The sequence below is a fragment of the Pistacia vera genome, unplaced genomic scaffold (genome assembly GCF_008641045.1).
Source record: "Pistacia vera cultivar Batoury unplaced genomic scaffold, PisVer_v2 Contig483, whole genome shotgun sequence".
Lineage (NCBI taxonomy): Eukaryota > Viridiplantae > Streptophyta > Magnoliopsida > Sapindales > Anacardiaceae > Pistacia > Pistacia vera.
This window is the reverse complement of record NW_022196316.1, coordinates 310094-370911: the sequence shown is the minus strand read 5'-3', so window position 1 is coordinate 370911 and position 60818 is coordinate 310094. Positions and strand designations below refer to the sequence as shown.

General features: G+C 38.3%; 2 protein-coding genes across 4 annotated transcripts; both read left to right on the top strand.

Moving 5' to 3' along the window:
• Positions 1 to 319: 319 nt before the first annotated feature.
• Positions 320 to 33976, top strand: LOC116146836 (uncharacterized protein YpgQ-like). 3 transcript variants are annotated; one of them, XM_031432292.1, is made up of 8 exons: positions 320 to 611; positions 745 to 775; positions 1212 to 1230; positions 1700 to 1797; positions 17932 to 18030; positions 18625 to 18797; positions 19161 to 19252; positions 33959 to 33976. In XM_031432292.1, exons 1-7 carry the CDS (start codon positions 453 to 455, stop codon positions 19245 to 19247), a joined length of 666 nt encoding a protein of 221 aa, XP_031288152.1. In that variant the 5' UTR covers positions 320 to 452; the 3' UTR covers positions 19248 to 19252; positions 33959 to 33976. The 3 variants fall into 3 exon arrangements, with proteins under 3 accessions (XP_031288152.1, XP_031288151.1, XP_031288150.1); XM_031432291.1 differs by lacking the exon at positions 33959 to 33976 and adding an exon at positions 19323 to 19527; XM_031432290.1 differs by lacking the exon at positions 33959 to 33976 and having other exon boundaries at positions 321 to 611; positions 19161 to 19254.
• Positions 33977 to 58948: 24972 nt separating this feature from the next.
• LOC116146846 (ABC transporter G family member 15-like) lies at positions 58949 to 60266 on the top strand. Its single transcript, XM_031432300.1, has 3 exons — positions 58949 to 59180; positions 59301 to 59380; positions 59802 to 60266. Exons 1-3 carry the CDS (start codon positions 58949 to 58951, stop codon positions 60264 to 60266), a joined length of 777 nt encoding a protein of 258 aa, XP_031288160.1.
• The last annotated feature ends 552 nt before the right edge of the window (positions 60267 to 60818 follow it).

Genomic DNA, 60818 nt, shown 5'->3' with positions numbered 1-60818 from the left:
TCTTAAAACGGGAAAAAAATAAAAACAATCTTTACAAATAATTTACCCACATTAGAATAAGCAATTAATGCCCTATGAAAATATCTATTGGAAATATTTTCATGAAATATCCAAATGCAAGATGAACTGATGGTTGTAAGTTGGGTTCAAATCAGTCCCAACATCAGAAGGGAAAAAATTCAAATGAATTAAACCTTTTTTAGTGAGTAAAGTTGAATTGTTGAATTAGGTTGATTTTTTTATTTTTTTTTATTTAAGATTAGATATATATAATGCCTCGGTCAATTCTGGCGGGCTAGTGGATAATATCGTTACATTTAGCACCAATACCAAACGTTAAAGTTTTAAAGAATCCTCTTCTTTCAAGACGGGTTTTGGTAAACTTTCACCAGCCAGTCAGTAGTAGTCCAAAACATCGAAGGAGGGCGCAGCCTTTTCGTCCTCTAACAGATATGGGAAGCACAGTGGGAAATGCAGAGAAACTGGTTGAAAGATGCATGAAAGGGAACGACGCCTCCCACGATGCATCTCACGTTTGGAGGGTTAGAGACCTCGCCCTCTCTCTTGCTCGCGAGGAAGGCCTTTCTTCCCACCCCGACTCCATGGAAATCGTAAAACCCCTCCCCCTCATCATCTTTTTCACTGTTTCTTAATCTTTAAATTCTATTTTATTGAGCAAATTTTTGAACTTTAACTTTAATATTCCTTCTTCTCTTAATTTTTTCACTTTGTTTATTTTGACAGGTTGAGCTTGCTGCACTTCTCCATGATATAGGTCAACTCATTACTCTCTCTTACTTATAGCATTCAAGATATCCCATACTTATTTGATTCTAATTTTTAAACATGATTATGTTTGCTCCTAAATTTGATTTATGGATTATTGGGTAGTAATTAGTGACTCAGTTCATGTGGTAGGAATGCAAAGGCAAAATGTTCATAGAAGTAGTGAATTTTTATTTTTTTTTAAATACTTTTTTTAATCATGCTGGGGTACATCTGTGTAGAATTATCTTTCTAAATCATCAAACTTTTCACTCTCTTTTATGCGGGCTTTACTATAGCAGTAAGCATGTGTATACACTTCAATATTTACTTCAGAGATCATTCTTTTGGAATGCTTTTCATTGTTATCTTGTTTATTATATGTTATTTCCAAATGGCTTTTATTGAAATTAAAAATAATTTCATGTACTGGATGCTTATTGCAGGTGACTACAAGTACTTGAGGTTTGTATTTCTCTTCTTAATATGTTTGGTTTTATATGTCTTGGCTCTACCCCTTTGCATATGTCATTACTCTTGCATCAAAATGTGCCTAAAATATTTATGTATTGTCTATTAACTAGCTTTTGGTATGAACTGCTGGTTGAGTTTGTACAAAATTGCATGTAGAACTTTTATCGGTCAATGAATGAATACTACAAAATGTTTCATATAAATTTTTTCATATATTGTGAGCGGTACTCTTTTTGTAAATCACTCTTAATAGTGTCAATGCGTGAAACTCACATTCCTGTCCAGGACCTTGGTAATTGAAAATTTGTTTTCTTAATAATTATAATGTCTAATTAACTGATTTCTGTGTTCCTTCCCTTTGCTCTTTTTATTTCTTTATTATTGTTTATAAACCATTTTCCCCTTTGAATTTTCTGTCGACTCCATTTCCTAATCTTCCTGATGCAACTTTGGTACGCAGAGATCCATCTGAGGAGAAGATTGTTGAGGACTTTCTTGAGGAAGAGGGTTTAGAGGAAAACAAGAAGACAAAAATATTAAGTATCATTAAAAAAATGGGTGAGTATTTTGCGTATTACTTAAATTGCTTTCAGCATGCAAATTTACCATAAGATCTGGTGAGGTATGCATAATTCCACTTGCTAAACTTGTAAACTTGTGGCTTTTGGAACTCTTCATATGCATGTGTTGCAGTTTTGATAGCATATTCTAAAGATTTGATAATAAATCATTATTGATGTATTTTCCTGGAAAAGAGATGAAATTGTCACTATTTGTCTATTCGACTCTTTTCTTCTTTGTCTCTTTAGTTCCATTATCTTTTCTCCAAATTATTTTTAGTTTTCACTTTTACAGACTCTTGCTGTATTTTTTTAGTTTTTCTTCATAAAATTTGCATAAGGAATTTACTTTCATTCCTTCTCTATAGAATGTACCAATGGTTAAAAGATGTGCCTTTGGAGGGGTGGTTTATGAAAATAAAAACAAGTAAACAACAAAGATTCTGGGCATAGGCCATAGAGGAGTGGTTTGTGATGAAAAATTGGAACTTGTCTTCCTGCCTAATATTGAACAAACCTTAGGGATGGTTTGTAAGACTAACCCTTTTCCATATGCATATATTCGTCTGTGTTCTTCCCATCTTCACAATTGATAGGAATAGTGTAGATAGATTGAGGGCATATATGTAATTGTGATAGAAGTAAATATATTATATTGTATATGACATTTTTTTGTTATGAAATGAATAGTGTGAATATCGATTTTATGAACATGTTATTGGAGCTAGGGTTTGGTATTCTTCCGATTCAGTTTTCGTTTTAACTTTTCCGGCGGCCGACAATCTTGTTTCTTGTCATTATCTGTGATTTCGGCAGCTGACAATTTCTATTCTGGTCTCTCTTTGTGATTTTGGCGACGGACGACTTCTATTCTGGTCTCTCGCTCTGATTTCGATGGTCGGTGACTCTTATTCTGTGATTCCAGCAACTTTCGCTGATTCTTCTATCGTTCTCCTGTGATTTCACTATCTCTTGTGATTTCGATGACTCTTCTAATCTCCTACATTCCGGTGAATCTTCTCAGTAATATTTGAGTAGGTTGATTGGTTTTTTATTTCCATTCGGGTGGTATGTGTTGGTGTTTTGTCTGATTATGATCAACATTTTTTTACTGATGATAAGATTGTCTTCTTATTTTGGGATTTGATTTTGTTGTGGATTCCGATGTTGTTTGTTTTGTTCTACATTTGTTTGGATTGGAAGTGTGAATTTGGTGATTTGGGTTCATTGAACAGCTTTAGAAGGTTATTGTAGAATTCTTTGGTGACTTAATTACAATATGGCAGATTCAGGTAAACAATTGGTGACTGAAATTTTGGTTACCTCTTCCACCAAAATTACAGATAGGAAATTATTGGGAAAGTAGAACTATGTTCAATGGCAACGAGCTATTAGACGATATGTTTCCAACATTGACATGAGGGATCATTTAACTGAGGATCCACCTCTGAAAACAGAGATTAATAAGAAAACTAGGAAGAAATGGCTAATGGAGGATGATAAATTGTTCAATCAGATTCAGAACACTCTGGATCCAATGGTGGATGATATTACTAATCACTGTGATACAATTAAAGAATTGTGGGATTATCTCGAGTTTTTATACGCTAGTAAACAAGACTTATCCCATGTTCACGATTTGTTGTTGAGGATTTATCGAGCTAATATGCAGGAGAAGACCTTGCTTGAGTACTATACAGAGGTGAAGCAAACTTTACAAGAAAAGAGAGTTATATTTCCTCTGACTGCTGATGTTGTGAAGATGAAAAAACAAGAAGAGCAAGTGGTTGTGCAATGTTTTCTAGCTGGGTTGAGGCCAGAATATAATGTCGTTCGGACACAGCTCCTAACTGGTGACAAACTTCCTTCTCTTATTAATGTCTATGCTAGTCTTCTTTGCGTCAATAAAGGGGAAAATAGAGGAACTTCATAGGATACTGCTACAAATCATGCAACTCTAGCTGGCATGAAGACTACCAGTGGTAAAGGAAACAAAGGGACGAATCAGGGTATGAGGAGTAGTCGTGGTTGTGGCACTCGCACTTGTTTCCATTGTGGTGCTGAGGGACATGTAAAAAAGAATTGTTGGAAGCTTCATGGGAAGCCTCTGACTGGGCAAAGGTCTAAAAAATATGCCCATGTTACCACTCAAGATGGTCTCTTACCTCTTCCTTCCCTGGTTACTATCCTACCGATAAGTATGCTCGCCTTACTCGGATTGCTAGTCCTCTGTCATCCATTCCATTGACTGCCGCTACATTAACATAGTTAGGTAATCCTACAGCTTGTGTGTCTACTTCTAATCGCAACTAGATCATTGATTCTGGTGCTACTCACCATATGACAAGTGATACAAGTGTTCTCTCGTCATTCACATCATCTTTTGATTTGTCTTCTGTTACTTTAGCTAATGAATCTACCTTGTCTGTTAGAGGGTGTTGAGAACCTGGATCCTCAACGCTACTCAATCCTCTGACTGTAATTCAGTATTCACGCAATAATGCTCAACTCCAAACAGCAATGAATATAATAAAAGATCAAAGAAGATTATACTGTATTGAAAGATTGAAATGGAAATTACAATATAAAAGGTGCAGAAAAAACCAGTGCAGTAAATAAAAGATATCTAGCTCTTCGAGGGGCTAGTTCCTCCCAATTCATACTCCAAGTTTTTATATATGCTTTTACAATTGAAATCCCACAATATATATTTCCCCAACGTCACACCCAAAGCATGCTTCTTGCCACGTGGATAACTAACTCCCCTTTTTGCGCATCAGCTGAATTGCCTTCACTCTCCTTTTGTACGTGTGAGAAACAGGGGTCGTATCAGAGGGTGTGGTACTTTTAATCCCACCAAATCTATATCTCTCTCCTCTGTTTTGTGTCTTCCTCAATTTCCTTATAATTTATTATTTGTTAGTCAAATCACAAATACATTCAACTGTGGTGTTTATCTTTTCCCTACCCATTGTGTCTTCAAGATCTTAGGACGAGGCAAATTATTGGTGGGGGTTGTGTCTCGAGTGGCCTGTACGTGCTTGATGACATTTCTATTCTGATGCCACAACCTGTTGCTTGTACTAGTGATTCATCCCTCTCCATCTTCCATGGTTGTTTCATTCTCCTCTCTTAATCTTGAAGAAATTGTGTCTTAGTTTTGAGTCAGTGTCACATTTTGAATGTGAATCATGTCAATTTGGGAAACACCATCGAGTGTTGTACAGTCCTAGATCAAATAAACGAGTTGTGACTCCGTTTGATATTATACATTTGGACATTTGGGATCCTTGTCTTGTTTTGTCTAAATTTGGGTATAGATACTTTTCTACTTTTGTCGATGATTTTTCATGTGTAGCTTGAGTATATTTTATGAAAAATCGTTCTAAGTTATTTTCCATTTTTTGTGCCTTTTATGTTGAGATACAAAATCAATTTGACTTTATTAAAATTTTACGAAATGATAATGCTAAAGAATATTTTTCTATATCTTTTTCCTCTTTTTTGCCCACTAGGGGTATTATTCATCAGTTATCTTGTGTGTATACACCTCAACAAAATGGGATTGTTAAAAGAAAAAATGGTCATTTGTTGGAGGTCGTTTGTACACTTCTTTTTCATACGAAAGTTTCCAAAGAATTCTGGGTGGATGCAATTTCTATTGCTTGTCATTTGATTAATTGAATGCCTTCCTCTGTTTTGGGTGGTCACATCCCTTATTCTATTCTTTTTCCTTCTTAGTCATTATGTTCTCTTCCTCCCAAAGTCTTTGGGTGTACTTGTTTTGTTCAGGATTTTCAACCTCTCCTTTCCAAATTAGATCCTAGGTCTCTTAAGTGTATATTCTTGGGTTATACTTGTTACCAAAAGGGTTATCGTTGCTTTTCTCCTACACTGGGTGAGTATGTTGCCTCAGCTGATGTTTCGTTTTTTGAAGACACTGCTTATGTCGACTCTTTAGTTTCATCAACCCAATTGTTCCCGATGATTTTCTTATTTATACCATTACTCAACATCATTCCCCACCTCCACCTCCTCTTCGTCCTCTTATTACTCAAGTTTACTCTCATCGGGATATTCAGCAACAACATGTGGCACTCGTATTGGCATCTGACTCATTGCCGTTATCGTTATCCTCGTTCCAGGATCTAGATCCTTCTGACTTTGATCTTCCCATTATTCTTCGTAAAGGTAAGTGTTCTTGTACTTATTATATTTCCTCTTTTGTTTCTTGTACCTCATTGTCTCCGTCCTCCAAATCTTTTGTTGCATCTTTAGATTCCATGTTTATTCCCAATTCTGTGTCTGAAGCGGTTACTTATGATGGGTGGTGAAGGGTTATGGAAGAAGAAATGTTGGCTCTTGAGCATAACAATACATGGGACCTAGTTAACTTACCAACTGAAAAAAAAAAAGTCATTGGGTGTAAGTGGGTGTTTGTAGTGAAGGTTAATCCGGATGGATTTGTGGCCTTGTTGAAAGCTCGGTTGGTTGCTAAGGGTTACGCTCAAACATATGGTATTGATTACTAGGAGACATTTTCTCCGGTTGCTAAAATGACCTCTGTCCGGTTATTTATTTCTCATGTAGCTTCCTATGGATGACCTGTTCAACTTGATTTTAAAAATGCGTTTCTGCATGGTGATCTTCTTGAGGAGGTTTACATGGAGCAACCTTCAAGGTTTGTTGCTCAGGGGGAGTCCAGAAAGGTATGTAAATTGAGAAAATCTTTATATGACTTGAAACAATCTCCATGTACCTGGTTTGGGAGGTTTAGTAATGTAGTGTTTGAGTTTGGTTTACATAGAAGCACTTATGATCATTTTGTCTTTTATAAGCAATCTAGTTCCAGCATTCTCCTTCTCGTTGTTTATGTTGATGATTGTGATCACAGGTAGTGATAGTGGTGGCATTCATAATTTGAAAGACTTTCTAGCTTCTAAATTTAACACGAAAGATTTGAGCTCAATAAGATACTTTCTAGGAGTAGGAGAGGAATTGTTTTGTCTCAACGCATGATGTGTTAGATTTGTTGACTGAAACAGACCTAATTGGAGCCAAACCTTGTGATACTCCTATGTTTCCTAATGTGAAATTGAATGTTGAGGATGGAGAGTTGTTTGATGATCCAGAGTGATATAAACGAATAGTTTAGAAATTGAATTATCTTATAATAACCCGTCCAGATATTGCGTTCTTAGTAAGTGTAGTGTCAATTTATGTCATCTCCCATGACATCTCATTGGGATGCGGTTCTTCATATTTTGAAATATCTCAAGAGAGCTCCTGGATGTGGGATTCTTTACAATAATCATGGTCACAGTAAATACAAGGATTTTTAGATGCGGATTGGGTAGGATCAATGCCCCCCCTAAAAGACTCACCTTGTCCTCAAGGTGAAGTGAGGGAACTGTGCTCAATAATGCGAAGGATTCCCAGGTGGCCTCATGGGAAGGTAAATCCTTCCAGTGGATCAATACCTCTCTAGAGCATCCAACAAGGTGCGAATAGACTGTACAGACGCGGCTGAACCATCAGCTCCAATTCGTCAGTAAGGCAACTGGCAAGGGCTGAACAGGGACAGAATTATGGAGGCTCTTCTTCAATGAGAAACGTGGAAGACTGGGTGAATCCGGGAAGTGCAGGTAAGGCTAGGCGATAGGCGACGGCACCAATTTTTTCCAGAATTTGAAGGGACCGTAAAAGCGAGGACTAAGCTTTTCATTGAGTTTGAGGGCTAAGGAGCGGAACTATAAGGTTGAAGTTTCAGGTAAACAAAATCACCTGTTCAAGGGACACATCTCGGCGGTGAGAATTTGCTTGGGTTCGCATGCGGTCCTGAGCTGCATGAGATTGGCTTTCAACTCATCCAACACGCATTTCGGTCAATCATTTGTTGATTAACTGCCTCCCCGAAGAATGGATCTCAGTAAACTTAGAAGTGTGGGAGGGGGACGACCATAAAGAGCTTGGAAGGGAGACATTTTGGTAGAGCTGTGGTGGACGTGTTAAACCAAATTCAGCCCAATGAATCCATTTGGCCACTGCTTTGGTTTGTGACATGTAAAACAGCGAAGATATGTCTCGACACAGCGATTAACCCCTCCGTTTGACCATCTGTTTGGGGGTGGACGCTGAGCTGAATTTGAGAGTAGTGCCTGCCAGCGAAATAATTCCGTCCAAAACTTACTCAAGAATATGCGGTCCCGGTCAGAAACAATAGCTTAGGAAACCCATGCAAGCGGACCACCTCCTTCACGAATAGAGCAGCTACTTCAGTTGCCGTATACGGGTGACACAAGAGCATGAAATGACTGTATTTCGTCAATCTGTCCACTACGACCAGGATGGTGTCGAACCCAAAGCTCTTAGGAGCCGCCAATAATCCATGGAAAGGTCGTCGAATGCCAAATCTGGGATGGGTAAAGGCTGTAACAATCCGGCAGGTTTCAAAGAGAGATTTTATTCTGCTGACACACCCCACATGTATTGCGACACTCTTTGACGTCCTGTTTGAGGCCCTCCCAAAATAACACCAGCTAACCTTTTATATGTGCGAAAAAAACCAGAGTGGCCGCCGCTGGGCGTGCTGTGGAATTCCTCCAATATGTGTGGAATGAATTTAGATGTTTTGGGTAAGACCAATCGCTTTGTATAAGAGGCAGCCACGGTTTAAGGTGTAATGAGCACGGGAAGTCGCTGGGCCATGAGATCTTGTATGATGCGCTTGAGCTTATCGTCTTGGAAGGCTTCGTGGCCAAGTCTCATAACCAGGAAATATACGGTATAAAGCTAGCAGTTCAGAGGCAGATTCACGTCGGGAAAGAGCGTCAGCAACTTTGTTAGCACTGCCAGGATTGTAATGAATCTCAAACTTGTACCCCAGCACTTAGAGATCCATTTATGCTGTTCCGGAGTGATCGGCCTCTGTCCTGTCAAGAACTGCAAACTCCGTTGGTCCGTCTTAATGATGAATTTGCTGCCAATCAGATAGTGGCTCCATTTATGCACTGCAAACACAATAGCCATGAGCTCCCTTTCGTATACTGATTCTGTTTGGCTTTGGGCGAAAAAGCTTTCTGAGAAAGGCAATGGGACGCCCCTGTTGCACCATACCGCTCCCATACCGAAGCCTGAAGCGTCCGTCTGATTTCAAAAGCTCAACAAAATTTGGGTGCCAACACGGGACCGAGACCATCGCTGTCGTAAACACTCAAAAGCTCGCTGTGCCTCAGGGCCCCACTTAAAGGAGTCTTTCTTCGTAATTGTGTCAATGGTGGCGATCTGACCATAATTCCGAACAAACTTTCGGTAGTATCCAGTGAGACCCCAAGAAGCCACGTAAACTCTTCACTGTTGTTGGAATAGGCCATGACAACATGCAATCAATCTTTGCCGGTCAGCCTCGACTCCATTCTGGGAGATGATGTGGCCTAAATTCCAGTTTAGCTTGAGCGAACTGGCACTTTTTGTTGGCGACTAACTTGTGTCGTTGGAGTTGTTCAAAGACCTGGCGCAAATGTAGTAGATGAAGAGAGAAATTAGTACTGTAATTAAGATGTCATCAAAAAATACCAGGACAAACTTGCGGAGAAATGGCCGAAAAATTTCATTCATCAGAGCTTGGAAGGTTGATGGCGCGTAGTCAACCCAAGGGCATCACTAAGAATTCGTAGTCCCTTCGTGTGCCGAAAGGCTGTTTTCGGAACATCGGCCTCACGAACCCGAATCTGATGATACCCTGATTTGAGATCAAGCTTAGAGAAATACCGCATTTCCAATTCATCAAGCAGCTCATCAATGGCGGAATTGGAAACTATCGGGTATGGTATGTCGTTCAAAGCCCGGTTCCAACACAAAACGCCAGCTGCCGTTCTTCTTCCGAACTAAATACACCGGACTGGAAAAAGGGCTAATACAGGTTGAATAATGCCGCTGCCAACATTTCCCCACCAACCGCTCAATCTCATTCTTCTGAGTGTAAGAATAACGATAAGGTTCTGTATTCGGTATGGATGCCCCATCCTTCAAGGTGATTGAATGGTCCTGACGCCGAAGTGGAGGAAGATGTGTAGGTGATCGAAGATGGGTGCGAATTCCGTTAAGAGGTTTGCTATTCCGGGGTGCACGGCCATGACTTCCTCAGCCTCTTGCCGCACAATGGAACAAAATTCCACCATAAACCCATGGTCCTGGTGTAAGGATTTCAGCATAGCTCAATGACACCACTTTTTCACCAGCGAAGGGTCACCTCTGAGTACCACCTGTTTCCATCCACCTCAAACTGCATGGTAAGACACTTCCTTGCACAAACATCACCTAACGTACTTAACCATGTAATTCCTAGGACCACATCAGCCCCTCCCAAATCAAGAGGAAAAAAATCCTGCACTATCGTAAGTCCTGGCATGGCTAACTCCAACCCTTTACAGACCCCTACACTCCGCACGGTATCCATTTCCAACCATGACACCAACGCCTTTGTTCCGTGCACCGTTAAACCCAGCTGTCGAACTAGATCTTGGGAGATGAAGTTGTTGACGCGCCACTGTCTACCATCACAATGACTTCAGATCCCTGCAGTTCACCCCGAAGCTTCAGAGTGGTAGGTGACGTCAAACCGACTATGAATGCATGGAGAGAGCTACCAGATCTGCTTTAAGTGTTCTTCGTCCTCGGTTTTCTCCAGTTTTTCAGCTTCGCTTTGCTCTTCCTCTCTCATCCGCAACCAACAAGATCTGGAGAGTGAGATTTTTGCACCTGTGAGCTGGCCCAAACTTTTCATCACATTTGTAACAAAGGCCTCTTTCCCTTTGTACTGTAGCTCTGCATCCGTGAGTCGCCTGAAACTGGAGTCGCGAGTGGTTGATGGTGCTGGTTCAAAAAACTTTTCCTCCTTTACTGTGCGTGTTTGAAAAGATGAAGAACGATCTGGTGTTTTATTTGTATTGGGTACCCAGCCAATTTTAAAGTTCTGGGCCTGGTGTAATTCGTTATATGTGTCTCCTTTATGAGTCCATGGCGCACGGCCCACTTTCCATTTGTTTTTTTCTAAGACCCGTTCCTCTCAATTCTATGGGCTTGGTCCATGAGCTCAAACAAATTATTGGGCCGCACCAATCTCAACTCAGCCTTGATCTCTTCTTTCAGCCCACTTGTAAATGTACACATAAGCAGCTCTTCTTCAACCTCTTGCATGGGAGCAGCCAGCAGTTCAACTGCTCACGGTAATCAGTCACGTGTGGTCTGTTTAGCGTTACCAGAGATTCAAACGCCGATCCTTTGTACGACGGTCTAAATCGGTCTATCACTGCTTTTTTGAACGATCGCCAGTCCGAAAATGGCGCACGAGAATCTACCCATTGGAACCAGTTCAGTGCGTCGCCTTCCATGCACACTGCCGCCGCTTCTAACTTCTCCTCCTCCGCAAACTTATTCACCTGGAAGTATCTATCGGCTCGGAATAGCCAGCCATGGGGGTCCTACACGTAAAAACTGGTAACTCCAGTTTTCTCATCTTCGATCTTTCTTCCATTCTCGTTAGATCTTGATTGGTTTGATTGATTTCGGTTTAGGTCCTCGTTGCTTCCCTGGGTACCCGATGATTCAACCTTATCCTTCCCTCGGTTCACACTACCATCCCTCTCCTCTTTCACTTTAATCCATTCCCTCAATTCCGCAAGTACTCCTTGATGCTGCCGCTCCTCCTAACAATGTTAACATCTTCCTTAACACCCCCATCTCTCTCTCAATCCCTCCATCTTCCTTCCATTCTCTATTCACCATTACCCCACGTTGCTCGGATACAATTTGTTGAGAACCTGGATCCTCAACGCTACTCAATCCTCTGACTGAATTCAGTATTCACGCAATAATGCTCAACTCCAAATAGCAATGAATATATAAAAATCAAAGAATTATACGTATTGAAAGATGGAAATGGAAATACAATATAAAGGTGCAGAAAAAACCAGTGCAGTAAATAAAGATATCTAGCTCTTCGAGGGCTAGTTCCTCCCAATTCATACTCAAAGTTTTTTTATCCCTTTTACAATTGAAATCCCACAATATATTTCCCCAACGTCACACCCAAGCATGCTTCTTGCCACGTGGATAACTAACTCCCCTTTTGCGCATCAGCTGAATTGCCTTCACTCTCCTTTTGTACGTGTGAGAAACAGGGGTCGTATCAGAGGGTGTGGTACTTTTAATCCCCCGACATTTTTTTGTTATGAAATGAATAGTGTGAATATCGATTTTATGAACATGTTATTGGAGCTAGGGTTTGGTACTCTTCCGATTCAGTTTTCGTTTTAACTTTTCCGGCGGCCGACAATCTTGTTTCTTGTCATTATCTGTGATTTCGGCAGCTGACAATTTCTATTCTGGTCTCTCTTTGTGATTTTGGCGACGGACGACTTCTATTCTGGTCTCTCGCTCTGATTTCGATGGTCGGTGACTCTTATTCTGTGATTCCAGCAACTTTCGCTGATTCTTCTATCGTTCTCCTGTGATTTCACTATCTCTTGTGATTTCGATGACTCTTCTAATCTCCTACATTCCGGTGAATCTTCTCAGTAATATTTGAGTAGGTTGATTGGTTTTTTATTTCCATTCGGGTGGTATGTGTTGGTGTTTTGTCTGATTATGATCAACATTTTTTTACTGATGATAAGATTGTCTTCTTATTTTGGGATTTGATTTTGTTGTGGATTCCGATGTTGTTTGTTTTGTTCTACATTTGTTTGGATTGGAAGTGTGAATTTGGTGATTTGGGTTCATTGAACAGCTTTAGAAGGTTATTGTAGAATTCTTTGGTGACTTAATTACAATATGGCAGATTCAGGTAAACAATTGGTGACTGAAATTTTGGTTACCTCTTCCACCAAAATTACAGATAGGAAATTATTGGGAAAGTAGAACTATGTTCAATGGCAACGAGCTATTAGACGATATGTTTCCAACATTGACATGAGGGATCATTTAACTGAGGATCCACCTCTGAAAACAGAGATTAATAAGAAAACTAGGAAGAAATGGCTAATGGAGGATGATAAATTGTTCAATCAGATTCAGAACACTCTGGATCCAATGGTGGATGATATTACTAATCACTGTGATACAATTAAAGAATTGTGGGATTATCTCGAGTTTTTATACGCTAGTAAACAAGACTTATCCCATGTTCACGATTTGTTGTTGAGGATTTATCGAGCTAATATGCAGGAGAAGACCTTGCTTGAGTACTATACAGAGGTGAAGCAAACTTTACAAGAAAAGAGAGTTATATTTCCTCTGACTGCTGATGTTGTGAAGATGAAAAAACAAGAAGAGCAAGTGGTTGTGCAATGTTTTCTAGCTGGGTTGAGGCCAGAATATAATGTCGTTCGGACACAGCTCCTAACTGGTGACAAACTTCCTTCTCTTATTAATGTCTATGCTAGTCTTCTTTGCGTCAATAAAGGGGAAAATAGAGGAACTTCATAGGATACTGCTACAAATCATGCAACTCTAGCTGGCATGAAGACTACCAGTGGTAAAGGAAACAAAGGGACGAATCAGGGTATGAGGAGTAGTCGTGGTTGTGGCACTCGCACTTGTTTCCATTGTGGTGCTGAGGGACATGTAAAAAAGAATTGTTGGAAGCTTCATGGGAAGCCTCTGACTGGGCAAAGGTCTAAAAAATATGCCCATGTTACCACTCAAGATGGTCTCTTACCTCTTCCTTCCCTGGTTACTATCCTACCGATAAGTATGCTCGCCTTACTCGGATTGCTAGTCCTCTGTCATCCATTCCATTGACTGCCGCTACATTAACATAGTTAGGTAATCCTACAGCTTGTGTGTCTACTTCTAATCGCAACTAGATCATTGATTCTGGTGCTACTCACCATATGACAAGTGATACAAGTGTTCTCTCGTCATTCACATCATCTTTTGATTTGTCTTCTGTTACTTTAGCTAATGAATCTACCTTGTCTGTTAGAGGGTGTTGAGAACCTGGATCCTCAACGCTACTCAATCCTCTGACTGTAATTCAGTATTCACGCAATAATGCTCAACTCCAAACAGCAATGAATATAATAAAAGATCAAAGAAGATTATACTGTATTGAAAGATTGAAATGGAAATTACAATATAAAAGGTGCAGAAAAAACCAGTGCAGTAAATAAAAGATATCTAGCTCTTCGAGGGGCTAGTTCCTCCCAATTCATACTCCAAGTTTTTATATATGCTTTTACAATTGAAATCCCACAATATATATTTCCCCAACGTCACACCCAAAGCATGCTTCTTGCCACGTGGATAACTAACTCCCCTTTTTGCGCATCAGCTGAATTGCCTTCACTCTCCTTTTGTACGTGTGAGAAACAGGGGTCGTATCAGAGGGTGTGGTACTTTTAATCCCACCAAATCTATATCTCTCTCCTCTGTTTTGTGTCTTCCTCAATTTCCTTATAATTTATTATTTGTTAGTCAAATCACAAATACATTCAACTGTGGTGTTTATCTTTTCCCTACCCATTGTGTCTTCAAGATCTTAGGACGAGGCAAATTATTGGTGGGGGTTGTGTCTCGAGTGGCCTGTACGTGCTTGATGACATTTCTATTCTGATGCCACAACCTGTTGCTTGTACTAGTGATTCATCCCTCTCCATCTTCCATGGTTGTTTCATTCTCCTCTCTTAATCTTGAAGAAATTGTGTCTTAGTTTTGAGTCAGTGTCACATTTTGAATGTGAATCATGTCAATTTGGGAAACACCATCGAGTGTTGTACAGTCCTAGAACAAATAAACGAGTTGTGACTCCGTTTGATATTATACATTTGGACATTTGGGATCCTTGTCTTGTTTTGTCTAAATTTGGGTATAGATACTTTTCTACTTTTGTCGATGATTTTTCATGTGTAGCTTGAGTATATTTTATGAAAAATCGTTCTAAGTTATTTTCCATTTTTTGTGCCTTTTATGTTGAGATACAAAATCAATTTGACTTTATTAAAATTTTACGAAATGATAATGCTAAAGAATATTTTTCTATATCTTTTTCCTCTTTTTTGCCCACTAGGGGTATTATTCATCAGTTATCTTGTGTGTATACACCTCAACAAAATGGGATTGTTAAAAGAAAAAATGGTCATTTGTTGGAGGTCGTTTGTACACTTCTTTTTCATACGAAAGTTTCCAAAGAATTCTGGGTGGATGCAATTTCTATTGCTTGTCATTTGATTAATTGAATGCCTTCCTCTGTTTTGGGTGGTCACATCCCTTATTCTATTCTTTTTCCTTCTTAGTCATTATGTTCTCTTCCTCCCAAAGTCTTTGGGTGTACTTGTTTTGTTCAGGATTTTCAACCTCTCCTTTCCAAATTAGATCCTAGGTCTCTTAAGTGTATATTCTTGGGTTATACTTGTTACCAAAAGGGTTATCGTTGCTTTTCTCCTACACTGGGTGAGTATGTTGCCTCAGCTGATGTTTCGTTTTTTGAAGACACTGCTTATGTCGACTCTTTAGTTTCATCAACCCAATTGTTCCCGATGATTTTCTTATTTATACCATTACTCAACATCATTCCCCACCTCCACCTCCTCTTCGTCCTCTTATTACTCAAGTTTACTCTCATCGGGATATTCAGCAACAACATGTGGCACTCGTATTGGCATCTGACTCATTGCCGTTATCGTTATCCTCGTTCCAGGATCTAGATCCTTCTGACTTTGATCTTCCCATTATTCTTCGTAAAGGTAAGTGTTCTTGTACTTATTATATTTCCTCTTTTGTTTCTTGTACCTCATTGTCTCCGTCCTCCAAATCTTTTGTTGCATCTTTAGATTCCATGTTTATTCCCAATTCTGTGTCTGAAGCGGTTACTTATGATGGGTGGTGAAGGGTTATGGAAGAAGAAATGTTGGCTCTTGAGCATAACAATACATGGGACCTAGTTAACTTACCAACTGAAAAAAAAAAAGTCATTGGGTGTAAGTGGGTGTTTGTAGTGAAGGTTAATCCGGATGGATTTGTGGCCTTGTTGAAAGCTCGGTTGGTTGCTAAGGGTTACGCTCAAACATATGGTATTGATTACTAGGAGACATTTTCTCCGGTTGCTAAAATGACCTCTGTCCGGTTATTTATTTCTCATGTAGCTTCCTATGGATGACCTGTTCAACTTGATTTTAAAAATGCGTTTCTGCATGGTGATCTTCTTGAGGAGGTTTACATGGAGCAACCTTCAAGGTTTGTTGCTCAGGGGGAGTCCAGAAAGGTATGTAAATTGAGAAAATCTTTATATGACTTGAAACAATCTCCATGTACCTGGTTTGGGAGGTTTAGTAATGTAGTGTTTGAGTTTGGTTTACATAGAAGCACTTATGATCATTTTGTCTTTTATAAGCAATCTAGTTCCAGCATTCTCCTTCTCGTTGTTTATGTTGATGATTGTGATCACAGGTAGTGATAGTGGTGGCATTCATAATTTGAAAGACTTTCTAGCTTCTAAATTTAACACGAAAGATTTGAGCTCAATAAGATACTTTCTAGGAGTAGGAGAGGAATTGTTTTGTCTCAACGCATGATGTGTTAGATTTGTTGACTGAAACAGACCTAATTGGAGCCAAACCTTGTGATACTCCTATGATTCCTAATGTGAAATTGAATGTTGAGGATGGAGAGTTGTTTGATGATCCAGAGTGATATAAACGAATAGTTTAGAAATTGAATTATCTTATAATAACCCGTCCAGATATTGCGTTCTTAGTAAGTGTAGTGTCAATTTATGTCATCTCCCATGACATCTCATTGGGATGCGGTTCTTCATATTTTGAAATATCTCAAGAGAGCTCCTGGATGTGGGATTCTTTACAATAATCATGGTCACAGTAAATACAAGGATTTTTAGATGCGGATTGGGTAGGATTATCTGTACACAGACGTTTTGTGACTGAATTTTGTGTCTTTGTTGGAAGAAACATTGTTTCTTGGAAAAGTAAGAAATAACTTCTTGTAGCTAGATCATGTGTAGAATCTGAGTATCGAGCTATGACACAGGTGACGTGTGAGTTTATTTAGATAAGACATCTTGGAGAAATTAGAATTGGTGATCTAGGGACTATGTACTTGTGGTGTGACAACCAAGCAGTCATACATATAGCAAATAATCCAATTTTTCATGAGCAAACAAAGCATATAAAGGTGGATTGTCATTTTGTGTGAGAAAAACTTGAACGAAATTTGATTACTACTAATTATGTTAGGACGAGAACAACTAGCTAATATCTTTACTAAGTCTCTAGTTGGTAAACGGGTAATTTACATTTGTAACAAGTTAGGCATGATAGATATATATGCTTCAGCTTGAGGGATAGTGATATAAATAGTGTAGATAAATTGACGGCATATATGTAATTGTGATAGAAGTAAATATATTAGGTTGTATATTACATTTTTTTATTATGAAATTAATAGTGTGAATATCAATTTTACGAACAACAACCTCTCTCTCTCTTTCTCTCTCTCTCTGTGGCTAATATTCATGGTTGAACATGAACATAGAAATACACCTCATGTATGCACAAATAAAATTTGTACTTACTACTTTTCTTGGATTTGTTATTTATCAAAGATTTGTCTTCATGTAAATCACCTATAAACTCACCATATGACAATTTTGTCCACTAATTTTTTTTTTTTTTTCGTTCTTTGGGAAAAAAATTCTTGTGGACTTATGTTGATGTTTCTTTTTTTCATATAGTATATCTTGAACATTGTTTCTTGATTGGTGTCTAGGTCATTTTCCCCTGCCTTGCTCACCTAGAGTCTGCCTTAGGTATGAATTTTTAATATATTTCTGATGTAGTTTGTGTAAATTGTCTAATTTCCATCTGAATTCAGAATTCTTCTTAAATTATTGTCCGTAGTTGTCTACTAAGTTTTTTTCACATTCAATTATATCCTAGTTTCCAGCATATATCACTATAAGGAATGATCACTTTTGCAAGCACTATTTTTGTACTGTCCAGCAACGAAGTAGTTGAGTCTTTCAGCTTAGTATTTTGCTTCTTTTCTGCGCTTGGGCAAAATCTACATTAGTTATTGCAAAAGAAGTTTTCCTTACTGTGTACTTTCTGCTTTTCAGGTTTCAAAGATGAGCTTGCCGGGGTTGCAAGTGGTGAATTTTCTCTAGAATTTGGGGTGGTGCAAGATGCTGACCGTCTTGATGCAATTGGTGCTATTGGTATTTTTTGGATTAAATAATTGTTTCAACTTGAAAACCACTGTTCTTGTTATGATTTGTCCCATAAAATTAATGGGGATGGCTGCTAGAAAAGATTAGTTTTTTTTTTTTTTAATTTGTATATGTATATATATATATATATATGGAAATTATTTGATGCCATGGGCCATTGATAGATATATGGACTCAAACTTCTATCTGCTTCACAGTTTCTTGAAATTCTGATATAATGCTTTTAACAAATATGGCTCTTTGGCCTCCAGAGGCCCAGGAGATTATTTCAAGTCAGGGGATGATGATATATGATAAATTCAAACTTCTGTGGACTACTAAGTTTTATGTTGGCTGACTAACAGAAATAAATTTCTGACATTATAATGTTAATATCATATTGACTATTTTGTCTCCGTAGTTGCAGTTGCATTTTTTTTTTTTTTTTTTAAACTTTGCTTGGAACTTATCACTCTTATTAAACTTATTGTGATCGTAATAGTTTATATTTGATTTAGTAAAAATTTACTTCAAACTGGTGTAGTGACAGGAATTGACTGACATTCACATGCAGATAAACTCTTTGTTGGCCTTCAATTTCAGGGATTGCTCGATGCTTTACTTTCGGTGGAAGTAGAAATACACTGCTTCACGATCCTGCCGTTCAGCCACGTTCAGATTTCTCTAAAGACCAGTACATGAAGAAAGAGGAGCAGACAACAGTGAACCATTTTCATGAGAAACTTCTCAAGCTAAAGGATTTAATGAAAACAAAGGTAAAAGCACTTAGTTGAATGTGTAAAATTATATAAGCCTGCTGTGCCTTTTTGTTACTTGTTTGCGCTGGTGCTTCTATTCTCCTACATATTTTGAATATATGCATTTACATAAATGACATCTTATGAGTATGTAGAACTTTTATAAGAGTAATACTACTTTGATAAACCCTTTTCACTAATTTTCATTTATAAACACGACTTGACAGCTTGCAATGGTTCTTGTCCACCCAACAATAGGTCCTATTTGATTAATTGCGATCTGTCACATTTTGTTTGTATTATAGAGTTATTGATAATGGTTTGTCAATCAATCTTTTTTGCTTTTACAATAATATGTCTGAGTTTTGATTTCAATACTAGGCCGGTCAGAGGAGGGCTGAGAAAAGGCACAAATTTATGGAGGAGTTCTTGAAGGAATTCTATGAAGAATGGGATGGGAGAGCTTAAATGCTGTAAGCCTTTCCATTTTTCCCATTTTCAAGCATTTCATGATGTAGCTTATTCTTAACCTTAAGACTTTAGGTGGAAAAAATGCAGGAAACTTCCTTGCCATTGCAGTAAATTCCATAGAAAAATGTTTGTCTTATAAGAAAGGTGGGTAATGAGAGCTAATTGAGGAAGGGAAGAAACTTTTATTGGACACAGTTGCAATTAAAGAAATATGAAAAAAAATACATTTTTAATTTTTATGCTTTGTTGGACGTTGTTGAGTATATATCAAATATCATTGAAACTTGAGAATATTTGCATAAATTAATTAATTTATTAAATACATGTATGAATGGTAAGCACATTTTAATTTAAGTTAAGTCTTAAACCAAATAATAGCATTCTTTTAATAAACCGATAAACTTAAACATATAGTCAATGCATATTAATTAATAAGGACGTCCATAAAGAATTTGTATGGCAAATTATATGTATTTTGAACTCATATTTAAATATTAACTAATTTATACAAAAACTAATCTTAACAATATAACAATTAAATGTTCATATTTAATGAATATCAGATATATTAAAAATAAACTATAATTAATTATAGATATAAATATTAAATTTATTTCTTTCCAATTCTAATTCTGTTTTAATTAAATTTGAGTTTTTATTACATATTAATCATGTTAAATTTAGTACTTTAGTTCAATGTTGTCTAGTCACTCTAATCTTAGCTCCTCCTAATGCATATTGCATAATATGAGGAAAATAAATTGTTTGGATTGTGTATTTTTGTTATGCTAAAAAGTAAAAGCAACTTTATTATCGCCACTCCATTTTCTATTTTCGAACTTGATATGCCGATGAGAAAATTAAGAGGACAAGCTTTCAAATCTGCTTGATTGAACTATATTTAGTACATAGGGGCGTTTAGATTATATAATGTTTTATTATAGGGGTATATTATATTAACAGAAGAAAGATCATCTTGAAGATTACATGTTCAGAAAATGTATTTGATTGGTTTGAATAAATTAGTGAATAATATGTTTGGTTGGAAGGATAAATTAGTGGGTATGTTACATAGATTACTAAATTGTCTTCCTTTTTAAATATTAATATAATAGTATTTTTTTTTTTTTAATTTTTTGAATCATTTCGTTTAATCCCCTACATTTGAAATTTTGCTAAAACACTCCAACATATAAAACTTTAATTTGTAGCAAAATCACCCTACCCACCCCAAGCCACTACCGGTCGCTAGCCACCTTCGGCCGTCAACCACCACTGTCGGTTGTCGCCGACAGTCAATGAAATGGCGCACGACTAGTCGTATATGGCCAATTGTGCGCCAGCAAAGTCGAAAATGTAATCCATGGCCAAAAAATGGCCAAATCTATGGCCATTTCATGGCCAAAGATGACGCCCACAGATCTAGCTGTGAAAAGGCCAGATATGTGGTTGTTTCATGGCCACATCTTTGGCCGTGAAACGACCATAGAAACATCAAATATGGTCGTTTCTAGTCAGATCCATGGCCGGAAAAGGCCTTATTAGCGCATGACCAGCTAAATCCAGACAGTCGTGCACTATTACGGCGACTGATGCTGTCACGGTCGACAGTGGTCTTGGGTGGCTGGAGGTATTTTGTAAACTTTTAAACCTTTTATGGCTGGAAATTTCTCAAATGTAGGGGGGCTGGGAATTTCTCAAATGTAAGGGGACTGAGCTAATTGTTATTCGATAAACATTTGAGGGTCATTGTGTTCGAAATAGTTTTTAATTAAGGGCAAAATGGGTAGAATAATCAAATTATCCCGGTAATGTTTTAATAACACCCTCTAACAAGGTAATAAGATTATCCCCCACATTACCAACAGTAAACATTATTTACAATAAAAGATTATCGTAATATTTTATTACTTGCAAACCAAACACAGAAATCTTGCAAAATAAACGAAGATTACTCCCGTTATCTTATATGCCATCGATCCAAACAGTCCCATAATGTGATTGAGAAAGCGTGAACAAATTATACCTTTTAGGGCATGTTTGGTTGGGGGTTATCCCCCATTACTAAGGTAATATTATCTTATATTTCTTACATTATTTTGTTTGGTTGTCAAGTAATATAAGATTCCGATAATCTTCTAAAATCAATAGTAATTACTGTTGGTTATATAGGTAGTAATCTGAATATCACCATTTTTTTAGGAATTTTAAGATTACTTGGTAATTTTAATTTTGTTATAACTTTACCTCTAACTACTAAAATTTTTGGATAATAATGCCTATATTTTGAAAGCAATTTACAAAAATGTTCATGGACTATTTTATCCTTATACACAACGCTTGAACTTAAAAATAATTACCCAAGACTAGGGGTCGGATTTGGCCACCACCGTTGGCCGCCGGAATGATGCACGGCCGGTCAGATTTGGCTAGTCGTGCATTAATCTGCCTAAAAATGGCTAGGTTCATAAAAGTGGTTGGAAACGGCCAAATTCATGGCCGTTAATGGCCATAGACATGACCATTAACAACCATAGATATGGCCAAAAAGGGTCATAATAGATGTAGTCCTTTTCGACCAAAATAGATCTGGTCGTTTTCGGCTAGATCTACGGCCATTTGGCCGAAAACAACTTAATCGACACACGGTTGGTCAAATCCAACCGATTGTGCACCGTTCTGGCCACGACCATCAATGGCTGGCGATGGTGGCTAACGACCGACAATGACTTGGGTGATAAGGTCTTTTTGTTAATTTTTAAACTTTTATTATGAGTGTGTTTTAGCTAAATTCTCAAATGTAAGGGGTTAAAATAATAATAAAAATAATATTATATTATATTAATATTAAAATAATAGGGTAATTTAGTAATCTATATAACATGTTTACCAATTTATTTTTCCCAACCAAACATATGAATATAATATATCCAACAATTTATTTCAACCTAACTAAACACATTTTCCTAAACATTCTTAGTAATCTTCAAGATAATCTATATTTCTATTAATATAACATTTTTCGCACCAAATGCACCATTATAATCACAACAAAATTACTCTTATTACATGTTAATGAGGATAATTTTATCTAATAAAAAAATTTTATGGATATATTTTTCACGATAAAAGAAAAACTTTAATGAATACATTTATTGGGTAGATAGGCCCACGATGATTTCCATGATTTTGGCAATTTTGCCGAACACTCCATCAGCTATGACCACCAATACTATCTATGAAGACTACTGGCCAATTTTTAAATTTTTCAATCTATTAAAAAATTTATATATAAAATGTAATCTTAACATATTCTTATGAAAACGCAACAAATTCATTAAGCCCCACATGTTTCAAGAATTGATGTGAGTACCCCCCAATTTAGAAAATGCGATCTCTATCCCATTAATAATTTTATTAAAGTTAATGGATAGACAAGCAAAGTTGATGTTTTCAATTTTAAGGGTACAAGAAACTTCCTCCCTTCTAACCACCGGTAGACGCCTCAAGGGGGTGCCTATGGTCATATCGTGTCTCTAACTGCTATGCTAATTTTCTAATACCTATTTTAATCAACACCACAAGAAAATTAACATGGAATGCGAGCTTATATCACAGTTCCTATCGGATGCGATCTGTCGAGATCGTTGCTATGATTTGTTGATACCTGTAGATTGTAGACAATTGGTGGAGATTCTAACCAACCAAAGACTAAAAGAATTATGTATATTTTTACATTATTTAATTCTTTTTTTTTTCCTTTAATTTCTTTTTTAATTTATAAAAAGAATCTAATTTAACTTAATGATTTACAAAATTAATGCTAATGCAACTATATATCCTAGACTCTCTCATAGTATTTTATATATTCGTCTTTTTTATTTTTGAAATTAATCATCAAACATCATATTATTGGAAGATAGAATTTAAAGTCTAATTATCCTCTCTAATCACAAAATTAGTGATCCCATACCTAAACAATTGTGATAACCAGAAGAGTAAACGACATGTTCCCACCCAAAGATTAGCAAAATTCCAAGTTCTCACCCCTGATTTCATTTATTCCAAATTTTCACCCTTAAATTAACAAAAAATTATTCACTCTAACATTTAAAGGGTAAAATGGTAATTTGAATTGCATTAAATCTTAAATAAAAATGAAAATTTCAACATAACCCTTTACATTTCAAATTTCTTTTACAAGCACCCCTCATCACTCCCCTTCCTCACAATAGTCGCAAAAAAATAGATCTAGTCGGATTCCGTCGTCGTTGGACATCACGCCACCACCACCAGCTTCAACCACTCATCCCTGACAAAATCAATCCATCCCCAACCTCGTCTGCCTCCATTTTGGTCAGATCTGAGCATTTTCTCTATGATTTTCCCCTTGCTTGCAGCTGCCGAAAAAATCCAGATCTAGTTGAATTTGGGTGTCATTTGACATCATCACCACCACCGCTAGTTCCCCTACTCATCCGTTAACAAAACCCATCCACCCCCCAGCCTCGTTCGCCTCCATTTTGGTCGGATTTGAGCCTTTTAACCGCGATTTTCCCATCCTTTGAAACTACTGAAAAATCCAGATCTAGCTAGATTCTAGCGTCGTTTGACATCACCACCACCACTACTAGTTTCCCCCACTCATCCTTGACAAAACTCATCCATTCCCCAACCTTTTAACCGCAATTTTCCCCTCCTTCGCAGTTGCCAAAAAACCCAAATCTAGCTAGATTCCTGCACTGTTTGACATCCCGCCACCACCACTAGCTTCCCTCACTCATCTTTGAAAAAACCTATCCATCTCCCAACCTCATCCGCCTCCATTTTGGTCGGATCTGAGCCTTTTATCCGTGATTTTTTCCTCCCTCGCAGCTACCGAAAAAATCCAGATCTAGCCAGATTCCCACACCATTTGACATCACTGCCACCGCCACTACTTCCGCCACTCATCCCTGAGAAAACCCATCTATCTCCTAGCCTCGTCCATCTCCATTTTGGTCAGATCTAAGCCTTTTCTCCCTATTTTCCCTTCCCTTACGGCTGTCGGAAAATCCAAATCCATTTGGGGTTAAAAAGTAATTTACAAACTTATTTGTAAGGGTAGTTTGGTAATAACACTCTCCATATTGCGTTAGAATCTAAAAATCATTCACAGTGTTAATTTAAGGGTGGAAATATGGGATAAATGAAACCAGGGGTGGGAACTTGGATTTTTGCTAATCTTTAGGTGGGAACTTGTCGTTTAGGCCCACGATAAGATCCACGTCACATGCCAGTGCAATGTGCTAACCTAATCCCTCACGGGTTAGACCATTCAAATTGGGCCTCATCGTTAGCCTACTTGGGCCTAGGCCTATATTATCAATTAAGGGTCAAGTGTTCTATTCAAACCCTAAAGACATCTACTTCCTATTTCACCATTATCCTAATTCTCCCAAGAGATTTCACCATTATCCTAATTCTCCCAAGAGATTTATCTATATCCTAATTCATTTAAGATCCCAAATTTTATATGAATTAGGACTCTTACTATTCCAAAGGCAAGTAAATCAAAGACTAGCCTATTTACTAAACTTCTACCATTATGAACTCAGACTAGGATTTGAAGATCTTATCACTACTATACAAACATAGGCCTACCCTCTCATAAAAGGGGGGAGGATCAAATATCACAACCATCTACTAGCTCCTAAGTTCTTGCACCTAGAACTTTACACCTTCACTGTAGTTTTAGTTTTCGACTAAACTTTCGGTAACCTCTCTTTCCCTTACCCTTACTAAATAGCCTTTTTCAGCCTTGTTGACTTGAGTATCAAAGTGCCTACGGCAAACACTACCCCGATGTTTCCCATAAGCTTCACGCTTGTTTTTTTTTTTTTTTGTGTGCAGGTTTAGCGGATTGTTAGTGGCCCCAAACTCATAGGATTTGTCCTCTCCGTAACCATAGATTTTTACTTTCTACAGTTTGACACCCATTATGGGGCCTCTAACAAACACTTCGAAGGGCACTACATCACTCATTCAAACACTCACATCCGACTCATCTCCTAGCAGGTAATGAGTCATTCGTTTCACAACTACATTTGAATCAATCTACTCTCTAAGCTAAGTACCTCTTAACTTAGAGAGTGGGGGACATGGCCTAACTCAGCATCATTCGGCCTCATGGTTCCACTCAGCCTCATTCGGTCTTGAGCTTCACTTGGTCTAATGGCTTCACCTGACCTTATTTGGCCTCATGGTTTCACTCGGTCTTATTTGTTCTCATGGTTTCGCTCGGCCTTATTCTGCCTTTAACTTCACTCGGCCTCATGGTTCCACTCAGCCTTATTCGATTTTGAGCTTCACTCTTCCTCATGGTTTCAATCAACCTCATTCGGTTACATGGTTCCACTCAGCCTCATTTTGTCTTGAGCTTCACTCGACCTCATGGTTTCAATCAACCTCATTCGGTTACATGGTTCCACTCAGCCTCATTCAGTCTTGAGCTTTACTTAGCCTCATGGTTTCAATCGGCCTCATTTGGCCTTAAGATTCACCCGGCCTATAGTATTCTCACTCGGCCTGAAACACCTTCACTCGGCTTGAAACACCTTCACTCGGCCTGAAACACCTTCACTCGGCCTAGGACACCTTCACTCGACCAAAAGTATTCTCACTCGACCTTAAACACCTTCACTTGGCCTAGAGCATTCTCACTCGGCTTGGGTTACCTTCTCTCGGCCTAAAGTATTCTTACTCGACCTTAAACACCTTCACTCGGCCTAAAGCTTTCTCACTTGGCCTAAGACACCTTCACTCGGCCTAAAGTATTCTCACTCGGCCATAGACACCTTCACTCAGCCTTAGACACACCTTCACTCAGCCTAGAACACCTTCACTCGACCTAGAGCATTCTTACTCGGCCTATAACACTTTCACTCAGCCTAAATCATCCTTATTTGGCCTTGAACACCTTTACTAGGTCTAGAGCATTCTCATTCAACCTGGAACACCTCCACTCGACCTAGAGCATTCTCACTCAGCTTGGAACACCTTCACTCTGCCTAAAGCATTCTCACTCAGCCTTAGACACCTTCACTTGGCGTAGAACACCTTCACTCGTCTTAAAACACTTTCACTCGGCCTAAAGTATCCTCCCTCGGCTTGGAAACACCTTCACTCAACCTAGGGCATTCTCACTCGGCATGGAACACCTTCACATGGTCTAAAGCATCCCCACTTGACTCTTCACTCCACTCTTCCCGCTCGACTTAGCTCAGCTCATCCCAAGGCTTCCACTTGTCTTCAAAAGTCATTAACTCTTCCCCACAGCTCCTCTTCGCTCCATTCTTCCCATTTGGCTCGGCTAATCCCCAAGGCTTCCACTTGTCTTCAAAAAGAGTCATTCAACTCTTCCCCACTTAGCTCCACTCTTTTTACTTGGCTCGGCTCATCCCCAAGGATTCTACTCTTCAAAAGAGACTTTTCCCCACTTGACTCCTCTTCGCTCCACTCTTCCCACTCGGCTCGGCTCGGCTCGGCTCATCCCCAAGGATTCCACTCATCTTCACAAAGAGTAATGCGACTCTCCCCCACCCAACTCTTCTTCGCTCCATTCTTCTCAACTCGACTCGGCTCACCCTCAGGAGTCGAGTGGACTCCCTAACACCTATTAGACACCACTCACTTCCACTCATCCCCATGGGCCGATTAGCCTCCAAAGCACCCTACTCACCATCCATGCCGACCAAAGCACCCAAACTGTCACACTCAAGTTGACTCATCCTAAAGGGATGAATGAAGACCAAAACCCCTCACTCACCATCCATGCCGACCAAAGCTCTTGAACTGTCACACTCAAGTTGACTCATATTGAAGGGATGAATGGAGACCAAGACACCCCACTCACCATCCATGCCAGTCGAAGCACTCAAATTGTCACACTCGGGTTGACTTATCTTAAAGGGATGAATGGAGACTATAGCACCCAAACTATCACACTCGGATTGACTCATCCTAAAGGGATGAATGAAGACCAAAACACCCAAACTGTCACTTTCAGGCTAACTTATCCTGAAGGGATGAATAGATATCAAAACACCTGAACTGCCATTCTCGGGCTGACTCATCCTAAAAGGATGAATGGAGACTCTAACCCCCAAGTAGCCCTCCATACCACACCGACCGACTTGACTCATCCTGAAGAGATGAATCGAGAACAAAACACCTGAACTGTCACTCTCGGGCTAACTCATCCTGAAGAGATGAATGGATACCAAAACAACCAAATTGTCACTCTCGAGCTGATTCATCTTGAAGGGATAAATTGAGACTCTAACCCCCAAGTAACCCTTCATATTACAATGAACGACTTGACTCATCTTAAAGTGATGAATGGAGACCAAAACACCAGAATCGTCACTCTCGAGCTGACTCATCCTGAAATAATGAATGGAGACCAAAACACTTGAACTGTCACTCTCGAACTAACTCATCCTCAATGGATGAATGGAAACTCTAACCCCAAGTAACCCTCCATACTACAACGTCTGACTCGACTCATCTTGGCATGATGAGTGGCCTATAAAACCCTCATCCTACCATTAATGCAGACCTACTGTCAACCGCCATACCCCTTGAGCAAGTATTGGCTAAGAAGTTGGCCGATGTGGAGGCTATGTTGAGGCGTATTGCCGAAGTACCAACCCCGGCCAAGAAAAACCTACCCTACAGTTACGTCGACTCACCCTTTGTAGATGTCATAGCCTTAACTGAAATGCCACACAACTTCACCTTTCCATGTATGAAGCCTTATGATGTTATGATCGACCCGGAGGATAAAACTCATGAACATTCCCACTCGATGCACAATCCACTTGGCATAATAAGCCGAGCCGAATGGGCCTTGAGCCATCTTGTTAACACACATGACAACCTTGCAATCACATTCATACTTCATCAATCTCAGTCGACTAGGCTCAGCGTCACTCGGCCATATTAAAGAAGTGCATTTAAGGAAAATGTCTCCAAAACTTGACACTATATTCAATTGAGAATTCCTTTCCAATAGGAAGACTTGAGCCAAGTAAGCTTCATCCCCACTAAGTTTTGCATATCGAGTCAAGGCCTACCACCTCAAATGACCTGATGAACTTGTAACATAACAGTTCAAACAACAGTCCATCCGACCTGACAAGTTGCTAGCATTAACCTGCTTAATCTGCACTCAATCGACTAAGTCTACTCTCTAGGCTAAATACCCTTTAACTTAGAAAGTGGAGGGCTAACTGTATGGGTAAAAAATCGTCTTGGGCCTTATTAGGCCCAAGCACGTAACATCCACAACATGGCTCAAACGATGGCCCAATCCTGGTTAGGCCCATGATAAGATCTATGTCACATGCTAGCCCAATGCGCTAACCTAATCCTTCATGGGTTGGACCATTCAAATCGGGCCTCCTCGTTAACCCATTTAGGCCCAAGCCCATTAGCCCATAGTATCTATTAAGGGTCCAATGTTTTATTCAAACCCTAAAGACATCTACTTCATATTTCACCATTATCCTAATTCTCCCAAGAGATCCATCTATATCAAAATTCATCTAAGATCCTAAATCTTATATGATTAGGACTCTTACTATTCAAAACGCAAGTAAATCAAAGACTTTCATATTCACTAAACTTCTACCATTATGGACTCAAAGTTCTACTAGGACTCAAAGATCCTATAACTATTATATAAATAGAGGCATGCCCTCTCATAAAAGGTGAGAGGATCGAATATCACTAACATCTACTAGCTCCCAAGCTCTTGCACCTAAGAACTTTACACATTCGTTGTCGTTCTAGTTTCCGACTAAACTTCCGATAACCTCTCTTTCCCTTACCCTCACTAAATAGCCTCTTCCAACCTTACTGACTTGAGTGTAAGAGTGCCTACAACAAACACTATCCCGATGTTTCTCGTAAGCTTAACGCTTGTTTCTTTGTGTGTGCAGATCTAACAGATTGTCAGTGACCTCAACCTCACAGGATCCGTCCTCTCCGTAACCATAGATTTTACCGTCTACAGTAACATTATTAATTAATTATATTTTGCAAGTATTTGTACATTACTACAAAGTTCCACGTATACACACACACACACACACACACATGTGTGTGCGTGTGCGTGTGTGCGTGTGCGTATATATATTATTGTCATATATGGTATTAGAGCCAAGTGTCATTAGAAGTGAGGAATTAGGAATCAAAATCTTCACAAATTAACTGACATTACCGTAGTTATTATAGCAAACACTATTCAAAATTATTGTTCACCGCCACTGTTCGCATACTGTAGCAGATTTCTATTTATTATTGTTCATCTGTAGCACTTCTCATTTCTTAGTTAAATTAAGGATTAGATAAATCTAGAAGGTTTTAATCTAGAAAAACTCTAGAATTGATTCTACGTTGAACTTGGTCAGCCTGGAGGGTGTGCTTGGTTAGCATATAACCGTTGGTCAGCCGTGTTAGGAAGTCCCAGAGGTGGTCCTATATCTTGGTGGTCCCGTAATCTAGGAGAAAAACTGGAACTTTTAGGTTAGAATTATTTTAGAGATGTCTAATTTCTAGAGATTAGGAAGTAGTAGTAAGAGAGATGATAGTAATAGCAGTAACCCTATTAGAATTAATAATCAATAACAAAACACAAACAATAATCAATAATTAATGAAATCTTTTAACACACAAGAAATCAATATGGCAAAAATTGATGAACACTTACATAACTGGAACATATCACTAGTTAGAAAAGACACAATATATCAAATAAGTAGTTTTGAATTTATGTTAGATTACTATATTAAAACAATAGAAGACAAAATAATGATAACCGAGAAAAAGGTTGAAGAAATTCAACTTTTTTCTGAAGAAGCAATACATAAACACAGACAAAACAATTATAAATTTTTACACATAGGATTAGTTCAAGTAGCAGTAAAACCATTATTTAGATTAGGACAAAACATTCCAATATTAGTAATGTTAAGAGATGCAAGAAATTTAAACTTCAATAACTCTTTATTAGCAGTATTAAATTCTAATTTAGAAAGTGGTCTAGTATATTTCGATTGTTATCCAAACTTTACAGTAGGATTATATGATCCAACAATAATGTATGCATTAACTATTAACTTAAAAGCTTCTAATCTTACTTATCAAGATAAAGACCAACCAGTAGCATTAATATATATGATTTATTACAAAGTTATGAATACCACAATAAGTCCAAGAGCTATTAGGATGTCCCCACCAAGACACACCATTATTTTGGAAGCTGATAAAACAAAACATAAAACTTTTACACCAAAAAGATTAGCTTGGGATGAAATTATTAAACAAACAGATTGGAAATTAGAAAAATTATGCCCTCCAAAACCTTTACATGATCAAAATGAATTTGAAATACAACAAATAATACAAAAACTAGATGGTACAGTAAGATTAAGATTAAAATTTAGAGAAATTTCCTTAGAACAAAATCAACCCATAATTACTAATAAAAATCATCACAACCTTAGGATTGAAGAAATTACTACACCTAGGCCCTCATCAGGAAGTTCAACAAGTAAATTAGTAGGTGTAAATTACTCCCCTCTTATACCAAATCCTGCATATGAAAACACATCAACTCCACCTAGTTCACCAACACAATCAGAAGTATTAGGAAATTATAGTCAAATTAACACAATAACTAAATCCTTTGAAATTAACAAAGAATTATTAAAACAAGAATTCCTACAAAACTATAATAAAGAAAAAAGACAAATTTTCTTTAAATTATTTAAACCAGATGAACAAAATACTCTTAGATCTGAATGGTATAATACACAATATATATATATAATAATATATATATATCTATATATAGATATATATTTCTTTAATTGGCTAGAAAATAAAAAATATTATCAAAATTTAAGTGAAAAGAAAACTATTTTTTGTAACAACTAATACAACAAAAAATTCGCAAACATCAACAAATAAAACTATTACATCTGTACATCCACCTTTAGAAGAAATTAAAATAGAACATCAACAAGCAGAAATAATAGCATCACCCTTTAAAAAAATTAATAAAATAGATGATGATAAAAAACAACTAACTTTACGAGACATTAAAAATATTCAACATCAAAATAATTACTCTAATCAAATTCTCCATACTATTAGTCAATAAATTAATAGAATAGAAGATAATACTACACATATAATCACAAATTTTTCAAAAAACCTTGGGAAGGAGATAGTAGCAATAGGAAATTCAACATCTAATTCAACACATTTTTATTCACAAAAATATGTTAAACATTTTTTGAACCCTTTGATATACCAAAAAAAGAAATTGTTAAATTTAATAATTACAATACTATTTTAGAAACTATTAGCAAAAAACTTAATGAATTATCACCCTCCAAATTAAACATTAATGTCCTTTCAAAATCAACCTAATAAAAGAACAAAATTATAGGAAAAGAAAATGTTCTTATTACAATTATAAAGGCAAAGAATAAAATGTTGGAAATGCAAACAAGAAGGACACAATGCTCTCATGTGTCCAACTAAAAGACAAAAACAACAATCATTAAACCTTATTCAAAATAATTCTGAAAAAGAATAAAGTAATTCATCCGTAGATATAGAAAACTCTCTAGATATTAAGAGAAAATCTCTGCAAAACCCTAATAGTAGTGACTCATGTAAGTCTTGCTACTGTGCAATGAAATCAATAAATATGATATCAACCTCTAGACCTAAGTCAATAAATGCATGTTATCACTAAATTAAAAGAATTTTTATTAGATATTATTGATAAAATTTAAGATGAAGATATTAAGAAAGAATATTTATTAAAACTTAAAGAATTAATTTTATTTGAAGAAAAACACAAAGATGTAGATTCTTATAATTTAAAAGATATATTAAAAAGATTTGAAAAATCCACACAAGTTACTCTAAGTGACTTACAAGAAGAAATTAATATTCTGAAAATCAAGTCAAAGAATTACAAAAAGATAATTTTGAAATTAAGACAGATTTATTATGCTTAAAAACCTTTGAAAAGACTATAGGACAACCATCAACCTCAAAATCAGAATGAAAAATTATTGAAGAAACTGAAGAATCATTTATTAATGAAATCTCTAGAATTCAATTTCAAAAATGGCATATTTATATTAGGATTAATATTAATCATGAATTAGATATTATTACACAAGCCTTAGCAGAAGCAAATTAAAATTATATGAGAGAAGGATTAATTCTAACCGAATATTATGAAAAAATAAAAGAAAGATTACATGGAGCTAATGGTCAACAATTAAACATTAATTATAAATTATCTAATGCTCGTGTATGTATACAAAATTTTTGTATTAAAAATACTTTTATTCTAGCAAAAGATTTAGATCAAGATATTATATTAGGTATCCCCTTTTATTACTCAAATTTACCCTTTTACAGTTAATAATAAAGGAATTACAACAAATATTTTAGGACGAGATGTAACATTTGAATTTGTTAATCCTCCATTAGTAAAGGATATTAGTAATTTAAAAAATATTTCAATATCTAGGATAAATTCTATTACTATAGAGATCTAGAAATTGTTTCTATAAGAGAATGGCTCGATACTAGAAAAATTTGGAATGCTTGCATTACAAAAACGTGTTTTAAGCTTTTTGAATTAAAATTTAAAAATTTTCAAAATCATGTTTTCAATAAAATACAAGAGTCAAATTATTTTTACTCTAATAGTAAATAATAGCAACACCCTTTAAAAAAATTAATAAAATAGATGATGATAAAAAACAACCAACTTTAAGAGACATTAAAAATATTCAACATCAAAATAATTACTCTAATCAAATTCTTCATACTAATAGTCAACAAATGAATAGGATAGAAGATAATACTAGACACATAATCACAAAATTTTCAAAAGACCCCGAGAAGGAGATAGTAGAAGCAGATAATTCAACACCTATATATATATATGTTTTCATGATTTTGTAGCACCACTTTATTTGTGAAGTGGGTGGATACCAGATATCGTACTAACTACATTTGCTACTCTATGTGATTGAGTTGCAAAAATTAATGCTAATACAACCATCCTACACCCTCACATACTATTATTATATCCGTCAGTTTTATTTTGAATTCATCCAACATCATACTATTTGAGGAGAGAATTAAATGTTTAGCTATCCTCTCTAACCACATAATTTGTGCTCCCATACCTAAAACATAGCAGTAGCCAAAATGGTAGTTCAAAATTCAAAAATTGTACTTGTGATGTGGGTGGATACCAGATATCATACTAACTACATTTGCTACTTTGTGTGATTGAGTTGTATTAGAGTCATGAAAGTGACTCTATTTTGATGATAAAAATACCTCATGTGTGATTAAATTGAAGTATATTGAGACAATTAAAGAATTTATGAATTTATTCACGAAAATCGCTTCCTAATATTTTTCTTATGAATTTAACTTGTTTGGAATAATTTTGGAAAGGATATGAGTTGATATTAGGTTGTGGTTTATGGATTAGGAGTGATTTTGTCTCATTTATGTTGTTTAGGGGGTAAACTGTCATATATATAAGGGTTGATTTTGTCATTTTTTAATATGTAGGGACCAAATTGATATTTGTTGCAAAGTGTATAAAATTCCAGGTGAAGTTCGTGAAAAGGGGAGACACGCCAGAAAACCCAAAAAAACCCTAGCCTCTCACCAGAGTTTGGTCGCCGACTGGTGACGTTTCAACTTCCAGGCCGGCGACCCTTCACCTTCCACCGGCGAACCTCCACCCGCCACCGTGAGACGCGATTTGCTGCCACAATGCTTCACATTCTGCCGCCACGACGTTTCGCATTCCAACTGAGATTTCACTGGTTTTCGACGACGTTTGGGCTCCTTGGCGGTCGATCTATCTTCCCCATAGTCGGATCTATCTTCCCCACGGCCAGATCTAACCATTCCAAGCTTCAGTCGCCGCAAAAACCGCCGGAATCCGCCAAACCGCTGCCACGCTTCTTCATCTTCCAGCCAAGATCGTGCTCATTTCCAGCGACCTTTCACCTCCCTAAGACCTGATCTGAACTCCCCATCACCAGAGCTTTCCATCGGTACCTTTGGATCTCATTGTTGCCACCATTTTCCGGAAGACCCGCTAAAAAATTAACTTTTTCCAGCGAGTGCGACTGTTTGTATTCTGAGCTGTCCGTTGGTTGTTTTCGCCCCTTCTTCACATCATATCACTGTCGGTTACCTCCTCTCCGCCATGATCAGCTCTGTTTCCACCGTTTCAGCCTCCGTCATCACCACCATGAGCAGTTGAGTTCCCAATTGTCTGTTATGGTGTAGGCGAGATCAAGATTGACTCCATTGATCTCCTCATTAGCTCTCGACTAGTTGGATGAGCCCGAATGTTGGACATTTGGTTAAGTTTCTTGTATTCATATTATATTTGTTTTCATTTCAGTTTGTTTGTGATGTTTTAATATTATTCTGATGCTCGACGTGTTGAATTGATAATGTCCATTGAGAACATTTAATGATATATATCTTTTCGCATAATTGAATGTTGGTTTGAGATTATTGAATGTTGATTATGACTTTAAATTGCTTCGGTACTGATTGCAATCAATTTGTAGTAGCGTTTAATATCATTTCTACTAGGAATGCATTTGCTGTGTAATTAGTTGATTGGATGATACAGGTTGATAGGTTGTACTTGTTAACGTTGTACCAACTAGTGGTGTTTAAGGGTTTAGCGTTTTTCGGTTAGTCGATGATAGTCTTTAACCAATCGATCTGTAACTAAGACAACGGGGAGACATGATAGGTTATACCTAGATTGCCGAAAGCCATTTTATTGATTTGCCTAGCCTTCTAGGTTTAGGAAATTGAAGAGCGAGGATAGGAATTGTGAGAGTTGGTCTTGAGTCAAACCGAACCCGTAGCGACAACGCTTTTAATATTGTGTTTTAGTTAGCAATTTATTTGATGTTTTTAATTTCTTGCAATTAATTAGTTTCCTTAATTTTAATCAATCATTTTGCCAATTTCTCTTTCGTTAACTCAAATATACATTAGGTCGTTAGTCTTGCTTTCTGTGAATTCGACTCTGCTTATCGCTAACTATAGTATTTAGGTTTAATTGTGTGACCGTGACGACCGGTTCGACAAGTTGTAAAAAATAAGGCTAACACAACTATCTTACACCTTGAAATACTATTATTATATTCGTCAGTTTTATTTTGAATTCATCCAGGGAATTAAATGTGTAGCTATCCTCTCTAACCACATAATTTGTGATTCAATACCTAAAACATAGTAGTAGCCATCATGGTCGTTCAAAATTCAAAACTTGTACTTGTGATGTGGGTGGATACCAGATATCACGCTAATTACATTTGTAGCTTCATGTGATTTGAGTTGCAAAAATTAATTCTAATACAACTATCCTACACCCTCACATACTATTATTATATCCGTCAATTTTATTCTGAATTCATCCAATAGCATACTATTTGAGGAGAGAATTGAATTTCTAGCTATCTTCTCTAACCACATATTTTGTGATCCCATACCTAAAACATATTAGTAGCCAAAATGGTAGTTTGAAATTCAAAACGTGTACTTGTGATGTGGGTGGATACCAAATATCTCACTATCGACGTTCGCTACTCCATGTCATTGAGTTGCAAAAATTAATGTAAATGCAACTATCCTACACCCTCACATACTATTATTATATCCGTCAATTTTATTCTGAATTCATCCAATATCATAATATTTGAGGAGAGAATTACATGTCTAGCTATCCTCTCTAACCACATAATTTGTGATTGTAACGCCCCACTTGAGGTACGTAGTTATTGTTCCTTCGTTTGCTCTTATTTGAGAGGGTGTCGTGGTAATATTGTTTGTTTGACATTAGTATAAGTGTTGTGGTGAATAATTGCCTTGAAATTGGTTAAAAATAGAAGAAGTGTAGTGTGCCAAGCTTCGCCGGGGCGAAGAAGAATCTTCGCCGCGGCGAAGAGGTGTTGAAACCACGGGGAACTTTCTGGACAGTTTCGCCGCGGCGACAGAAGTTTCCTCGCCGCGGCGATAGTCTGACCAAAATGTTTACTAAGTTTTAGATATTCTCTTCACTAAGGGCAATTTGACCATTCTACCCCTAATTAGCAGGAAAAGTGGGGAGTAAATTGTAAGGAAATTCCAAGGAGAATATGTTAGTATGGGGGTGTGTTAGTAAGGAATCAAAGGATATGGATGGAATTTCCATAAAAGAGCAAGGGCAAAATGGGAAGAATGAGTATTAAGAGATATTAAAAAGGGTTTAGCCTTTGAATGTTCTTCATTTCCCAGTTCCACCGCCTCCTTCATTCTTCTAAACTCTCTCAAATTTCCTTCAATCTTTCAAGGATTTCCAAGAGCCTTTTTGAGAAACTTTTAGTAGGGTTTTAACCTAAAGCTTCCTAAGGTAAGGATTTGTGCTTTAGATGAGAGTTTTCTTATGTTTTGATTAGAATCTCATGTTGTGATTGTTGGTTAAGTTGTAGAGGAAAAGCAAGCTTCCAAAGGAAAGGAGAAGTGTTAAAGAAGCTAATTTCTCATAAGGTAAGTAAACTCAACCTAAGTTGAGATTTAAGAACTCTTTTGAGTAGATTGATATACATATGTGTTTTCTTTTAATTGTTGAATGAGATTAGTAATTATGTTTGAGTTATGAGTTATGAGAAGTGTGGTATTTGCTTGATGTTGGGTTGAGTTTGATTGGAGTTGGAGGAGGTTTTGAGCAAGATTATGGAAGTGTTTCTCTTTTGATAGGGAATTTAGGGTTTATGAGGGAGTTTTCTCCCATTTGATTGATTAAAGAAAACAGAAAAGTTAGAGTTAGAGTAGAGTTATTTATGCACATGAGTTGTATGATGAAATGCTCAAGAGAACCATAAGTAAGGGTAGAAAGCCTTAATTGTTGCTACATGTCATAGTTACTTTTCATAAATGCATTAATGAGTATGAGTCATTGATGTGTATTAATTATGCTTTACTTATGCATTAGAAAAGAGAGTAGAGAAAGAGTAGAGACTTTTGAGTTTAGACTACTCTAAGAGTAGAAAGAAAAAGAGAATGAGCACTATAGAGTAAAGCTAGAGTAGTGCTTAATAAGAGAATAGAGTAGGTTGTGCGATGGGGAACCTGTGAGTACGGGTAGAGTATTCCCGCATGTACGCCGCATCAATAAAGCGGCCAGAGTATCAGAAAGAGAAGTGGTGTAGCCCGTAGTGTACATGCGGATGAGGGCTATACCCGAGTTTACCCGAGAGATTCTATGCACTCACATGGCCAAAGGTTCCGAATCCATGCATAACCAAGTCCGATCGGCTAGAATGAGTAGAAGTCACAGGGAGTGGGAGCAAGGCCCAGCCGTGCCTCCGGTCAGATGGGGCCGTGACTTACTAGAAAGAAAGTTAGTATAGAGGAGTTATGAGAAAGAGTTACGGAGATATTTGAGTTCAGGGGTTTACTTACTGAGCCTTGTTTGTGCTCATCCAGTTGTTCCCTATGTTTTTGCAAGTTCTCGATGAGGACACAGTCGGATGGACATCGGCACACGAAGAGAAATGGCTACACTGTCCACCCTATTTTGATAGTTCTGCATATGTCACAAACCTTGTATATGTTTGTATAAAGAATGCATATGTTTAATAAAAGAAAATTTTGGGCCCAACTTTTTATATTATGGTTACGTATATTTTTACTATGCATGTTTTTTATGAGAATGGAGTCGTTACAGTGATCCCATACCTAAATTATAGTGGTAGCCAAAATGGTAGTTCAAAATTCATATGCCTCAACCTCTTGAAAGAGACATTTCCATGAAGAGTATTAATGCTTATTTTTAACAAATATTAAATAAATATTTCATTTAATATTTGTTTTCTTTATAATATTTTTTTATTTTTATGGTTTTAATTTTTTATTAAAATTTGATTTTTTTTTTTAAAATATAATATGAATTTAAAAAAAAAATCGAAGGATAAAATAAACATTATATATTGTCATTGGGAGAAAAGTGTCTATTTAAGCATCTGTATCACCCCTTTACCAGTGATTATGAGCTATGACACGTGAATAATAAAATGAAAAAATAATTAATTGTTGGAAAGAAATTAATTAATTTGTGGTACCACGCCCACATAAGCGCAATTTTTTTAGCATATCCATGCATGAATTAAAGTAAAATAAAATTGTAAAAATCTGTTAAGCCTTAAACAGTGTTCATCGTTTTAAGCTAAAAAGGTTCGATGAAGAGGATTCTTAGACCAATTAAATATTTTAAAATACTAGAAATTTGAAATTTTTTGACGAATTATTTTAAGATGTAGCGATATTATATCATTAGCTACGAAATATGTTAAATTTATCATTAACTATGAAACATGTTAAAAATAATTTGGGGTGTGTTGATGTGTGATTTTGACACCAACGAAACGCATGTGTGAGATGCTGAGCTGACCCAGAAGACACACGTGAAAGCAAAAGAATCGAGAGCAAATGCAATGAGAAAAGAGTTTTAAAGTGGTTCGGATGCTAAGGAAGCAAGTCCTACGTCCACTGATGTTTGTATTAATGATAAGGGTCAGGTCGCTTCAGCCGACTGACTTTACAATGATAATAGAAGCTATCAAATGCTGTATATTCTAGAGAGAGGGTAGCTAATCCCTCAAAATAGAGGAGAGCACCCAATTTATAGTGGGATGGATTAAGGTTATCATTACTGAATCTGTGAGTTGGTGGGATTATCCGTACAAATCCTTCTTTATGTCACATTGCCACCTTCTAGAGTAATTCACGCGATTTGCTGTAGGGATTGGACACGTGGACATCCTCTAGCCTTTCTTCAGTCTAGCGCGCACCCACTATACTGACAGGAGTGTGCTGCTTGCATCATGACGTGATGCGGCTGCGCCTGAATGTCAGCGGACTCTTCCCGAGGTCTGACCTTTCGCACTTAACTGGGGGCCACGTCATCCCTATTTTCCCAAGCATAACAGAAGTCCCCTAGTTTTTAAGGTTTGAGAATCGAACTTTGGAAACTATAAATGCCTCGATTTGGTGTCCGAAGAGATGTTGGTCGCTACGACCTGTTTGTAAAGGAGATCGGGACACTCTCAGGTAGTTGAGGATCTGCGACCTCATGGCCAGCGACCTGGCCTCGGGTACTCGATGCTAGTGGTGACCCTGACCTGAGGAGATTCTCGACCTGTTCTCCCTTTGGTAACTTTTTAGGACGAATGGCCATGCTGCTTTGCAGCAGGCATCACATCGCTTCGTGATTGTCACAGGCCGAACAATCAGGTCGCCTTGTGGTCGATGAGGTTCGAAGAGTCGCGTCACTTCGCGACTGGCGACGAAAAATGTTGCTGGTAATGACTTCTTCAGATATCCGTTGCACCTTTAGCTGTGAGCGCACTAAATGAAATGCTCTTTGTTCTGACAAACGTGTCTTTTGTGCAATAAGTGACAGCTATGCATATTAAATGCAAAACATATTGAAACGACATTCCCTATCGGAGCATTGAATGCGGCAGTGGGCGCATTAAATGCGGAAAAGGGAAATTGTGCCGTCGCTTGAGCGTTTCAACGGGAGGGGGTGACGGTCTGGTTTCCTGAGGCATGACGGTCACTCTTCCTCGTTGATTCGTGACACATGATCACGATCAACGGTCAGATGCACTTTTCGCTCAAACGTCGTTTGATTTCAGGAAACCAAAGCGCCACTTCCTCCATTATAAAAACCCCAAACCTTCTTCAGGTGAAGCCACAACATTTTCATTTTCAGAGAACAAGAAACCTTTGCCGGTCTTGATCCCTTGCTTTTCAGAGCAGCATTTGTTTGATATCTGGAACAGAAGAGTCAATCCTTCTCATTTTCAGAGGTAAAGGTGACTTCCTTTTTATCTTTAATGTCTTTAACTTTTGACAGTCACTGTGCGATGGCTGTCCATCGGTAGCTCATCGGAGACGAAATGTTCTCCGTCGGGTTGGAAACTTTGAAGGCTCTAAGTATACTTGTTAGGGTTTTATGGGTTTAAAGAGGAAAACTTTTCGCCCACGTCATCGTACGAAAATGTACGAAGACTGAATGGTACCCTTTTGTCGATTCTGCAAATTGCAAAATGGACCCCCCAACGACCAGAGCCAAGGAAAGGACTGACTTGCCCGTAGAGGGTGCTTTCGCGGACCCCCTTGGAGAAATTTACTCTGCGCTTACCGCTGACGAGCTACGAAGGGTAGTTAGCCAGTTCGCTGTCAGGGTAGATGTCTTCCACGAGGTGGCATATACTGCCCAGGATACACCACGTGGGTTCGCTGCGATCTCCAAAGATATCTTTAAGGGTGGGGGATTGATTCCTTTCCACCCTTTCACCAGGCCGGTCCTCGATCATTTTGGGATCGCACCGATGCAGCTCACCCCGAACGCGTACATGATTGCCATCGCCATGTACATCGCGTGTCGGGAGAATGGACTAGGCGAGCTAACCACGGTTGAGCTCGGCTACTAGTATTTCTTGAAAAGGAGCAAGGACAAGGATTCCTGGTACTTGTCCAGACGAAACACAATATAGGTTGGGATACATAGCTATCCGAGCAATGCAGGAGCATACGACACAAAGTTTTTCTTTTTTCATTATGACGGCATCAGCCGTTTCCAGGATCCGAGTAGGTTTTGTTTCCTTCTGAGAGCTCAGTTCGATTTTTGCTTTTTGCTAACGAGCCATTTGCTTTCCTTGACAGTTAATAGAACGACCAGTCTAAACCTGCTCGCGGACCTGGACATGATTGTTGCATTTGGCTTTCTGCCCAGGGAGAGACACGACGTAAGGTTGCTCGTGACAACCGAGAACTTACGGAGGTATGACTTTTTCAACGAGTCTGTAGCGTTAGAGCCCTCACCAAGTAAGTTTCGACTGTCCTTATATATATATATATATAAGCGAACTTTTTTACTAACATTCACATGCAGCGACCATGCCTCCCCGAGTGTCCAAGTTGCCGCGAGCAGGACAGTTTTCTTTTCCCTAGAGGCGAACCACCGGACTCGCTGGAGCTGATCCCAGCGATCCCCCAGTCGGAGCACAGGCAGGTGCTCCAACCCAACCTGCTGAAGTTCCTCCTTCCACTGCTCACCCGAAGCAGAAGACCACGGCTTCGAGGCCCAAGAAGAGGCGGTGAATCCGGACCAAGGAGATAGAGTCTGAGGGGGAAAGCGTGGGCATTCAGCCCGAGAGCTCGCAGCCTTACCAAGCGTTCGGCTCGGGAGGACCGCCTAGGGGCACGACCGGCATTTCCATTGGTCAGCCGTCGTGACCTACAATCGCAGTCCCCGGGAGGAGGCTGGGCAAAGAACCCGCGGGTCAGGCTCCACCCACCAAGGGTGTCGGCACACCCATGCTAGAGTCAATGGCCCATCTCCTGGACCATCTGCGGCCGGTGGTCCTAACACTCCTGGAATGCGAGCTCGCGGAGTCGTTCGAGCAGTTTTTGACATCTAGTTCTGCCGAACTCCTGTCTACATCGTTCCAACTGTTTAAGCAGGTAAACGAGCTATCCTAGTCGGGGACCTTTATTCCTTAAAGGGAAATATGCTAACTCTTTATCTTATCGTGTAGGCTTTGCTTTCCCTGCACATGTCTCAGTAGAAGGCCCAGCTGGGGTCTGCCGAGCAATTGGTCGAGCTGCGAGGGGAGAATGCTCGGCTCGTGCAGGACCTGGAGGCCGCACGAGCTAACAGAGATTCGTCCATTGCTCAAGCAGACCAAATCATGTCTGAAAGGGACGTTGCTCGCCGCACCGTGGACTTCCAGAAGACCGAACTGGATAAGCGTGGCGAGGAGGTGAAGGAGCTCCAACGGACTCCGGCTAGGCTTTCCAGGGAGGCTGGAGAGAAGGATCAAGCGCTGCAAAATTCCTCTAAGCGAGCCATGTGGGCTGAACAAGAAAGGGCCAACCTATGGGAGGCTACTGAAAGGCAGCGAACAGAGCTTGAGGCCGCGCTTCACTTCACTTAGGGTTGCATTGCCTTACTAACTGCAGAGATGGAAAGGTATGAGGCAGAAATGAAGAACAGGGCTACGGACTAGACGATCAGGTCCATCTTCGCTCTTCAAGCGAAGAACCCTGAAATAGATCTGTTTGATCTTCCCGGTGAGTACTAGGACAAACTGGCTGCTTTAGCCCAGGCTGAGGCCGAGGAGACGGCTCAGGGGCTTGATTCGGAAGATTATCTGAAGTATGTCCCTGAGGCGATTTCGACCGAACAGGAGGAACAAGAAGTCAGCAACCAACCTGGAGTCATAGAGGTCGCTCCTCCAGGGCCTGGGAACGAGGATCAGTGATTCGTCCTTGTAGCCCTTATCCTACTCTATGTACCTTCCCCCCCCCCCCCCCCCCCCCCCCCCATTTTTTATGATGAATAAAAGTCGCTTTGAGTAATTTTTCAGCGTGCATAGGAATTTTGAGTACCCTCTATTACATATGAGATCGCATAGTAGCTGCTTACAATTACATTGGAATAAATCTATGCGAACATAATTATACATTCTATGCGAGCAGAATTTAATATACAAAGTGATTACAAAAAGAACTGAATTACATTTTCTATTTACAAAAGCTTGCAAAAAATAAAAGTTTACAAGGAAACTGAGTTCAGAATTACTGATAGTAAGGTCGTAGATGCTCAGCATTCCAAGCTCGCGATACCATGGAACCATTTAGTCTTTTGAGGTGGTAAGTCCCAGGTCTTATCACTTTGGCAATACGGTATGGGCCCTCCCAGTTTGGTCCCAAAACTCCGACACTTGGTTCTCTAGTACCGAGAAAAACTTCATTTAATACAAGGTCACCGACCTGGAAGTCTCTTCGTCTGACCTTAGAATCGAAGAACCTTTTCGCGATTTGCTGATAGGCTACTATTCTTAGCGAAGCCTTGCTACGACGTTCTTCAACAAGGTCCAGACTTGCGCGCATAAGAGCTTCGTTGTCTACTTCATTGTAAAGGTCCTTCCAAAGTGAACCGGTTCCTACCTCCACAGGGATCATTGCTTCACAGCCATATGCTAGCGAAAAGGGAGTTTCTGAGGTAGAGGTTCTCGCGGTTGTTCTATTCGCCCACAGGACTTTAGGAAGGTCGTCGATCCAGTTTCCCTTGGCTGCGCCAAGTTTGGCCTTCAGAGTGTGCTTGATGGTCTTGTTGACGGCTTCAACTTGACCATTTGATTGCGGTCTCGCGACAGAGGTAAATTTTTTATGGATACCCAGCTCGTCGCAAAACTGCTTGAACTCCTCGTTGTCAAACTGTTTACCATTATCTGAGATGAGGGTATGACGAATCCCGTAGCGGCACACGATGTTCTTGAAGACGAAGTCTTTGAGCTTTCTGGTCGTGATTGCGGCTAATGTCTCGGCTTCGACCCATTTGGTGAAGTAATCTACCGCGACCATGCATATTTCACTCCCCTTTTACCAGCCGACATGGAGCCAATGAGATCGATCCCCCACATAAAGAACAGCCACAGACTGATCATAGTCGTCAGTTGGTGAGAGGGAGCTCGCGGTATGTTCGTGAATCACTGGCACTTATCACACCTTTTGGCAAAATTATAGGTGTCTTCCTGGATCAGGGGCCAGTAGTACCCTTGGCGAACAACTTTGTTGGCAAGAGATCGTGCGGCGGTGTGATTACCGCAGATCCCTTCATGTATCTCCCTCATGATATAATCCACCTCTTCGTTATTTACACATCGGAGGAGAGGGGCGTTGAACCCTCGCCTGTACAATTGATCTCCGATGAGGGTGTAATGGGCAGATCTTGTTCGCAGAATCCTTGCCTCAACCTTGTCATCAAGTAAGGTCCCATCTTTGAGATACCAAATAATGGGGGTCATCCATGAATCTGAATCCGTTACATTCACAGCCTATTCGTTTGGACTAATACTGGGGATCTCAATGAATCGAACAGGAATGTTTTCCGGTGTATCCGAGTCTAATGATGAGGCTATTCTCGCCAAGGTTTCCACCACAGAATTGCTATCTCTGGGAATCTGAGTGATCGTGATTTGTGAAGTGCTTGAACGGCTTGAGTGCGGCCTTAGCTTTCTTCAGATAATTGATCATGTTATCTTCCTTGGCTTGGTACTCTCCCAAAATCTGGTTAACGACCAGCATGGAGTCACTGTGGACGCTGATCGCGGTTGCGCCCATTTCCCAGGCCAACCTTAGTCCAGCGAGCAGAGCTTCATACTCAGCCTCATTATTGGTTGCTTTGAAACCCAACCGGAGAATGCCATGAATGCGAGCCCCTTCAGGACTCAACAAGAGAAGACCCGCCCCGGCCCTCTTTCTGCTCGATGATCCATCAATGTAGAGGGTCCAGGTTGAGAGATTATGAATAGCTTCCTGGATGACTTCGCTGGGCTGTTCCGACTCATTCACTGGATGATGCGAGTACTCTAATATGAAGTTAGCAACAGCCTGCCCTTTAATAGTTGCTCTCGATTTGTAATGAAGATCGAACTGACTGAGTTCCATGGCCCATTTAAGCAATTTACCCGATGCCTTTGGTTTTTGGAGGACCTGCCTGAGCGGAAAATTAGTCAATACGTGAACTGTATGGGCATGGAAGTAAGGTCGTAACTTTCAGGAAGCGATCAGCAGGGCATAAGCTAATTGATAATCCGTAAATTATACAGTTTTTATTAGATCTTTTTGTCGGATTTCAGGTACTTTCTAGTGCATTTTGACCTGAATTGTTGCTTAATTTTTTACTTTTCGTGTTTCATGTTAAATTGGACTTTTTGAGCAAATAAAGACAAAATTGGATAGTTTTGACTCAGAAATTAGCGGATCTTAGAAGATAGGAGAGTTCCGGAGCAGGATAAGGCACGATGAAGCTTGTTCCCAAGGAAGAGCACCGAGAATCGAAGAATCGAACGAAGAAGCAAGCAGAGTGGCAGTTCTGTAATTTCAGAACTTTTCAAGGAGCTTCGCCCCGGCGAAGGAATTGTCTTCGCCGCGGCGAAGTAAGCCAGGGACGATTTGGATTGCTTCATTCTTCGCCGCAGCGACAGTCATTTTATTCAGTTTTGTTAAACGCACAGTTTCGTGTTGTGCATGTTTTGGCTGGGTTATTTGGACTAAGTATAAAAGAAAAACTTAGCCTTTTTCCCAAGGGTCTTCATCTTTTTAGGGTTAGCTACTTTTACATTTTTTAGAGTAAAACTTGAAGCTTTTTGGTTTGTTAAAGGGAGAAGATTTGGATTTTGACTAAAGGATTCATCTTTTGGGGAGATTTCTTATCTTTCATCTCAGTTTCATTATGTTGAACTTGTTTATTTCCGTTTTTCGTTTTTGTGTTATTAATTTAGCTATGAACTAATCTATTTTGGGTTAGGGTTTTGATGGTAGTTTGGATTTTAAATGGGTTAAGTGTTTGATTGTGTTATTTTCATATGAATATGATTTGGTTGTGTGTTACTCTGATTTTGAATGCTGTATGTGATGAACATGATGAGATTGAGAAATAATTCATGTTAGGCTTCTTGGGTAATCACCATTATAGTATTGGATGCTAGAGATAGATTCAAGAATTAATGAAATCATATTAGGATTCTTTTGCTTAATGAGTTTAGAATTATTAACCTTCAATTTGTTGGGTGCGGAAGGTTAATAAGGATGAATAGGAAAACATAGCCCGAGAGGGTATGTTTAACATAAAAGTGAATTCGATTTACAACCATTGCGCATGAATGTGAATATATTGTAATTTTTAGGTTTAACCCATAAAAATCCAAACGAAGTCAAAACCCTACCCGTTTTGCTTGAATTGATTTTCCGTGTTTTCATTTTTGCTTTCTTAATTAAGTTTTAAATCTTTGTTTAATTTCATTGTTGTTTTTAATTAAAATTTGCTCCCACCAATCCAAAGAATTCGATTGCTTCAACTAGATAACGTTAGGAAACTTAGTGCTTTGCTAACAATCCTCGTGGGAACGATATCCTACTCATCATTTTATTACTTGAGCGACTCTTGCTATTTTTGCATGTTGTAAGAAACACGCATCACTAATCACTCCATTTCCGGATACCGCATCTCGACATCTAACAGACGCTTGCTCATGTAATATACTAGCCATTGCGTTCTGTTCTCTTCCCGAACTAAAGCTGCACTAACCACGAACTGCGAGACAGACAGGTACAAAAGGAGGATCTCTTGCGGGAGAGGTTTGGACAGAAGTGGTGGCTTCTCGAGGTGTTTCTTTATTCTCTGGAAGGCCTGTTCACACTCGAGAGTCCATTCAAACTTCTTATTGGCCCTGAGTACATTAAACAATGGCAAGCAGCGATCTGTTAGCCTCGATATGAAGCGACTTAGCGCTGCTATACGCCCGTTCAAGCTCATGACCTGTTTTTTGTTGGTCGGGCTCTTTATATCGAGGAGAGCTTGGATTTTTTCGGGGTTGATCTCAATTCCCCGCTGGTTAACCATGTACCCTAGGAACTTTCCTGAGGATACTCCGAATGAACATTTGAGGGGGTTTAGCTTCATTCGGTACTGTTAGAGGATGTCAAACATCTCAGCGAGATGTGCTACGTGATCTAAAGCAACATGTGACTTGACCAGCATGTCGTCTATGTAGACCTTCATCGATCTGCTTATCTGTTCGGAGAACATCCAGTTAACCAGTCGCTGGTAAGTTGCACCAGCGTTCTTGAGGCCGAAGGGCATAACTTTGTAGCAATACAATCCCTGGTCTGTAACAAAAGATGTATGCTCTTCGTCCGATGCGTACATTGAAATTTGATTGTATCCCGAGTACGCGTCCATGAAACTCAACAGCTCGTCCCCTGAGGTGGCATCCACAAGCTGGTCGATCCTTGGCAAGGGAAAACTATCTTTCGGACATACCTTGTTGAGGTCAGTGAAGTCGACGCAAGTCCGCCATTTGCCATTAGGCTTCTTTACTAGAACTGGGTTGGCAACCCAGGTCGAATAGAGTGCTTCTCGAATGGATCCATTTCGAAGGAGGTTATCCACCTCCAGCTTCAAGGCAGCATACCGCTCCGGATCCATCGCTCTCCTCTTTTGACGAACTGGCTTGGTTTCACTGTCAATGTTTAATGCATGGCAAATAACATTCGGGCTGACCCCGACCATATTTGCGTGTGACCATGCGAACACATCGATGTTTTCCCTAAGGAAGCTGGTCAGTTCGGTAGCGAGCTAGGGATTGAGATTTTTACCGATCCGTAACACCCTGCTTAGTTCATTCTGGTCGACTAGTACTTCAGTCAGGTCCTCAACAAGCCCACTGGAAGGGCAGTCCTGAATGCGAGGATCTATATTATCCTCGGCTGGGCCAGGCTGTGGCTCGATCCGGCTAATCGCCATTGCCTGGTTGTGATTGTCGCGCGAGGTGCCTTTGCCTTTGCACGCCATCTGCACTGCTTTCACATAGCAGTCGCGAGATACGCGCTGAGACCCACTGACTTCCCCAATCCCCGTCGGGGTGGAGAACTTCATCTTCAGATGGTATATTGAAGTGACTGCCTTAAAGTGTCTCAATAAAGGTCGCCCCAGGATTCCATTAAAGGCGAATGGGCAATCCACTACCAATAACTCAATTACCTTGGTCACCTCGTCTAAGTCACCCAGCGTAACTGAGAGTGAGATTGTTCCCTTGGGGAGCAGGTGGTCCCCTGTGAAGCCATATAAAGGGAACGACGCAGGCTTCAAGTGGGCCTTGTTCAAATTCATTCTTTCGAAAGTTGAAGCGAACAAGATGTTCACAACACTTCTGTTATCCACTAACATTCTCTGGACATTATCGCGCCCTACAAGGGGCGTGATCATAAGGGCATCATCGTGAGGATGATGTAGCCGGGCCGCGTCTTTTTCGGCGAAGGAAATTTCCTCCTCCCAGCAAACCTTTTGCAGTCATTGTGCCACGCTTATCGTTCTGATGGGGTCGTGATGTGCCTCGCGAGCATACCTTTCTTAGGCACCTCGCGAGTTCCCCATGAAGTGCGGTCCCCCGAAGATTAAATTAAGGGTGCACACTCCTTTCTGATCACGGCACTTCTTACTTGGCTCCCCCTGATTTTTCTCTTGTGAGGGAGCAGAGTCATCAATATACTCCTTGAAATGTCCTTGCTTGATGAGGTTTCCAATCGCCTGCTTGAGAGCTCGGCATTCATCGGTATGGTGCCCATTGTCCCGATGATAGCGACAATATTTTTTACTGCTTCTGGCCGATGGGGGATTTTTCATGAGCTCAGGTCCTCCGAGCAGGCTGACCTCTTCCGATTTGTCAAGAATAACCGATACAGATGCATTTAAGGGGGTATATTAGTTCCTATCGTGATCGCGATGAGGAAACAAGGCATAAGACTTTTTGGGCTCATAGCACGACTTCTTCCCTTTTCGCTGATCGTTAGGAGCCCATCTGCGATCAACTCTCATTCTTTCTTCCCGACCAGGCACACTGCCTGAGATGCCGCGATTGCAGCGGTGTAGTGCCGCTATAGAACTTTCAATACGGAGATACTTCTCCGCGAGATTGTAAAAATGGGTGAGAAAAACATCATCCTCAGCCTGTAGCTCTTTCCACAGGTCGCTTTGCGAGCGAACTCCTGCAATGATGAGAGTCTGAACAGACTCCTCAGGAGTGTGAGCCACTTTGTTGAGTTCTCTGTGGAATCTGTCTATATATGATTAGAGGGATTCATCCCTCTCTTGCCTTATGTTGCTGAGGTAGCTCAAAATCATTGAGAACTTTCTGTTCGCTTGGAAATGTCTCAGGAACGTCGTGCTCATCTGAGGCCACGAGCTGATAAATCCCGCTGGGAGCGACCTGAGCCACTGTTTGGCATGAGAGGTTAAGGTCACTGCCAAACACCGACATTTTACCAAATCTGAGACCTGGTGAAGCTCCATCAGGTCGTTGAATTCATATAAGTGATCCTACAAATCAGAATTTTCATCGAACGCCCGTATGTCGAGCATTCTAAACCCCAATGGTAGTGAGGCAGCTAAAACTGCCAGAGAAAAGGGAGACGCCGATGCAACCTGCCCTTGCTCGTTTTGCTGAGCTTTTAGTTGTTCAAGAGCTTGCTGTAGCTCTTCGATTTGAGGTAGCAGCGCTACCTAGGGATTACCTTCCGCAACGTGGGTGCGACCCTCATGGTTACGATTGAGGAATGACCGTAGGTCGGATTCCCCCTCACCTCTGCCGGCAGTCTCGGTCAATCTTGACACACGCTAGCTAAAGCCATGTGATGGCGTTGCATTATTCGGGGAACTTTCATGACCTCTGCGGTGGTGCGAACCGACCCGCAGAGTGTGGTAGTTTCCCACGTGACGATCAGGATCATTCTGGTGGTAATGAGAATTGCCCCGCCTAGCACTTTTGTGGGGGTTTTCACGCGACGTGGCATAGGATAGCTCGGGCTGCACCCTTTCACCAAGTCTCAACACCACAGGTATTCTACTAGGGGCGTGGTCGGCGTTCGCCGGGCCTTTTGAGCTTTTAGGCCCATTCGCCACTTGCTTACCCTTTCTTCAGTGCACTGCAGTGCTCGTGGCATGGGCTATTGCCCTTTGTAGCGCTTTCACGCGACCTACAGGCATTTTTGGCGGTTGCACAGCCTCATTCGACTTGGGCGGTACATCCTGGTCCAAACGGTCCAATTTTTGTGTGACCGTTTGGAGAGTATTATTGAACCTCTCCGGGTAGCTTAGAATGGCAGGGTCAAGTTGTGAACTTGACAGGATGTTCCCCACGGTAGTCTGCGAGGCCAAAGGTACCCCGGGGGAGGTATCCTCCTGCATTTGAGGGATCCCCTCAGTATTCTGGTTGGTTTTCTCATGTTCAAATCGGTGAGCCATTTGCTGTTATAGGGCCGACAGGTTAGAGATTCTTATGATGAAGAACGAATGTCAAATCAGCCCTCCTTCTAGCGCCAAACTGTTGATGCATGATTTTGACACCAACGAAATGCACGTGTGAGATGTTGAGCTGGCCTAGAAGACACACGTGAAAGCAAAAGAATCGAGAGCAAATGCAGTGAGAAAACAGTTTTAAAGTGGTTCGGATGCTAAGGAAGCAAGTCCTACATCCACTGATGTTTGTATTAATGATAAGGGTCAGGTCGATTCAGCCGACTGACTTTACAATGATAATACAAGGTATCAAATGTTATATATTCTAGAGAGAGGGTAGCTAATCCCTCAAAAGAGAGGAGAGCTCCCAATTTATAGTGGGATGGATTAAGGTTATCATTACTGAATCCGTGAGTTGGTGGGATTATCTGTGCAAATCCTTTTTTATGTCACATTGCCCACCTTCTGGAGTAATTCACGCGATTTGCTGCAGGGATTGGACACGTGGACATCCTCTAGCCTTTCTTCAGTCTGGCGTGCACCCACTGTACTGACAGGAGTGTACTGCTTGCATCATGACGCGACACGACTACTCCTGAATGTCAGCTGACTCTTCCCGAAGTCTGACCTTTTGCACTTAACTAGGCGCCACGTCAGCCCTATTTTCTCAGGCATAACAAGGTGCATATAATGTAATGAAACGAACTACTTTGATAATTACTAAACGTGATACTAGTCAAAGTAGTTCATTTTGTTAAACACATGGGAGCAATAATTTTAGAAATTTTGACGTCATAATTAATTAATTCGGATAATGAATAATAACGTTTCTGCCGTGGCGGGCCACTGAAAATTAAAGTTCAAAGAAAAGATAAATAAATAGAATTGAAGTGTAAGATTGAGGTGCATGCTAAGAAAAACAAGAAAATGGTTTTGGTTTGGGAAGCTCTAACAGTGGTAGCACAAAACTTGAGAAACGGTGCAACAAGAAGGATACTTTATGGGTTAAGTGGGTATGCAGAACCTGATCGAACTATGGCCATTATGGGACCCTCCTGGCTCAGGCAAATCCACCTTAATTGATGCATTAGCTGGTATTTTTCTCACTCTCAAATATATATATGTTTCTATTATAGTTTTATTTGGATTTTCTAGTCGTTTATTATTATTTCAATGTTTCTTCTACCAGAAAGACTCTCACGAAATATAATAATCATTAGGATGTAGGCTAAATTGATTGAACTAAATCACTTTAAAATTCTTGTGTTCAATTTATTTTATTTTTTTATTACTTATTTTAATTTTACGTTTGAGTTGTACGAATCTTTTTTCCCAACAATAAGTAATGGTCTCTTATATATTAAGTGGTACGTTAGTTTAAAAGAAACTATAATATGGGCAAACAAAAGAAAAGAAGGCTTACTATAAACCATTAGCTAGCTATCCCTAAAATTAACTATTGAAGAGCTCAGCCAAGGGCAGCATAACATAACCTAGCTCAGACCTCCTTGATTGATCTTTAACATATTTATCTACTATAATGATCATAAATCAGAGCCATATATTAAGCACACTAATTAATTAAATTGTTGCTTTTACAATAACTCACTGAGTTTTGATATTTAATTTCTAGGCTTTTGTCACTCAAGATGATCATTTGCTGGGGACTCTTTCTGTCGGAGAAACCTTAACTTATTCAGCTCAATTAAGGCTTCCCAATAAAATGACCAATGAGGAGATCAATGAGCTAGTAGAAGAGACTATAATCAAAATGGGTCTTCAAGATTGTGCTGACAGTAAGATTGGAAACTGGCATTTTAGAGGGTTGAGCACTGGCGAGAAGACTTAGTATTCATGTTTTAACGCTACCTCAAGTCTTGCTTCTAGACGAGCCCGCCAGTGGGCTAGATAGTGCTTCAGCTTTCTTTGTGGTTCAAGTTTTAAGCAGTATGGCTCATGATGGAAGGAGTGTTGTGCGCTCTATTCACCAGCCAAATAGTCGTCTCTTTGATTTGTTTGACGATTTGCTGCTTCTCTCAAGTGGTGAAACTATTTACTTTGGAAACGCCAAATTGTCCGTACAGGCAAAGACATGCATATTAGAAATTTAGAATAACATAATATCTTTTTGACAAATTACTAATGCTCTAAGGTAACATTACCCCTATTAAGGCTTACTCACTTACCTCTCCCCCACCCCAAAAAAATAAAAATAAAAAAAACTTTAAAAACTAACAACACACACTCAATTACCACGTCTTGAGAAACAACTACATAGACCTTTTGCCGTCTAATATGTAAATTGACCGTTATTAATATGAAAATTACATATTTACCCTTATATAATTTGGACTTTACTATGTAGTTTTTTTTTTTTAATCATGAAAGAATTTTTAAATGTATATTATATACAATATCTCTAGTGAGGATCGTTCTGATCTAATTATATCAAGATGGTCCGGATAATAAAATTTATATATATATATATATATATATATATAACACAACGAGCTTATATCATAGTTCCTATAACATGTGATATGTTGAGATCATTGCCATGATTTGTTGACATCTAAAGATCATAGGCAACTAGTCGAGATTCTNAGCTAGCTATCCCTAAAATTAACTATTGAAGAGCTCAGCCAAGGGCAGCATAACATAACCTAGCTCAGACCTCCTTGATTGATCTTTAACATATTTATCTACTATAATGATCATAAATCAGAGCCATATATTAAGCACACTAATTAATTAAATTGTTGCTTTTACAATAACTCACTGAGTTTTGATATTTAATTTCTAGGCTTTTGTCACTCAAGATGATCATTTGCTGGGGACTCTTTCTGTCGGAGAAACCTTAACTTATTCAGCTCAATTAAGGCTTCCCAATAAAATGACCAATGAGGAGATCAATGAGCTAGTAGAAGAGACTATAATCAAAATGGGTCTTCAAGATTGTGCTGACAGTAAGATTGGAAACTGGCATTTTAGAGGGTTGAGCACTGGCGAGAAGACTTAGTATTCATGTTTTAACGCTACCTCAAGTCTTGCTTCTAGACGAGCCCGCCAGTGGGCTAGATAGTGCTTCAGCTTTCTTTGTGGTTCAAGTTTTAAGCAGTATGGCTCATGATGGAAGGAGTGTTGTGCGCTCTATTCACCAGCCAAATAGTCGTCTCTTTGATTTGTTTGACGATTTGCTGCTTCTCTCAAGTGGTGAAACTATTTACTTTGGAAACGCCAAATTGTCCGTACAGGCAAAGACATGCATATTAGAAATTTAGAATAACATAATATCTTTTTGACAAATTACTAATGCTCTAAGGTAACATTACCCCTATTAAGGCTTACTCACTTACCTCTCCCCCACCCCAAAAAAATAAAAATAAAAAAAACTTTAAAAACTAACAACACACACTCAATTACCACGTCTTGAGAAACAACTACATAGACCTTTTGCCGTCTAATATGTAAATTGACCGTTATTAATATGAAAATTACATATTTACCCTTATATAATTTGGACTTTACTATGTAGTTTTTTTTTTTTAATCATGAAAGAATTTTTAAATGTATATTATATACAATATCTCTAGTGAGGATCGTTCTGATCTAATTATATCAAGATGGTCCGGATAATAAAATTTATATATATATATATATATATATATATAACACAACGAGCTTATATCATAGTTCCTATAACATGCGATCTGTTGAGATCATTGCTATGATTTGTTGACATCTCAAGATCATAGGCAACTAGTCGAGATTCTAAACAACCAAAAACTAAAGGAATTATTTATTCTGTGTTTGTTTCAATATTTCCAATCCTATCCAAAATACATATTTGTTTCAATATTCTCAAAATCTAATCATATTCTATTCAACTCAAAATATTTAGATTTTTTTAACCCCCTAGGTTTGTTAATTTAATTAAACACCCCCAACAATAAAAGTTTATAAATTAACAAAAAAACCCTCACCCACCCACATATTCCCAGCAGCCGGCCACCACCGTCAGAAGATGGCTAGAATCTATCATAATGGCACATGACCAGCTGGATGTGGCTGTGGCCAGATTCACTGATCTACGGCCAAAGATTTGACCGTTGACAACCGTATCTATCTTCGCCATCGTTGATGACCAGATGTGGCCAGATTTTTTGCCGTAGATTTGGCCTTTTTTGGCCAAATCCATGGTGGATCTAGTCGAAAAAGGCTAGATCGGTGCATGACCGGCTAGATCTAGCTAGTCGTGTGCCATTCCGGCGACTTCCAACCACCCTTCGGCAATGGTGGCCGGCTGCCAACATTTAATGGGTGGATGGGGGTGTTTTTGTTAATTTTTACTGTTTTATTGTAGGGGGTGTTCAGCTAAATAAACAAATATAAGGAATTAAAAAATAATCTAAATATTTTTAGAAAATGTTGATACAAAAATCTGCACCAACTTGAGTGATCCGATCAACCTTGGCGGGATCAGAACTGGTGTGTGCGTGATTATAAATAACTAGCAATGAATGAATAATGTATGTCGTAAAGAAAATTGCAAAGAGATTTTTAAAGTGGTTTGGTGAGATGAACTCTTGAGCCTACGTCCACTGTTTCTTGTATTTACTGTGAGAGCTTACAATAGTAATTCTGGGAATATTTTCCAACCCCATTCTCATTGTTTGAGGGGGTTTATATACAAAGTTTGTATAAAGGAAAAAGTGAAAATAATGGGATTACAATTGAATTGAAATGCAACTCTAATATCCTCGCGATTAGGTGCTGTGATTGCGCAAAGATTGTTATCAATCTGATCCCTTCCGAGATATTTGAGATCTGAAATTATCTATGAATTGATCATTTCATAACTTCCTTAAGAGATGAGGTTCGTATATTGAAAGAATTACCCCCGAGGCCTAAAAGAAGAGTTGAACTAGGAATGTTTTCCTCATTGCCTCCCATTAGTTGGTATGATGTTTCTTACTACCATAATCAAGTTAGGTTTGCATAAATATAAAGCTGGAATCAGCCTTCTTCTTCTTCTTATACAATAAAACCTCTTTACAATCGTAATGGTGGGATTAATTAATTTTATTACTATGAGGAGGTTATAACTTAATAGAGGTGTGGTAACAAAAATTTCTTTATAATTCATGTTTTAGTAGTACAGTATTAGGATTTCAATTGATGTTTTAATACTATTAAGATTTTAATTCAGCGCTTCAATTGCTTACTTTTGAAACAGATAGAAGATCATGTCTTGAAACTATCAAAGGTAAGTGTCTTTGATAAAATTGTAAATACAGTTGCTGCATGGTCAAATTGATGTGAAGCCACAAACTATTGCTAATTGTTGTAATCATTATAAAATTATGCAGCAAATTGATGTGAAGCCACATACTATTGCCAATTGTTTTAATCATCAGCAAATTAGGATCCCCGATGTCGATGAATTGTAAGTTACAAATGAAGTGGATAAGGAGAATCAAAGAGTCATTGTAGAATTTAGTGATCAAATTCGACAACTTCATTATACTAATCGAATGAATATTAATATCTTTCTCAATCATCCAAATGAGCAATAAGTCATGTATGCTTTAACTAAAGAAGAAATCATTACTATTAGACAGAAAGATAAAAGAAATAATCATGAGGATGATAGTACAGAAATACAAAAAGTTTTGTGCCAAGAAGCTCTAAACATACTTGAGAAACTAGAAATATTTGGCTTCAACAATAAGATATTTATGCTAGCGAGTAATCTACCCGCAAGTTAAAAGATGTAGTAACAACTCTAAAACATAAATTATTATCTCAAATAACTTTAGATAAATATTTTATTTCATTTTAAACTTTTAATGTACCATAACATATTTTTTTTTTTTTTTTTTTTTGCAATATATAGATAATTATTACTATGTAGAGGCAACTTTTCTTAAGACGAGAGTTAAAAAAATTATAACTTATTACAATGTAGAGTTTATTCTTATTTATAACTATCCCAAATTGGAAATAAATTTTTTTATGATTATATAGAGTTTATTTCTATATAGAGTATCACTATAGAGAGATTTTCCTGTATTTGTGTTAATGCAATTAACTTAATTATTGAGTTACTGTGACATTGCAAACAGATTCTTCCCTTGCTGCAAAAATACAAGGTTGTACATCTAAACAAAACTGATGCACGGCTTGCTAACAATGGACTGCCTATTGAGATTCAAAAGTTGCGGTGCCGAGTAAATTTCAGTGCTCTGAGATTTACTTCTCAATTAGAAGAATTGGGAAGAAGGGTTGTGAGGATTTTGAGGGAAAAAGTTCTGTTTCTGGTCCTTCATCTCATATATGAAATGGACATGTTAGCTTTTTTCTGGATGCACTCATGGTTGCAATGGTGAGGAGGTTGAAGAACTCACTAGAATGCGGTAATCATTTATGAATACTTTGATCATTTAGAGAAAGACCCCATTTTCATTAATAAAGGTAAAGTTAAAATGGCCCATGAACCTAAAAGAAGAGTGACAACTACGGAAAGCATATAGTTGCACATGTAGAAAAACTTGTTACTGCTGGGGGTACTCATTCTTTCCCTATTAGATTACATTTATTTAGATAAAGAAATATTATTGAGAGTGCATCTGTTGTTAAATTGTGTCGTATTCATTGTCTGATTTCAGTCTATAAGATCATATCCCCAAACATGAATTTTGAGTGTTGATTGTATACTCTAGTGTGAATCTGAATATAACATGATGTCTTCATGTTGAATCTTATTTCGTTTTTGTTTTGGGCTGATAAACTCGTGCTTGGTGATTATTCTATTGCTTATTTGTGGTTGTTGTGTTGGGTACTTATGCAATTTTGTTCATAGGTTTCATTAGGTTCTTGTTGCTATTGACATGAAGACTTTAACTGTGTACTATCTTGATTCCTTGAGGGGAGATATTGGGTAGGATTTATAGGAAGTAGTGCAAAAGTTAGTATTTCTACGTACATCATTTTTTAAGCTCCATCCAATATCAAATACTGTGTGTTAATTTCAGAAATTGTTTTAACTTTCACAATGGTATCTTAATCCATTATGCTCGAAAGGTGTCCAAAAAAATGGCTAATATCTCGTGGCAAAAAGTATTGGTGCGTGGAATTGTTATTATCAATAGCAATTAATTTTCAGATATAATATTGTTTTACCTTTTGAATATTAATGTTTACTTCCGAATTAATTTTGTGTAGGGACCCATTCAACCAGAATGCGTTAAATGTGAGTTTTATATTATGAGATATATGAGAGATATAGCAGAGAATGGGTTGTCATTATTGAAAAACAATGTAAGGTTTTTTTTTTTTTTTTTTTTTTAGAATGATAAGATATAGTTGATATTTATTTATTGATTAGTCTTATTGTGTTTACTTTTATAGTTCATGGGGAAAGAAATATACGAAAATGCAAAGGTTGATGAAGTCAGAGCTGAATGGGCGATGTACGTAACAAACTTTCTTTAGTTATATATTGTTGTTTCAGTGATGTCGGAGGCCAATGAGGACAAAAACTATATATCAAATGTTTCATTATTGTTTATGCAATATTGTAAAATTTATGTACTGTTGTTCAATTTTGTTTACTCGGAGCAACAGTAATATATGTATTATTCGATCAATTGTTTGATTTCTCATTATATATTGTTGAATGGTCATAATATTATGAAACATTTCATTCTATTATTCTATAATTTAATACGTAATAATAAAAAAAAATTCAGTAATTTAAAAAAAAATTAACTAAATCTTGACAGTGTGAAAACTGTCAACAATTTGGCTAAAATCTGAAAAAAAAAAAAAAAAATTTGAAAATTCAACTAAATCCTTGATAGTTCAATAACTGTTAAGGATTTAGTTAATTGTTAAGGATTTGGTTTAAGGATCTATCAAGAGGTTCTTGACAGTTCGAAAACTGTCATGATCTTTTCTTGATAAGGGCTACAATGACAATTCAAAAATTGTTATTGTACCCCCTTCTTGACGGGGAATTTTTCTTTGTAGTGAATATGTTAATGACCAATAACAATTGCACGCGAAGGAAACATAGAAGATGGCATAATGTAAAAAATGTTTGCTTTCGGAACACAACTGTTGTTGAGATACCCAAAACCAAATACCTAATTACCAAAGAATTTGGGGAGCTACACATGGAAATCGTACAAGAATTTAAATTCATGTTAGGTAAATGATGAAGACAGTTCAATAGTCTTGCATGTGTAACTTCACTATAATTCGATTTTTTTTTTTTTTTTTTAAATAAATGTACATCTAAACCCTAGCTATTGGCTACCTAGTAACAATTTTATTTAGTTCTCTTCTTTAGCCAATTGTATACTACCTTAGCCTTTTTTGAACTCTCCTTCTTCATAAAGAAAAGCCCAAAGCAACTGTGATTGTGCCATTTCTTTTAAGTATGACTGTTCAACATCACAAAGCATTGTATCGGTTAACATTCTACTTAGCTAAAATGTAATTTATTGTCTAATATCACATTGTATGTACACTCGCTAGTTGTTGAATGATACAATGAAGAATTGGTCACATGCATGTTCATAAGTGATTGTGCATCGTTAAGTATATGAATATACTTATTTTCATGTACTTTTTTTTTAATTATTAATCACTAATATGAAAAATTATGCAGTAACTGCGGCCTTGAAGAACATTAACACTCAAAATGGAGTCGAAAGACGAGGCAAAAACGACGGATTGGTACGAGTTAGAAGCTGGGGAAAGTAAGGCAACATTTTTAGTGTGGCAAGATCTAACAGTGATAGCACAAAACTGGAGAAATGGTGCAACAAGAAAGTTACTTCATGGGTTAAATGGGTACGCAGAACCTGATCGAATTATGGCCATTATGGGTCCTTCTGGCTCTGGCAAATCCACCTTACTTGATGCATTGGCTGGTACGTTGATTACAAATTATATAATTGACCATCTGAAGCCTCAAGTGTAACAAGATATTCTCATCAAGTAGCCAACTAGAAATATATATTAATGTTCAATTAATTGTTTGTTTTTGACAGGGAGACTCTCAACAAATACTATAATGAAAGGAAATGTTCTACTCAATGGCAAGAAGGGAAGCGCAGCTTGCCGAGATGCTGTAAGTATTGAATGTACATTTTACTCTTTTTTTTTTCTTTTTTTTTTTAATCCGGAAATTCCCGCACTTGTTTCGCAAGACGAGCTCGAAACTGTATACCTAATTTCAAAAAAAAAAATTAAGTTTGGTAATTCCGGACCAGTACAATTATTACTACTCAACATGCAAAGCAAAGATAATAAATTGTAAAGGATCAGAAACAGTACAAACCAAAGCAGCAGAACAAAAAGAACTATAAGTTTAATGAAGAACCAAGGGCACAAGAATATTGCATGGCTGTGAGCTTATTCTAAATTGTTCAATCTTCATAACATCTAGTAATTATTAATTTAGTGCTTGATCATTATAAGAACTATGCATATACCATTTGGTTATTATATTAATTGGATAAATGAGTTGTTATTCATACTTTTCACTTCAGTCTTATGTAATTCAAGAGGATTACTTCTTGGGGACGCTCGCCGTCAGAGAAACCCTAACTCATTCAGCTCAACTGAGGCTTCCTTCTGAAATGACAAACAATGAGATAGTGGAAGAGACAATCATCAAAATGGGTCTCCAAGATTGCGCTGAAAACAAGATTAGAAACTGGCATTCCAGAGAAATAAGCAAAGGAGAGAAGAGGAGGCTTAGTATTAGTATTGAGATTTTAACACAACCGCGAGTCTTGTTTCTCGATGAAGTCACTAGCGGGGTGGATAGTGCTTCAGCTTTCTTTGTGCTTCAAGTTCTAAAAAAAATTGCCCACGATGGAAGGATTGTTGTTTGCTCCATTCATCAACCGAGTAGTCATCTGTTTGAGTTGTTCGATGATTTGCTTCTCCTCTCATGTGGAGAAACGATATATTTTGGAGATGCAAAATTTGTTGTAAAGGTTATAAATTAATTTGACGCTTTCTATGTAAATATATATTCAAAAAGTTTCACAAAGAGAACGATGAGATTTACTAATCTTTATATATATATTGTCTTATAGTTCTATGCTGAAGCGGGTTTTCCTTGTCCAATGCGAAGATTCACTTCCTTCGTTGTATTAATTCTTCTGACTTCGTTGTCCAATGAGTAAGAGTATCATTTGAAAATATGATATTTTGAAAAAAATAAATAAATTAAAATTGAAAACATATAAAATAAACCGATATTGTTACATTAGTTTTTGTTTATATACACACACTGTATTGTCATCACACTCATAGCGTATTAATTTATCTTCTACATGACGTCACCTCAACATTTTATTGAGACATTAAACCGTTTCATTGAACAAGACACCATCAAACTTGCCACCAACTAATCTCTTCAACAATATAAATGTCATCATCAACCAGTCTTCTGATCACGCCTATCCCATTCATCTACGTTTACTATCATATAATTTCATTATTGAGTAACATATTTACAATTTTAGGCTTTTAGCATACATCAATACATTTAATAA

Bases quoted from the DNA above. Each gene is read 5' to 3' on its own strand.
- LOC116146836 (XM_031432292.1), top strand. From the start codon at position 453: ATGGGAAGCACAGTGGGAAATGCAGAGAAACTGGTTGAAAGATGCATG. The intron at 612-744 runs GTAAAACCCCTC...TTATTTTGACAG, and splicing joins ACCCCGACTCCATGGAAATC to GTTGAGCTTGCTGCACTTCT. The intron at 18,798-19,160 runs GTAAAAGCACTT...TTTCAATACTAG, and splicing joins AGGATTTAATGAAAACAAAG to GCCGGTCAGAGGAGGGCTGA.
- LOC116146846 (XM_031432300.1), top strand. From the start codon at position 58,949: ATGGAGTCGAAAGACGAGGCAAAAACGACGGATTGGTACGAGTTAGAA. The intron at 59,181-59,300 runs GTACGTTGATTA...TGTTTTTGACAG, and splicing joins CTTACTTGATGCATTGGCTG to GGAGACTCTCAACAAATACT. The intron at 59,381-59,801 runs GTAAGTATTGAA...TTTTCACTTCAG, and splicing joins GCGCAGCTTGCCGAGATGCT to TCTTATGTAATTCAAGAGGA.